General features: G+C 40.6%; 1 protein-coding gene across 2 annotated transcripts; it reads right to left on the reverse strand.

Annotated features, from left to right (window-relative positions):
* Nucleotides 1-1,518: 1,518 nt before the first annotated feature.
* Nucleotides 1,519-33,123, reverse strand: TNPO1 (transportin 1). Of its 2 annotated transcripts, XM_080973743.1 has the most exons (25): nt 32,732-33,118; nt 32,443-32,556; nt 28,695-28,770; nt 26,508-26,657; nt 23,969-24,075; nt 23,032-23,165; nt 22,044-22,125; nt 20,888-21,010; nt 18,793-18,911; nt 18,298-18,358; nt 17,606-17,774; nt 16,690-16,842; nt 16,102-16,327; nt 15,101-15,272; nt 14,259-14,345; nt 13,244-13,351; nt 12,892-13,050; nt 12,719-12,806; nt 12,081-12,179; nt 11,821-11,916; nt 9,090-9,165; nt 8,183-8,282; nt 6,082-6,156; nt 5,400-5,542; nt 1,519-3,084 (listed from the first exon to the last, which is right to left on the reverse strand). In XM_080973743.1, exons 2-24 carry the CDS (start codon nt 32,545-32,547, stop codon nt 5,435-5,437), a joined length of 2,673 nt encoding a protein of 890 aa, XP_080829869.1. In that variant the 5' UTR covers nt 32,548-32,556; nt 32,732-33,118; the 3' UTR covers nt 1,519-3,084; nt 5,400-5,434. The 2 variants fall into 2 exon arrangements, 1 of the variants encoding a protein (XP_080829869.1); XR_013977749.1 differs by lacking the exons at nt 1,519-3,084; nt 5,400-5,542; nt 9,090-9,165 and having other exon boundaries at nt 32,732-33,123.
* Nucleotides 33,124-63,914: the final 30,791 nt, after the last annotated feature.

Consider the following 63,914-nt stretch of genomic DNA (forward strand, 5'->3'; position numbering starts at 1 on the left):
CAACTTAGGTTGATCAGCAGCTTTATTCACTGTTAGAATCCTTCAAAGCAAGGGGGCCTTAGACATGAAAACAAAGGCATATATAAAAACAGTAAACACTGACCTCCTGAGGTTCCTACAACAAAAATATTCAAGTAGAAAATCTACATCACTTAGCAGCGGCTATTTCTGTAGTTTCGCACACTAAGCACTTTATTCACTGTGTAAGGAGCAGATTTAGTAAGCCGTGCTTGTAGCATGCCAAGAGGCAGAGAACACTGGAATGTAACAAAGACAAACTCACAAGTCTACCAGTATCAACATTCAGTCAACATTCAAATAACTGTCAAGACTACATGAAAAGATGCTTTATATATCCCATGATGCAATATAGTTGAATTACAATTGTTAGTGTTGTATCAGAGCTCTCCTCATCTCAAATTCTAACCCAAGTGGTTTCTGCAAATATGCTATACTTTACTCAGAATGAATATGTTTTGGTTTGCTATGAACTTAATAACAATAATTATCATTTTAACCACAATATTGCTTTCTTGTTTGTTACTTTTCTGCCTGATCAACTAAGTCACAGTAGAACAGTCACTTCCTTCTACATTAACCCATGTAATAAAATTATATATATATATATATGTATATATATTTATGTAAGTGGCTACTTAACAGTTCAACTTCACAAGGGTAAAACAAATAAGTTTGTTTTAGAGAATTCCATATAGAAATTTTGGGCTAATGCTCTGTCTTCAGAAAGATTAATGCAAACCCTTGTCTAAGGCAAGTTTCACCCTAAATAAATTTTCAGATTTCCTTTCTTCGGAATTGATGATTGGAAAAGCTACAACTACAGTTTTCAGCCAAAAGAAAAGTTGTAGCTACTGACACAGCAAGTTAATTTTAAAGTAGATCACCACATGCAGTTTTATTCCAGTAGATTTCAAGACCTAGTAGCATTAATTCCATTCTTCATAGGCTTTCCTATAGGACATGTATTAAAAAGGTCATTTTCAAGCACGTTTAATCCACTCAAATTTGTAAAGAAAAAAAAGAGGAATGTGTAAGATTTATGCATGCTACCGTGCATCAAACAAAAATTTGAAGCCAGATTTCTTTAATTCACTCACACAAGATTGAACGTCAGTGCAATGGCTAAATCATTCAACCACCTTTATAAGAACCAAATCATGCAAAGTCAGACCCTGCAAAAACAGTTTTCCAGTAGTTGTTTTTGCAATGCAAAGATGAGAAGCAAAAATGTAAGGCGGCTGTTATGGCTTTTTTTTCTTTTTCTTTTTTGCACAGATTAATTTTGCAGCACTTAAGGGAAAATGGAAACATGTGGCTTTTGCCTCTGACCAGCAGAGTTATTGTCTCTCCATTTTCCTTTATCATCATGGGATATTCGTTATGCAATCTAAATTAATCACAACTTCCATTTTTTTTTTTAATAGTAACACAAGATCAAGTGTACCAGTTAGGTTTTCACATTCACAGTACATAAGAAAATACACATGGAAAGAAAAGTAAAGGGTTAACTTAACAAGGATTTATTCACAGGAATACAAGTGAGTAGAGGGGGTGGGGAAACAGAAAAGCTAAAAACAAATGAAATGAAGAGGATCCAAACCAACTTTCACTCTGTAGCTTTTCACTTGCACCATTGTGTCCTCTCTAGGATACAAAGGGCCACCAACATGCGCCAATACAGTGTAGATACCCTGCTTTACATCCACCAAATTATGCATCTCTTAAGATCATACTTTGCGGAGGAGAAAATTATAGAAAGGTAATACGTTGGGTGGGAATAAACACTGAAATGTAGCAATCATGTTATCAGTTTTCTACCATTGTCTTTACGTGCCAACTAACATTTACGTAGCCTTTAAACAGGTCTTACCATGTTAAGTCATTTTTAGGTTTGATAAAAATCACTAGTATAACCATGCAGAAAGCACATCACACTGACAGCACAGAGGCAATACTTTGCACAGCTATATCAGCTTTCCACATTGTGCAGGTTACACAATACAATATCAATCTTAATCCTAACAGATCCTAAAAAGATATTTTGAGGCCTAATTGTCACTACAGTATTTTATACCTATATTCCTAAGAAAAAATAAAATCCACAGAATCATAAAGGAATTTTAAACGCAGGGCTATACTGAATTGGTAAACTGCAACACAAAACTGGCGCAACATAAATGTATACCACTCTCACCCTTTGATGCAAGCATGCTACTTTCCCACTAAAAATACGCTTGATCACTATGATCCAAAATGCATGCCTGAACCTTAAACGGCACATTAAGAATTATGCCTTACTCTAGAAATTAAATCTAATGAAGTACAACCATCAAATCATATCCACTACCTTTGAAGTTTCAATGTTTTTTAAAAAGGTTCACCTTTCTTCTCTAATGCCCCTCCCCCCACCCAAAAAAATGAAAAGGAGTGACTCATTTGGCATCTTGCAGGTTGCTTCATTTTGTTCAAGTTAACCTTTATTACTTTATTATGGGGTTATTTAAATTTGTACGTTGCAAGTGCCTGCTCCTAATACAGGCAGCAAGCTTTATTTTAACTGTACTAACTTCATTTGTTTAGTTCTTCATTAACATGCAACACCTAGGAATCCCATCAAGATGAAACAATGCAGAAACCCCTTATTACGACACACCTTTTGCTCTCTGCAGTCGCTACCCTTCGGTTTCCTTTATCGTGTCCACACAGTGTATTTCCTCTTTACATATCTCTATGGTTCAATTTTATAGTTTTCATTTTGGTACAGTTCCCCATAATATTGCAGAATGTGCTGTTGTAAATATATATTTATATATATATATTGAGCTTCTTCACATCCAGTGCAGAGTTGTAACAGGAGACAGACTTCCACCCACAAAAGCTCCAGATGTTAAAACATTTCCCAACATCGGCTTAATACAGTGACGGCAACACCTCCCTCCCGCCCCTCCCAGTAGGCTTGGGATTGTACTGTATTCCCTACTGGTTTACCCTTCCCCCCAGTAAAGGGTAACATTTTTTTCCCTGGGTGTCGAGGCTCCCTCCCAGTCTTCCAGACTGAAGGACCTGAAAGAAGCAAGCAAGTCACAGATTTAGTGTTCGGAAAGCAAGTGTTTTAAAATAATGTTATCACTAAATACACAACGATCGGAATACATAGTCAAAAATGCAAAGTGATTAAGTTAAAAACATAAGAAGCTGCCTTATGCACAGACAAACCTTCGGGGTCCATCCAACTCAGTACTGCCTACACCAACTGACAGCAATTCACAAGCTTTTCAGCCCAGGGCCATTCCCAAACATCTGGAGATGCCAAGGACTGAACTTGGGACCTTCTGCATACACTAAGCCAGGCTTCCTCAACCTCGGCCCTCCAGATGTTTTGAGACTACAATTCCCATCATCCCTGACCACTGGTCCTGCTAGCTAGGGATCATGGGAGTTGTAGGCCAAAAACATCTGGAGGGCCGAGGTTGAGGAAGCCTGCACTAAGCTATGGCCCTTCCCCAATGTGAACCTCCAAGAGAAAGTCACAACAGTACTAATATATTTAGAGGGATGTTCCATTTCCTTGCCTTCAACTTTCTTTTTATTAGCAAATGACAAGCAGTTTTCGCAGGTGGTACTCTCCTCTTTCTACTCCAAAGCCAGCTGAATTAACTTCCGAAGCGAAAGAAATCTCAGCAGAGAAACCATGCCGAGGCTGGGCGGCCGTCCACCATGGATGCTGTAGTGAGATTCCTGTATTGGAGGAGGACTAGATGACCCTCAGGGGGGTACCTTCCAACTCTATGGTTCTATGCTCCTGAAGTAGATTCTTCTACATACTTTAAATCATTCTGGGTTTAAAACATCACCTATGATGTTTTACTGAAAGCTCATACAATTGTGATATTTATCCCAGACAAGCAACTGACAAAACTTCTAGCAGGATAGTTATAAAGCTATATGCAGAACTACTAGAATTAAGGTATCAGATATATTTCCCTCTATTTCAGCCCCTGCCAACAGACAGGGGGCAAATTCCATGTGATATGGACAAACCGTCACCCTGCTGTCAATGATTGTATGTCAAGATGCCATAAATTTATTTCCTTGCTTGCGGCAAACAACCCTTCCTCACTTGGCAACAGTCCGTGTCTTTCCTGCAAAAGCCTTGATCTTCACCCCAAGTTCTCCAAGGAGTAAATGAGGGCTGTGGCTTCTCTTCCATGAGGTGGGATTTTGCAGGAAGAACCAGTAACCCTTCAGAAGAGACCACGGAAGAGGACAAGTAATGACCATTAATGGTCGGCAGTTTCACCTCTGCAACTCTTGCACTTTATATATGCAGGCTGCTTTGTACCCATGCAAGGGTATGGAAGGTTCCATAAGGTAATTTTAAAATATGTGAAGTCAACAAAAAAAGCTTGCAGAAGAGAAGCTAGCTATAGGCTTAGCTTAGCTGAATAAAGAGAATGCTACTGCAGCAGTTTATGGCCTTTGGCGTGTTTCCATGAGAAGGAATTAACCTGAGGAACCTCCAACCCACAGGCCAGATTTGGCCTATCAGTCTTCCCCATCTGACCCATGAGGCTATTTTGGTCAAGCCGTGCTCACCTACCCTGCACCTGACATCAATGTGGAGCAGGCAAGGGTGGGGGCTCAGCCAAAAGGGGCTTTGCAGACATGGTGATCTGCAGTGTCTGCAAATCCCCTTGCACACCTTCCAAAGTGCTCACCATCCGGCTGGTTCTTGGGAGCTTCTGAAACTTTGTATAAAAGAAGATTGTACACCTGTGCATCAGCTGATAAATTGGGGTGGCCAATCTTGTTTGCTATAGGTGCTGAAGGGACCTGCACCTGCTCCATTTGGCTGCACTTTGAAGTGCTGACTTTGGGACTTCAAAGCACCAAATCATTTGCAATGCTAGGTGATGGGTCCAATTTGGCCTGCAAGTAGTAGTGATTGGTGGGGCGGTACAGTGATGCTCACTTGCCTTCACCAGCCATCGCTGCCAATTATAGAGAGGGGCAAGGTGCAGGTGACTCATTGAGGCAGTAGGGTTGTCCGATTAGCTGCACTGTTGTGCCCACACTATGCTGAGCTCCCCACCTCTCCCTCTCAGAAACTGACAGCAACACTTGGGTGTTTGGAAGGCAGATGAGCAACGCCTTCCTGATCCTGATAAGTGGGGCCAAAAAGGTTCCCAGCCCTGGAATAAATGAGCAAACAAAATCTACTAAATGAGTCTCCTCCATTAGCTGTTGCTAAATAGGCGAAGAGACGTGGTTATATGAGGGAGGTTAAAACTTCAGCTTATCCACCAGTCAACATACACAATACAGAACAGTTCATGCACTGGAAAAAGGGAGGAGCTTTGAAAGTCAACCCAGCTTACCCCTCATTATGGTACTGCAGCTTGAATACTTTAGGTTAAACTCCATAGTAAGCTGCAAGGCGTTCTTTTAAGGGAACAGGAAACTGGTCAGAGAAACGCCTCCAATTTTCATCTCCAACTTGATTTTTAAATCCATGAAGGATCTAAAGGGGAGCAGAAAGTTAAATGTTTTCTTCAAAGAGCAACTGAATTAAAAGCCTTAGAAGAGTGACCATCTGACAACAGAAAAACTAGATGCACATTGATAATGGTTACAGTGTTTGCAAAAAGTCACATACTAGATCCAAAACTTGTTTTTTTAAAAATGAGTTCTATTTGTGCCACAAATTTATCTGATTTACTATCTTCCTTCCATCAAAAAGCCCTAGATTCTAGGCATATATTCATCTCTTCTTGCACACACATTCCATTCTCCAGCTGTTTTACTTAGAAAAGATGAAGGGGGGTAGTGATGGAACTGTGTGCATTAACAATTCTTAGTTTCTGGAAGGAGCTATCAGGCTGTTGGAAATCATAATGAATTCAACAGTAACTATGAATGCTCAGATAGAAATACTGTAGAGCAATTTTTCAGAACACCAGAATAAGCTACATTCATTTTGTGCCACTTTAAGTACACTCTAACTTCACATGTTCTAATAATACAGCCCCATGAAGCAAAAAATGTGAAATAACTCATTACCTTACAGAACATGTCTCGAAGATCATCTTTTGGGCTAATCCATGATGCAACAGCATCACAAAAAAATATAAAGTCCTGCAAATGTTTTCAAAATGTGCAAATTAGAGATGAGTACTTACAAATGGACAGATTCTGCACAGAAATATCAGTGTAATTAAATTCTAGGGACTTATCAGCACCATACATTTAAAGTGCTATTATACCATTTAAATCGCCATGGCTTCCCTCCCACAGAATACTGGGAACTGTGGTTTGTGAAGAGTGCTGAGAGCTACAATTCCCAGAGAACTTTAACTCTGTGAGGGGACGAGGAGCCTCCTTACAACTCTCAGCACCCATAACAAACTACAGTTCTGATGATTATTTGGGGGAAGTCATGACTTTAAAGTGGTATGATACTGCTTTAAAAGTATAGTGCAGATGAGGCCTAGATCTACATTTTATAGTTTCTCCATCAAACATTTTATTATATACAATAAAAATTCTGAAGCCTTTTGCACCTATGTCAAATTCCTTTTTCTGTATCCTTTTTATAGGGAACAGTAGCAATGATTTCAATAACAAATCTGTGATCTGTATAAGCATTCAAATGGGTGGCTGGGCTCCAGACAGTAACTGCAAGAACTTTGTGTAAATTGTGAAACACATGCAGGAGCTTGGGTCAGAGCGGAGTTAGTTAAGAAGGTTAAAATGATCAACTGTGAGAAATGTGCAGGGTTCCTCTTTGTGGCACTTGATCTGGAAGCAAGTCCCATTGATGGTAAAAGAATAGGTAAGCAATAAATGTTTTTAGAACTGAACTTAGCATCTAGTTTGACCCCACTGGAGGAGGAAGCAGGAGTTTCACAATTTGAACTTCCACTGTTTCCACCACTTCTTAAAAAGCAGCTGTCATGGGGGTGGGGGGATATTTTGACACCCCCCCTCAAAAGGTTTCCTCAAGTTCTACCTTCTGCATCAAATTTATTCCTATTAGAAGCTGGTCTGAAGAATGCAAAACATAAGATTTTAAATACTACAACCCCAGCTTTCTCATCATTCTAAAGAGAAAACAGCACATCATCATATCACTAAATCACATTAACATTTTCAAGTGTCCATTTTCAATTCTGGTATTTGAAATAGTATATACTCAGACCAAGCCATTAACAATCCACAGTGAAACAGACCAACACTTGATGTTATTTGAAGCCAACTGGGACAAACATGTATGTATGTCTATGGCAACAAAGTGACAGAAATAAAGGGGCTGACAGTCGCACTATCTAGTTCTTGCTTACAGGTATTCTAGTCTGGCAATAATCTAAGAACTGTTATTCAAAAAAGGGATTAGAATATATGTCGGCCAAACAATACCTCAATAAAATAAAGACAGAGCAGAATTCCAGCATTTAATTTTTACAAAACATTTATGCAGAGCCAAGAATAGAGTACCATTTTCCCCACAAGAAAACTATCTGCTTATCTAGGATATGACATAATCTTCAACTGAGTGGAGATCTTACTATGAATGTACTTTGGGCAGTTTCTTATTTTTCCAAAATAGAGCAATCTCAAAAGTGGCCCCCATGAGTAACAGAATTAAGAGGGGGTAGCTTCCTGAGGCATTTTGGAGACTCATTATTGGTTTGATCCAACACTGTATGAGTGCAGTTCTGCTCATGTGATAGGACCACCACTTTGCCTCCTTCAAAATTTGTTCTGGATAGTCTCTCAGTCCTTAGAACAGATTTTGGGTATGTGCAAGTTACTGCAGTGGGGAGGAAAGGAAGGTGAAGTCCCACTGCACAAGGTGAAGCCCCTTCAGCTTACATGTGAACACCATTGGTTTTATCCCATATGCACAGTTTAAATCTGGTATCTAAATAAGATGATGTAACATGGGACAGAAGATCAAATTTTAGACCACACATCTGGCTTAAAGGGTCCTATTAATCTCTGATCCTCACTTTTTAATGTCTCCCAGCATTGTTGCTATGGTACTTTGGGCAGTACGTGTCTTAATTTTTTCCTTAAAAAACACACCACCACCTCAATTCTTATCTGCAGCCAATGGGGCGATGTGTTCATCTAAGCCAATCAAGACCAACACAAGACTTACTTGGACTACTCCACTTGGATTGACAGTGATCATGGTACAAATTCCACGGAATGCTGAATCTTTTTCTTCATTATCCCTTATGTTTCTGAGAGAGGTGCACCTATTAAAACAAAGAACAAAGGGTTAGATTAATCTCTGTGTCCAACTTTAGCTGGTATTGTATTTGATGGAATAAGTGTCCCAATGAAGCTTAAGGACTATGCAGCACATGTTAGGTTTCTTACTTTGTACCCCTAACTTTGTACACTTTCAACCTGATTTGAAACCGTAGAATTTTATAGATGCCAGATCAGCCAATTTCAAATTCTTTCTTGTAGTGCACAAGTGACCTATATTCCATTAAATACCTCTATCTATTTTCTGCATTGTATCATTATTAGCTTTCATTGCTAAAAGCAGCATATACTGCTACAGTATGAAGTCTATCAAATACCAGGAACAGAACATCTCTCACTTGTTTACAGCAGCAAGCAATCTATTTTGGTACAAGTTTATAAACATATATTTCAGACAGCAAGTCAAATCGCAAATGAGTTTGAAGTAATGTAATGCGATGTTTTAACGTTTTATGCTATTTGCATGCACATAATCATACTGGTGGATTTTTAAAAATGCTTTTTAATAATCAAGCTTTAACACATCAAGCATGTGACAATCTTATCCCATGCATTAATTAGTTGTTAGCCACAACATGAAATATATACATGACGGTACTGCTAAAAAAACTCACAAACCTGATAGGACAAGATTAGTCACATGGTTGGCAATGATTAAGAATAGTGATTTTTGTAACCAACTGAAAAGTATATCTAGAAGTGAGATAGAGAGAGGAAAGAAAGAAAGGAAGAAAGAAAGAAAGAAGAAAGTGAAGAAAAAATGAATAAAAAAAAGATTGAATAATACACACCAGGGTCTTATAAACTGCTGTAGCATGGGGGCCACCTCTTGAGGACAAACGTAACCAAGACGACCAATTGTTATTGCTAAGGTAACGCAATCACGGTTATACACCACCAAACGCCAACCAAGACATGAGCAAATGAGGGGGGAAGGAGAAAAATAAAGAAAAAACAACAAATAACTCAGAAACAGAAACCAACAGAACCTGTGTATGATAATAACATAAGATTTCACCAGTGCTGTTCATTACCACCCCTAAAAATAAGGGGTAGCAAATGTGGCATACTATTTGGAGGAGGGGGAAAGGAATTAAGCGAATGAGAGGACACCAAAAGCACAAATTAAAATCCAAATGCTCAGTCTAAATAATACGGTTCAAACTGTGACAACGCTATTTAATCAAAAGGTATTTTGAGTCACCTTTAGTAACAAGTCACTGTTATTTATTACACTGAGTTGCTAGCCCATTTCTCAGGGTTAAACACCCACAGCTACTTGGCTTCCTTGAAAGAATACTATTTGTAATTAAATTTTAAACGGCAGATCTTAATTTTAAAATCAAAGTAACATAAACTTTTAAAATTTACGATTTTCCAGGGAAAAAATGGAATTCTATTCATAACGCTCAAAGAATTCTTTTAAAGATAAAAGCTAAATTCAGCAGGAATCAGGGGGTTGTATCAGCTTTTCATTACAAGATAAGGCAGCTTTTGATTTTATTATCTAACGATTCAACAATTGCCAGAATTAATCTCTGGAGTCAAAGATCCTGCATAAATATGAAGGGATCTGTTCAGTGTGAACTGATCTGTCAGGCACCTGGCCATTCATGTGAAGAGGCTGCTTGGACGCTGACCGCGTGTGGCTTTAATGGTGTTCTCTCAACTCGCAGAGTAATTCTTCAGAAAAGGGAGAGTGTGGGTATGTTTAAGGATTATTTGAAGCAAACTACATGAATACTAAAATCCAGCAGATTCATATGAAGCAGAGAAGCCTATGCTTAAAAGACATTGTGCAACACTCCAGAACAGGCATTTGTGAACAATCTCATGAACACATGCAATAAAGCAGATGATGCTCTTTTCACTATGAGATTTGGTGTAGGATATACCAACACTATAAAATGGAATTATAATTAATACGGCTAAAAGAAAATATTTGGCTTTGTTTTCCAATTATTTATTGTGCCATTCATGAATCAGCCTCTAATATTAACAATTCCTATCCTACCATTAACTAGGGATGTTATAGTAGTGGATTTCCTGTGTCAGCAAGGGACTGACCTACATGACCTTTGAGATCACTTCCAATGCTATGGGCTACAAGGTTTTCTGTATGATTTTGCCGCAACACTCATTCAATTCCCATTAGAATTATATTCCCATTATTTAGAGACTGATGGGAATGCTGCACTGGTTGAGAATACAGAGTGGAATTTAGACCACAAAGCCTATTATTTTTGGCAAGTACTCTTACAGAGTTCATTTCTTAAGCAGCCATTCAACATAAGATGTCAATTAGGAAAAGCACTATAATGTTAAAAGGTGCTAGTTTTGGTAGATCGATGGTAGATCTGCATTGAGATTTCAAGTATGACAACATCCTACAGTATAGACCAGAATATCCCACAACAAACCTAAAGTACAACACATTCAACATTTATCTGTAGTATCAGCCTTTTGGGTATTTACAACTAATATTTAGAAGTTATGGTGAGGGATCAAATGTCTCTTAACTTCTGCACTGTGTAAAAAGCAAGCACTACAGGTAATGTACCAATGACCGTAAAGAAAATGCATAGGTGTCACTCCCAGTTATTGCCAGGAGACTTCTTTGATCTAAAAGAGTTGTTCCACAACACACATCATGTGTTTGCAAACGTACTGTGAATAGTGCAATACATAATGTGCCAAATTACCATGTAGCTTATCTTCCAGGTTAACATAAAATATACAGTTACAGTCTTTGCACTCATTGCTAGATATTTAACAAACATGCACAGAATATAATCTGACTCCCACCCACAGCCGTGAAGGCAATGGCCAAGTTATCAATGTCTAGACTGAAATTCTGGTAACCATTCATTTTCACTTCAGTCTGTAACTATAAATCTGCATTTACAGGCTTAGTATCACTGGTATCAGATTACAGTGCAGACAGAGATAGTCAGAGATGACAATTAGCATTTTTCAGAAAATGAAAAGCTCTTTTAAAAAAGAAAAAAAGAAACACACACAGAACATGCTTTCTACTAGCACAGAACAAGCCTAAAACTCAATTTTAAAGGGTCTTTTAATCTTCAACCAATCTGCAATTTCTAAGGTCTCCATTTAAGAGCATGCTATATTTAATAAACTATGTAACAAGTTAGCAAGATATATATAATATATGATAGTCAGCTACTCTTTTTTTTAAATAGCAGTTTGCTTGCATCCTCTTGCCAGCTATAGTTAGAAGGCTTCTGTAAATTAGCTATGTGCACAGAACACACATACAATTTGTACAAAAAAGGATGTCAAATTCTATGCTACGTTTAAGTCCTTAATAGCATCTGCTAATTGAAAATTAAATCCGTTTAATTGCACTTAATTGCAAGGCTGAGGTTTGCAACACCATCCAAACTGAGTTGCTTTTGCTTTAAAACTGATGCAGTTTACCTACGACTCTCTGAATAGTCTGGTTTACAAACAGACATCTGCATAAGTTCATTCACTGCAAAGAGTTCAGTTGTAGGGTACCTGTGTTTTCTAACAAAGTCTTTGGTGTGTTGGGTCTGTTAATGATTTCTACAAGCTGGTGCAAGACCATAGGAATATAAGGCTGCATCTCTATACCTAGAAAGAAAGAAAAAACACATAAAACAGTTCATTAAAAACCTGAACGTATGCTTTCATAACAGGTACATAAGTGCAATTGAACACAAGAATTTACAACTGGTAAAAAATTTAATCTATACCATGCAAAATCCAAACTATAACTTTAAAGAAGCAAACCTTACCCATCTGAATAGAAATTTCTCCAATTGCCCACGTGGCATTGTTACAGACAGAAATGAACTCTGGGTTAAGGTTGGTTCCTAAAATTGGCATGAAGTCAGCTGAAAAGAACACAAGCCACACTGTTAAAACTCTCCCACAACTGGAACTTCACACAAATGTTCAGTTTCATGTAACTTCAGCAGAAAACCCATGTGAAGGACAATCACTTTTTCTTAGCCAGAAACTCTTCCTAGGCATAAGAAACTCCTGGTACAGCCCAATAAGGTTAAATTCAATTCCACTGCAAGCAAGGGACCTCAGCTACCAATTTGCGTGGGATGCAGATATAATCACAAGTGTTCAATGAAACAAAAAAAGCAGCTTTAGACATTCCCAACATTTTGAACAGGATCTCCTGCTATAAAGTAAGCATGTGTTTACTAAGCACTGCCTAGCCAGAAACAAGGTTCTGGAGGAAAAGTTCTACATCAAACTTAGATGGCAATAATATATTCTCTTTCGTACCATAAACCTGTTAGGAAAAAAACAAAACTTTCAAAATTTCCCTTTACACATAGAAGGAGCATTTCTAGTCACAATGATGCCATGCATGGACAAGACTCCAAATTTGAAAAATTTGCCTTGGTAAGTCACATACCAATGCATGGCTTCACATGTTGAAAACATGCCTTTGTCAGATCGCCCAGCAAGGCAAAAGAACTCTGTCGTACCTCGGGCATTTTATCCTAAAAGAGAGAAACAGAAGTAAGTTTGTGTTTTTAAGCATTCTATTTCAAAAGCGAGGCAGGAAAAGGGGATTATTTGCCTCACCTGCATGCACTGGTACATGAGTGTCAGGATATTGCTCCGAGCCACTAGCTGTTCAATGTTGCCACCGAGTCCTTCAGCTAAACCACTAAGTAAATCAAGAGCCACAATCATGAAGTCTTTATCTGGAGCTTCGTACTGGTCTGGCTGAGCATTGTGCAACTATAATAAAAACACACAGTTGGGCACTGCTTAAAAGGCTTAATTAAGCGACATACAATGAACCATTTTTGCTATTAACATTATTTTAAGTTGGTGAAATAATATTACAAATCTCTCCAGAAAACAAGCTTCACTTAAAAGGCAACTGAAGATAATTTCCCCCATCCTCTAAAGGCCAACAACAGAAAAGTACCATGGCTTGTGCAAGAGTCTTCTGTACCAGATTTACACAGCGCTGGTACACAGGTTCACAGTATGGAAGGAAGCCAGATTGCAAGGCAGTGGCAACCGAAGATAGGCACTGAAATACGGAAGAAAAAGTAGTGAGTATCAAGGATATTCAACTGATATGAGCTTTCAATTGCGGGCATGCATGTTTGCTACAAACAACTTCTTTTAGAAAGGTCAACTTTTTGAAGTACATGAACTGCAGAATTAAGGAACTTCATAACAGTGTGGCCAGAGTTCTAGCTTTGGCCATGCCAAGACCCATGCAATTACCAACATCATTAATTCCTACCGCTCAACCCTATGTGTCCTTCCCTCAAAATATATCCTAATGAGCTCAATGATACACATATAGTCAATAATCCCACCAAGTCGGAATGGGGTTTATTTCCTAAGTAAGGGGGTGTAGAATTGTAAATGGGCATAGAATTAATCTCCCAGGAGAAGCTTCTCTCGCGTGTGTATATCAAGGAAAACTGCAAAACTATTAGTGAGCAGCTGGAGGAGGAGAGAACAGAGGGTGAAGAAAGAGCTGTGAGTGGAGCGGGGCCCTTTCCTCCTCTTCTAGACTCCCTGCAAAACTCAACAAACCTACTTTATCTGGAACTGGGTGCGGAGAGTGCAGCTGAATAGAACACAGCTGTGGGGGAGCTTGAGGGAGTAGCACCCACCTTGGGCCTGCCCCTAAAAAACAAGTCTAGAGTGAGAGACTAGAGTGATGTCTGCTATTTCCAGGAACTCTTCCCATTGTGAGACTTTTGTGGGTGAGCTGAGAGTTTGCTTGGACCCTCGGCAGGAACCCAGAGGCTGAGCGCGTCAGAAGGAAAATGAGTGTGTGTGTGTGAAACATTTTTATATGTAACTGTGTATTTTTGTAATATTTCATTTAAGTTGTCTGTTGTTGCTTCTTTTTTTGTACGCTTCTTAGAGATATTTTTAATATATTAAGCATTAAAGAAATTAAATAATCAATCAATTACCTCTAATAGAGGGAAAAGATCTTTATCTTCATCCTTCAACATGTTCCATTTCTGGATTAATGGAGGCATAAGCATCTGAATATATTCCTAAAGACAATGAAATAAAATGACACATTTAAGTAAGCCATTGTAAATTCCATTAAATCCAACATTGTTTCCACTTCAAACATGTGACACCGTTTTTCAAACTCCCAAAAAGGAGTGTTATACTTGGTCTGGAGACTCCCAGATTCAAATCTCACGCCATAGGAAATATCACTGGGTAATCACTAGCTCTCAGTCTAACCTACATGACAGGAATGTTGAAATGAGAAAGTGCACAAGTTCCAGCTTGTCAATATCTTCCATAATTTGTTGTGCCCAGAACTGGACACAGTACTCCAGGTATCGTCTGGCAAGGCAAAATAGAATATTACTATTGCTTCCCATGTTCTGGACACTAAACTTGGTGCAGCCTATAATAGAATTTTCACCTGGCAATCCAGGTGTCCCCCATCTTATATTAGTGAAGCCGGTTCTTCCCACCAAAGTGTAGAACCTTACATTTGTTCCTACTGAAATTCATTTTGTTAGTTTTAGCACAGTTCTCCAATTTGATGAAGATAGCACCACAGATTTCATAACAAACAGAAAGGAAGCAATATTCAGGCCAGTGAAGGATATGTTGAAATTTTGTTAAAGGATGATGGGGCAAATTGCTTGGTACTTAAACAATGGTGTGTGTTGAAATATTCCCGCTTGCAACACACCAAAGTAAGGAAATAAGCCTCTAGAATGTAGGACTAATTAAGAGGTGAACAAAATTATCAGTTTAATCTGAATTAAAGGATAACAATACTTACTGGTTTGTTTAGATGATGGCCTACAGAATCTGCTAAAGTTCCTATGGCATCGTAAAGAATGAGCAGATTCTTATGCTGGTATTTACTAAATGCGAAGACCAGAGTATCAAGTATATAAGCGAGATAAGGAACAAGTTCTGTACAAGCCTCCTCTTCTAGAGTAGCAAAGGCACTAAGAAGCAAAACAAAAAATTAGTATGCAGAATTAGAGAATGCACTCCTCTCTTTGAGACAAACTTTCACTGCTTTTTTAAAAAGGTCACACGGGGGGGGGGGGAGAGAACCATTCTGGTAAGTTGCACTGGAAGTTGGCTTTGCATTTATTTTCACAGGTCATAACACCTCTGAAGATGGAGAAACCCTACTTTAAACTGAAGTAAAGATTTTGCTCTTCACTCAAGTATCTGATTAACGTACTTGGCAAAGGTAGTCATATTTTGTCTGGTTTCACATTAAATTGTATTTCAGTGAAATACTGTTCTACTGTATTTCAAAATTCTTTCTTGCTTTGGGATTGTGTGAACAATGAAGAGAGGGTAGTAAATTATTTTAATAAATAAAACAAAGCCATAAACCTGAAGGGTTTTCCAAAGTCCCCAAGTTTCCAAGTAAAAGCTAGGCTCCAAAGATACGGAAATCCAAAAGTGCTAGTGGGTGTGATGGGTTACTTGAATGTGCTTCTGGATTAAATTCTTAAAATAATACCTAGAACAGAACTTGCTGACTTGACAATACACAGCATTCATGTTCTGTGCAAAGTGAGAATCAGTGACAAATGTTATCATTCCCACAAAACAATAAAATAAAAGCAGCTACAATGAACAAGGGCATTTAGAACAGAAGAGAAACTCCTAAGACAACTTCAAAAATAAGATGTTTGTCTAGACTAATGAAAAGCTGTTCAAGATCAAACAGAATATTTCAACACAATGAAAAAGGGTTTCACATCTTCACCCTGTTCTTTGAGGACCACTGGCAATACTTTTATGACTCTGACCTACCTGCAGGCAGCTTCTTGTACTCTCTTGTTGCTATCCAGGATGCGCTTTAGCAACTCAGTCATTAATGGCTTCAAGTACGTGTCTGGGGGTTGACTGACTACCCAGTGTGCATAGCGGCTAAGAGTCCAGCAAGTAATGGAGCGCACAAGAGCCTTTTTATCAGAGAGGCACTGAATAAGGTGAGGGATTAGCTCGGGAAGATATGGAATCATACCCTGCATGCAACCTGTAAAAATAGGTTACAAATTAGATGTGCCTAGCAGAATCCGCCCTCCATACACACACAAAGGAGTGAAGCCAGCATGAAAAAACAATCCATAATATTAACAAACTTCCAGGAGGCAACGTATTTTAGCAAACACAAGTGGTGGCTGTTGCCCAATGGGGATGGTGGACAAAACAACAAGGAAAAAAAACAACAGGGCAGAGGCAACTAACAATAGGGGGCGTTTGGGGCAGGAAGAGACAGAGATCACAACAAGCAGACAGCCTGCTTGAGGGGGGAGAGGAGGAGGAAGAGAAAAAGCATAGCTAGGGGCTGGCATGGAATACAGGATGCTAAGCCTGTCCTTGAAAGTACTGACTAACCTTCAGCAATTGCTCCTAGTACTAGGATGCCTGATTCTTTCACAACCCACTCTGGATGAAAAAGCAGTTCTTTTAGAAGGGGCAAAATGTGTGGCAGCAATTCATCGCGGAATACATTGGCAAGGACATCAAGAGCAGCAGCTGAACACTTCCCTAAAACAGATACACAAACACACATTTAATACACCCGAGACACATTTTAGTCATAAAATTTCAACTCAATGCTACATTCGTATTAATTGTAGGCCGCGAAAGCTTTATAGAATAATCAAAACAAAATCATTCCATGCATATCATCAGAAGGCTTAACTGCTCAATTAGTTTTCATTACAGCATTCATGAAGGCAATTCACAAGATGTGCAACATGTTTTGAATGCTTTTATTGAATCACATCTGAGTAACACTCAAGACATGTATTAGGTAACAACTTTTTGAAAAGCTTGAAAAGTTTTATTTGCTCAACTGTGAGCATGATTTCCTAAAAAGGCCCTCAAACCCCCATTAATTTCAATAGGGTTTGTACTTCATAAATGTTTTTCACCCCTTTTATCAAAAAGCTGCAACAGTTGCAAAAACCCAGAAGAAATATTCTACTTGTGCTCAGTGACTGATAAATTGCAAGTACAGAACATAATCCAGAGGACTTTTAAAAAACCAAGTTAAGGGAATTTTTACAAAGTTGGCATTATAACTTCAGAACAATTGCTGAATAGGTGAACAATTGGTGAACAATAAAATAAGGACAGTTGGTAGACTCTTAATCACAGGGTTGTGGGTTTGAGTCTCACATTGAGCAAAAGACTCCTGCGCTGCAGGGAGTTGGACTCGATGACTCGCAGAGTCCATTTCGAATCTACAATTCTATGAATTCACCACATAAATATTTTGACTGCACAGTATTTTATATGGCCTTACTTAAATTCCAGTCAGAAATAGTATCATCATCATCCAGCTCATCCTCTTCCTCCTCCTCCTCTTCAATGCCATCTTCCTCATGCTGCTGTGCTACCGTCCTTGAACGGTGAAAGCGGGGCCTTATGTCTTGCTCACTATCTGGGATAGCTTCATCTTCTTCAACATCTCCCTGTAATCAGAAACCAAAATGGCAAAGAGCCTATCATGCTGGAGTAACGTCAGTGTATTTGTTTTTTTCAGTGCAGAGCTGAGACTTCAACATTATGTTACATGCCCTAAACCTCTGGGCACTGGGGTAGAGTAAAAGTGTGATTTAAATCTATTCGCAAGATGAAGGTGGACTTCTGAGTTTACAACATATAAGAGCAAAGTGGCATATTTCCAAAAACTGATCTTACTCTGGAAAATACAGCTTGCCTTATATTTTAGCTTCATAGCCACCCTGCACCCAATCCCATTGTTTAATTCGGTGCACTGAGTCTTCCCTTCATAGCCTGTGAACCAACAAGTGGGAAGGCTGCAAAAACCAGCAGTGTTGCAACAAAGCGGTCAGAGTCCACAAATGACAGAGTTATTAAATGTTGCGTATGTTGCTGCGTATATTGCACATGTTAAAGGCAAACATTGTAAGAGTATCTAATGTAAGGGACAGTGGCATATCTTCAACAAATGAGGGGGGAAACCATGCTTACCTTCAGGAGAATTATATCTATCTCTGAGTATTTCATGCCATTTACTAACACAGGTATCAACCTAAAGAGAAAGGACATTTCTTGAATATCAGCTGGTTTGCAGCTATACAATTTTCTTTGCCTCCAATAAAATATGGAGGTGTCCAGGAAGCATTCATTGAGGTATCTGTGGTTTCTGAGCCTCCAGCACTTGCAATTACAGGGACACCCCCCTTTAACCCCACTTGAAAGCATAAGATTTCAGCAGCCTTGCATACATCCCCAGTATTAAAAAGGTGTGCCAGTTATCTTCCTTGCACATACTGAAACAGCACCAAGGTATACCAATAATCACTCTCAACTATGCTACCATCAATGCAAAAGAATGTATACATTTTATACGTGGATTCTTGCCTCTGTTCCCAAAATCCATTTTTTAAAAAAGGTATCGAAAGCATGATGCAAATAAATTCTGAATCTATAAAATTATGGACGGTGGGCGTAGGATCAACTTACTTGGTAAGATGCCGACATAGAACATCTTTACAAATTGGCTGTTCAGCCAAAGTCAGCCAAAACTCACAAGCCTCCAAAGCCACATTTTCATCTTGGTCCTGAGTCCTTTGTAGCATATACTACACACAATGCCAAGGAAATAAAATGGCACAGGTGTCAGTTTCTTTGTAAATGTGATCTAATTAAGAAGAGTTTAACATAGCAATCCACAACAATGGGGTTGCTTACAAAAGTTTTTTTAAAAAACTGAAAGTACCAGCTAAGCATGAACATCGCAGTTAATTCATTTCTTTCCCATTGCACTGACTGGCCCTTTATGATAATATTTTTGTGCTCAAGCTCAGATTTCACAAACAGCTAACAGCATGTTGGTAGTGTGAGTGTGAGAATGACAGAGAGTGTGTTCCTAGATTATTCCACTTCTCCTAGATTTGCATGTTTCCTGCATTATCATTTAAACCAGTAAACACTGAAGATGTAGATTAGTGTTAATTTGAAAATATGTAGTACCACAGGATTGTTTTACAAACTGTTCTGCTTGGCAGCTACCTAGTACTGACATTTCCAAGTCTGAGAAAGTGCATTCTTTACTTGGGACTGGTCACATGTATGAGAAAGACATAAGGAAACCCTTAAGGGGAATTAAAATCTTATGAATAACTAAATAATTTTCTCCATGCCACTCCCAGTGTCCAAAAAAGGTATTCCCATGATTTTAGGAATGTTTGCTAATCACTGCAAACTGTATCAATATACAGAGCAGTTCATAATGAGATTTCTCCATGTGATCCTATACCATAGCTGTCAACTTTTCCCTTTTTTTAAGGGGAATTCCCTTATTCCGAATAGGATTCCTCGCAATAAAAGGGAAAGGTTTACAGCTATGTCCTATACACTGCAAAAATCACACTGAGAAAATATGCAGACATTTGCATGTGAGAACCAGCACTTGCTCTAATGCCCTGCTAAGGATATGGATGGAAGATTAAGGGTGGCTAACTCATGGCCCTCTAGATGTTGCTAGATTCCAGCTTTCATCAACTCCAGCTGATGTCCAATGTCCAACAGTCAGAGATGATGCTGGGGCAGGCAAAGGAGTTTTGTAAAACCTTGCAGATCACAATTGAGCCATTCTGAATCAGGAAATTCACAAAATGTGTTTAGGTATCCACACTTCACACAGAATTATGGCAAATGGTGAAACAGCTCACAAATATAAAACAGAACATTTAGAACAATCCTCAACAGTGTTTTTGATTTGCAATGGGCAGCCAATACATATTTAATCTAGTGCAAAACCCCTTAAGGCTAGATTACTGCAATGCACTATACAAAGGGCTGCCTCTGAAGACAGTTCAGAAATGTCCGCTAGTGCAGAATTCAGCGGCCACGTTGCTCACCAGAGCAAGACCGTTTGAGCATATTACACTGATCCTGGTCCGACTGCGCAGCTACCAATTAGTTTCCAGGCCCAATTCAAACTGCTGGCTTGACCTATAAAGCCTTAAATGGCTCAGTACTGCAATACATCAAGGACCGCCTCTTTCCATATGAACCTATCCTGACCCAGATATCATCTTCTGAGGCCCTCCTTCGTGTGCCTCCTCAAGAGCTCTGGAGGGTGGCAACATGAGAACGAGCCTTCTCTGCAGTGGCTCCCCATCTGTGGAATGCTCTCCCCAGGGATGTTTGCCTGGCGGTTTCATTATACACCTTTAGGCACCAGGCAAAAGCGTTCCTTTTTAACCAGGCCTTTGGTTGATTTGATTGACATCCTATGCCTTTTAAAATGTGGGGTTATTGGTTTGTTTTTATTTTATGTATTTTGTGGTTTTATATTTTGATTTTTTTCTGTGAACCGCCCTGATACTTCTGGGTGTAGGGTGGTATACAAATTAAATAAAAAAATAACCCCACATATGCAGAAAAATCACTCAGCAAATTTAAGTAGTATGGCTTTCCTTTTACATTTGACACACACATGTATGCCTGAACATATGAGAATCTTACCCATTTACTTCTCCCTCTCCTTCTACACACAAAAAAACTGCTATTGTGTATTCATTTGTGTTTAATCAAAATTCAAAAAAGTTACCTCAACAATACTAATCATGTGAGGAAGTAAGCGGTCCATTCGAACTTCCAGTAGCATCACTAGAGCCCGGCACACATTTTTACGTACTTCAGGCTCCTCATCGCCCGCCAACGCAAACAGATTCTGTTGAAGGGGGAAAGGTATTGTGAATAGGAGCAAACTAAATGGTTTACAGCACCTATGAGATTTAAAATATGTTGATTCATTTTTAGTAATCCCCTTATTTGGAAGGAAAGAAGTGGACCTAAATATTACTTTTTTAGAATTATTATTTTGCCTTCTATCAGATTTACTTCAGAGCTCCAGCAGTTTTTTTTTACTGTGTTATAAAGATAAAAAGATTAACTTCATTGGGAAAAAGCATCTGTCAACTGAAATAGACATATTGGGGACTGGGGGACTGTTGTGTTTTCTCAAGCCAAAAGCTATTAGGTGAAATCCAATGTTGCATGAACACACTTCTGCTTGCATAACACCTCCCATGCCTCCCTCAACCCTCCAGCACTGATTTAGGATTTAGGGGAGGGGGCAAGCAGGGAGAGGAGACAGAAGGAAAGTTCTGTTATGCACACAGAAGTCAATTCCACTTATGCACAGACACCAATGGATTGCATCCATTTTCTGCTTCTAAAAGTCTTTTGGCTGGGCGGGGGGAAAACACTTATGAAACAATTATTATAGTGGGAATTCTACCAGCTTTGATACCTGCAGGGACCATTTTTAAGTTTCCATTGAATTACTACTGTAGCTCTTCACAAGGAAGAATCTACAGTTTGTGGCTACCCGAAAATTGTAGCCATCAGCCCTCCTCCTCACCAGGTAAGCCCAACTGGCCTTTCCCAAGGGAAGGGAATGTGGGAAACATATCAGGTTGCACGCAGCTACCCGACAGTGTGGCCTGCCAGGCCAAAATGGTCCCCTACCCCTGCTGTATATATAATACAGAACTTGAAAGCAGCTATTGTTCAAAGTTCTAAGCCCTGCAATGGTTTCACACACTAATAAACTTTACGACTTCGCACATTTCATTCTTACCCTGCTTTCATGGTGCGGGAGACCTGCATGTTTGTGTTCAATTTCCATAGTTTAATTAAAATTTTATCAACAATTTTAAAGGATCAAACTCAGAAAAGATAAGAAACTTTGTGTCACCTACCTCAATAAATCCATCAATGTGCAACATAAGGGCCTGAGTCCTACTGATGATAAACTGATTGACACATGCAACTGCATGGGACCTACAAAATGTAATTTTTTTCTTTTAAAAATCAAATCAAAAAGTACATTCACCACTTCTAAGACTCAAAACAGATTTGAAACTGATGTGTGAAAGAAACAACCAGTTTTTTTAATAGTACAATGGCTATAGCATGTGTGTATAGCAGCTATTAGCAACCAGAAAAGACTCAGGAACAGTAAAAACATTCTACACCAGTTATAACCAAGTGTAATCTCCAAAACATGCCCAAATTTTAAGTGAGCCCAAGGATTTACAAGTTACAAAACATGAACACTGCAGCTGGGATCCAAAGAGGTCTGCATGCAAGTCAAGACATTTATTTTTGGACTGCCGCTCCAAAGTCAAGGCTCTTTCCAAATGCCATACACACATTAAGATTCAAGTGTGGTTAATTGAGTAGTTTGGGAACACTAAGATGTGGGGCGGGGGAGAGAAAGAGTTTACATCCAGGAGACAACTGGAAGTGTTTCTGTTAGTATTCAGTAAAAATACACCTACGCTGCCTTAATGACAAAAGTTTATTGACTGGCTTCCCACTTGTACTTGGTAATCACTTGCGTCACAGCAACTGCCTTGGGCAAAAAGAACTGACGCTTCTGGTTTACAATAGTTTCCCTTCCTAGAGGCCAGGTAAATAGCTGTTTACAATGGTGCTAAGCTCCAGTGAAGCTCATGCTTTCATGAAACTATGCTGAGGAACTTCAGCAAAGGCAAAGCATCTGTTCAAGGTCTCAGAAACTGGAAGAGTATCAGTCAGACTAGATAAACAATTTGTTTTTGGCCTGAAATGGCATTCAAGTTAGCCATGTTTAAAATACCTTCCCATAAAATCTTGCTAACTGAAGTATTTGAAAAATGTGTGTGTGTGTGTGTGTGTATACAAACATGCATGGTCATCTCTTACCTTATCTTTGGACTGCTATGTTTGAAGAACTGTAAAAACTTAGGGATCATGATATTGAGAGGGCGATCTAATGCATCGCTATCTAAGATTTCAGCAGAATCTTCACAAATCTTCTGAAGAGCTCCAAATGCACCCTGCCAAATAAACACACGTTTTGGTGATTGTTTGAAAATTCTATATGGACACCTTATTATTTTAGAAATCCTTACTCCCTTATCTCAGTACACTCCTATTTAAAAAATAACACCTGGTAGCAATTTCTAGATTAAAAATGCAAGCTGGAACCAATCAGTTACACCTGGCTGGGATCCTGTAACCATTTGCTGTGGAAGCAAAAGATAGATTGACTCCAGGGATGAAGTGGGAAGGTTTCCCCACGTTAGCCTCCGAAGTGGAAAGCACCCAGCATCTAGGCATCAAAAAGCAGAGGAAGTTTTGGCACCCAAGCATCCTGCCTAAAGTCTTCCCAGATCTCCTAGACCTAGAACAACATAGGTTAATAAGCAAGATTGAATAAATGCAAAAATCTGCATGAACAAGTCTTGCTTAGCATGTTCTCTCAGAAGTCTCCAATACTAAACAGGAATTCTTTTTTTGTAGGATTACATTGACATGCGAAAGAACATTTGCACACTTGAGTAGCAGGCAGCAAAAAAATTGGACCTTATTAAGTGTCTGTTATACAACAATTACCCCAATATTTCAATCAACTTTCACTGAGAATTATGCTATTTTCTTACGGGTAACAGATCAACACTAATGTGCTTGGGTGAGCAGGATCATTTAAATCGCTTTTTGGAAGATTAAAGGTAAAAATAGATTCCTACACTGTTCAGTAGTAATTATGGCTAGATTACAATGCAGTTTAAATGCAATTTTAAATTTGGTTATCTTCTACCAAATGCAAATGTAGTACTAGATGGAAAATAAGTCATACCTCACAGGTATTGTAGTCTTCAGAATCCAGTAGGCTACAAAGCTTTGGTAAGAGATCAGGCCAATTCTGCAATTCTCCTTTTGAGGCAATGGTTGTAATCAGGATACCTTGGATTTGTTGGAAAAAGAATAAAGTTAACCATTTAGTATTCTGATGTAAGCATACAAGTGTTAGCAAATAAATTATATCAGAAACAGGAGCAGCCTTCCTCTTTAGAATATTAAACAGAAAGATGGCTTGATATTTCGGTCTGTGAACAGAATTAATTTGATAAGTAAAGAAATTCCTCTGCTCTCAAATCCATCGTTTTTCTAAAGCTACAGAAATATTAAGTGATGAAATCAACATTCCAAGCAACACTGTTTAACACTAGGCAGATAGATGGCCACTGCTGGCCATTACTACAGGGGTTGAGGGAATCTAGAAAGGCAGTGGTATAGCTACATATGCAGCTTTTCAACTGAGTATTTACAGGGCAGTAAGGCTTCTACAACTCTAGCTGCAAGCAGCCATTTATGGCAGCATTGGGAACACCTGGGGACCACACTTGTTCACCTAAAGTAAACATGTGAGTACCAAGTTATACTAGTGTAGAAAGATCAATAATTTTGCTCTACAAAACTAACACCAATCTTAACACTGACCACACTCAAAATGATTGCTGGATTTGCCTTATAACAAACCATTTATTAGGTTCAGATTATGGAACTACTATCCCCCTTAGGCAGAGTTGCTAAGTCATTCCTCTTTGGAACAATTACCAGTCAGCTCTGAAAGATCTCCGAAATACCTTCAAAGCACAGAAACAAGGCAATCATTTCAGACTGAAGACATTTAGCTACACCATAAAGCTATAAAAATGTTCACATTCTAATGAGTGGCAGAGGGAAATAAGAGAACTATCAGTAAATAACCAGTACAAGCAAAACAGATTACACTAAACTTTTCTAGCGGTAAAGACTTTAAAACAACTTCCAATGTTGTGGCTCAAACCTAATGTTGAAACCCTGTGCACATTTATAAGGGAGCAGGGAACTTCTGATTAAAATCCTTGTGATCCAGCTCCAAGATATTCAATGTATTGAATGGCGACATCACAAGTAGTGGTCAAGAGGATAGACCTACTAATATAAATAGCTTCTCTTAAACCATTTGCGGAACACTGATTCATATAATCCTTCTTTAAATATTGTAGTTTTTAGAATCAGCTAAGAAAACCCTTCCACTTGCAAAATGTGGTTGTGCCAAAGGAAACGTGCTCCTCTCCTACTTCACAGAAGAAAATATGACCTGTATTTGCATTCTGTAAGTAAAAATCCCACCTTGATAATCATACTCTACACATTTTCCTTAAAATGTTACATTTCAAAAGCATGGAAATTGTTATTTATCAACATGGATTGGAGGTGTGGAGGAGACTGAACTGTGGAGAATTCAGCTGTGTCCAGCAAAAAGCCATTTAAACGTTTCAGAAGTTAGCCAACCATATATTCACAGAATGTAATCGATTTTAAAGTAATTGCTTCCTTGAAGTGCAAGGAGAAAGCTTTAATCCATCCTCCTTTCCACATGTCAAAACAATGTCACCATACTCCACACTCCAATGACTATCTTCTGGGTAGCAGGGAGTTTGTGTGTTTCCAGAAATGGGGAATCAGCCACTGTTTCTCCTCTTCCCAACAGGCCTTTGTGCCATCTGATAACTGCACAGCACCTAAGAGTTTCATTTGGATCTCTGCTACCTCCTCCCACATTCTGTCTGAAGAGTCTTACCAGATGTGGACCCCTTCCACCTGCTAATCTGATGAGGAGTTCTTCAGAAACTTGCCCACCATTTTGTGATTATTTTGGTTAGCCCAAGAGAAGGTATTCCCCTAATTTTTTTTTATGAGCCAACACAGCTACCTTTACTCTGTGTGTGACTTTTCATTGCAAATATTTGTAGACAGCAACTACTTTCTTCTACCCTGAACTAACATATAACACACTGCTGATTGTCACTACAACCAAAATGTATATATAGTAAAGTCTTATTTATTTAACTTGTATACTGCCCTTCATCCGAAGATCTCAGGGCAGTTCACAGTCAGCTGAAGTTTAAAACCCATTTCAATTTTAGTCACAAAGATGAAACATTACTTTAACACACAACTTGACCAGAAGCATAGTAAATGGTCAAAACAAAAACATCTAAAGAAAGAAAATGTTGTTTTCTGTGAAGATAAGAACAAAGGACTTGGAAACCAATGATATATTAAACGGATTTATGTCAAAATGTTTCACTATGGGTAATATAGACCACAATATTCCAATATTACCGTAATTAAAATATTGAAGTACAGTACACTATCCTATCCAATCAGATTGGATTGGTACACTAGCATATTTGGACCTCTCAATTATTAAACAAACAAACAAACACATTTTAAGAAACCCTCTAAAACAGCTCTCCCAGAAGCTTTCAAGTCATTTAGCATAGCATGCAAACAGTTGCCACCAAGAACTGGCCTACAAATACTTTTAAATACCTGCAACTCACCTACAGTGGCTCTGATTAACGGGGAGGAGTCTCCAATATTGTTTAAGCACTCGCTTTTAATGAAATCAGTTACTCCATTAGGAAAATTGTGAAAGTGAGCTTTCACATTATTCTTCAAGATGAGACCACTCAACGACCGTGTAGGTTCATCTAAAATGAAGAGTTTCAAAGTGGAATTTAAATATTTTAGTAAAATAATACATACTCTACAGAAGCTTTAAACACTGCTAATATGTCATATGGCAAAACTTTATCAGGGACACATTAAAATTAGCTGTTAAAAAAACCCAAGAACTTGATTGTACAGTATAAGTGAAGCACTCCTTTACCTAGAAACTGGACACACCAGCCATCTTGTAGCAGGGCTCACAATATCAAGTATAAAATTTAAATTGTTTTATACTTCATGGCTGTCACTAAGGAATAAGGCCTATGGTACTAGAGTAATATCTTGAGAACAACACCTCACTTTGTCCAGAGTTTATTTATCCTGTGCTTTGTAGTGGGAAGCCATCTGCCCAGAATACTGTACATGGGGACCTTCCCACGGCCTGCATCAAAATTTAAGGAAAAAGAAATCCTAAAAAGTCTTGTCATGTGAATAAGTCTCTTTCTTAGCTACTGTATGGCAATGCCATATTTTCACCTCCAATAAATAAAAAAAAGTACAAGGCAGATGAGGGTTTTTTATACACTAAAACCCATCTGAAAAGAAAAGAAAATATTTGCTCCCCCTAATGCCTCAACAAATGAAACGGATTTGTAAAAATGTTACATGAAAAAAAAAAAAACGAGGCACTACACTTCTGTAAAACAATAAAATCCTTAATAAAATATATTAAAAAAAAAAAGTTTCACATTAAGGTACAATCAAGGAATAGAAACTATAATACAGTTTAGACCCTATTAGTATATTTTTACTAAAAAGCTTTCATTTTTATCTTTTAGTCAAATGCTCAAACAAATGCCAAAGAAGAATCTGTATTAACCACATTTTGGAAAGTTTGGACACAGGATGTCTTAACTGCTTCTTTGTCCCCTCCTGGATGATTTGGTGAGCCAGGCTAGATACTGACATTCTAAGAATGAACCCTGTTGCTTATTTAGTTAAACAGAATTTCAAGTGCGTTAAAAATATAGACTTCTGTTGGAAAACATTCCATGATTTGAACACCCAGACTAAGGCTGCAGTCCTGCGTACACTTACCTGAGAATAAATTTAAGAGAACTTAACATGTCTTTAGTTCTAAGCAGGCCATGAATAGGATTCCACGGAAATAAAACAGCCAAGCACAAAACCCAAACTAGAGGTACACTTCCTGCATAAAGACCAAATCCTACCGTCACAAAAACCAGTGCTTTTTTTATTATCCAAATGCCACATTTAGTAAGAATCCGGAGCTTGAATAATTTAGCAGGAAATACATGGTTATGGATCCAAACACTGGCCTTTAGAAGGCTCTAACAGGGAGCCTTGCATCAAAAGCAGGATTAGAAAAGAATGTTTTATTTTTTAAAGATGGATGCATTGTTACAGAGCCAATGTTAATGTATAGGGAGCTAGATTACTAAAGGGGGCATAAAATATCTAAACAATTGGCAGAACTGACTTGCACACAGGAATAACAGTAGCTCAAAATAAATGAAGACTAGCAAAAGTGCATAATTTTGTGCACTCCCTTAAGCAAAGGTTCTCTGCTTCTCCCCTCCACAGTTAAAATATCTGTACTATTTAACATCACCATCATTTTATAAATGTTGGGGGGGACCCTTGCCCTTGAACAACTTTTGCTTTTCTGTAAGATATTGTAGCCATGTTAACACCATGACTAGTTTCATTGACATGAAAACATCTGGGTTTTTTTAGTAAGAATCTTGGAAAGCTCCACCAATACCTGTTACTCACAACCCTAACTTAAACAGATGTGCTTGAAAGCAAATTCCATTTATTTCAAAACAACTGATCTTGGGACCACAGCATAAGGAACATTTGATTATAATCAAGTCTACAGACTATATTTATGTATGCACTGAATTCCTACAGTGCCTTTCATCACACACAGCAAACACAGGATGATTGTAATCTACAAAATTGCAAGTAAAAAGCCCCCAAACATGAAAAGTGCCTGCGTATTTTTTCTAGTTTTGTGAGTGCTTATTAAAAATGGTATAGAGTTAGTGACTCACCTTCAGATTTTAGCTTCGTAAGAACAAATATCAGGTAGTTGTTGAAGTCTGGATACTGATTGAGCTGTTCCAGTTTCTACAGTAGAGCATTCTGTTAAAGACCATTTCTTGGGCGTTGTTTGCAAGTTCTCAATACATTTAAACATGCAGCTGAAACTGTTTTGGTTTTTTTGTTTGTTTTTTAAAAGATCAAAACTGGAAGTAAAAAGTTTCTAACTACTGACAAAGTGTAATCAGGACAGCAAACACAGCAAGGTATTTCAGTACAAATCTGGAGGTCTTGTTATTTGCCATTTAACTGGCTGTCAAAAACAAGGAACATTTGCCACCAACAACCACAATAGAAAAAACTGGAAATTTAACGCAGTACCATGTGGAAGCACGCATAGCTATGTCTCCCTTCTGCTGTTAAGAGATTCCCATACACAGTTTCCTAGCTCTCTGTTGGATGCAAATGCAATGCAGATCATTGCTCTTCCCTGCTTAGTAGGGGTTAGCATATACAGAAACCATTCCTCCCCATCACTTGCCTTAGGCCTTGTCAAATCCAAAGCAAATGGCAGCAAATTAGTGTCTCTGCTGGGCTCAACCCATGAGACTCAAGCAATGAAACACAACTGCCATCAGCCCCAAGCCACGGCAATGGTCAGGGGTGATGTGAATTATAGTCTGTAACATCTGGTGAGTACCACATTGGCAGAAACCCAGTGCTAACTTTTGCAACTCACCTAGATTTTTGCTGTCATTTAAAGTTAAGTTACTCGCAGACTGACTACTGCGAGAATCAACCGATGCATAGAGACTCATTTCAAGATTAAGTGAGCATACCTGTTTACACTATGCATGCTTATACATCCTATAGGTTAATCCCATGCACACCTATTCAAAAACAAGTCCCACTGGGTCCAATGGAACCTTCTTGAGAGTGATAGGATTGCAGCCTTAGGCTGCAATGAAAGCTACTCACACTCTCAGAGTCACGCCAGCTTTGAAAGTTTTGTACCCATGTCTAGGATTGCAATCTAAATCTGAAACCATGTGAAGAATTCAGACATTTTAGAAATAAATAAAACTTTGATAAAGTATTCTAGTAAAATGCTGTTGCAGACAGTAAAGATACAATCTTGTAAGCCCATCCATGGGAGCAGACCCCATTGAATTAAATTTAACTCCTTTGAAGGCATGTATACAATGGCATTGTAAGTATTTTAAATAAATATTCGTATGTAGACATATGGTTGTTATAGTTCATCTTACTAACAATGTCAGAAAGATGTGCAAGCCATAGAAAACAGTGTGGTGTCGCTACAGGAGTGTTTTCTGTTCTCTTCTATTGAGTTTGATTACTCCCAAGTTATTTTCCAGTGTTCTTGTCACTTTCAGAGATGTTGAAGAAAGCCAATGAATCTATTTTAGCAAAATTAGTCTGGCATTCTAGGCAATGCAATGTACCCAATTACTTTTCCCTATTACAAAACATCAACTGAGCATACTGCATGTTGATGTATCAAACTCAAGATGGTAGAAAGTGGTCAAACACATACCTATTTCAAGAATGTATGTTTTAAAAAGGTGCAGCTTCACCATCTATCAGCAGCTGTGATATCATACTTCTAACCAGAAACGAACCAACCCAGCAATCAGATTATCAGATTGGGCACAAAACAATAGGAGAAACTGTGAACTGCCCTGAGACCTGCGGGTATAGGGCAGTATGCAAATTTAATGAATAGTAATAAGAGTGTACATTACTTCTGAATATGGGCTGTTAGCTAAGCCCTTCCTACACCCACTTAACTATCAAAGAGGTAGGAGGGACATATCAAATATTCCAGCCATTGAGCAATATCTGCTTGTATCTTCCTACTATCTATATAAAAGCATATTATTTTTGTAATTTGTAATTAAGGTTCCTTACAAATAATGATTAAGGTGCTACAAGGACTCCAGTTAAGTAGAAAATTCCTTATGTTCCCACTGCTTTGTCAATGGTTCTCAAAGTGTAAGAACTTCAGCAGAGAAGCCTAGACAGTTGTCAAGTAAGGATCAAGTTTCTCACTGATCCTTTTGCAAGATGCAGGTCATGACATTCATGTCAGAAAAGTAGTAAGTTCGTCCCATTTGGTCAGCCAAAAAGCAGGCTAGTGGCACAATGGGTCAGTGCGTCTGGCAGTTAACCAGAAGGCTGGTGGTTTGAGCCCACCCAGGGATGGTCATGGGCAGGATTCCTGCATTGCAAGGGGTGGACTAGATGATCCTCAAGTCCCTTCCTACTCTAAAATTCTATGATTTTCTACTCATAGGGAAATCTACCACCTAAGCTGCGCCCATGGACTGTTGTGACACTTTTCTGCAGTTAGGTTCCAAAATAGTTCGTTATCCCTGACAATAGCCTACCCCGAGGGAGTGCAGATGGGAAAACGAAATAAGGCAATCTAGTGTGACCCAGCATAGGCTCATAAAATTGGAGAGTTGTGGGTGAAAGTCACCCATCAGGACCACTATTTGTAAAAAATGAGATTTTTTTTTTTACATTTCTCCCGTCCGTTTACTACACCATGCTCAGTGATATTTCATTGTAAAGTACTCTGGAAATCTGAATTTAGTGGGGATAAAACACACATTTGTAAACTGAAAATCTGAACAAACCATACCTATCAACCACCAGTTGTTCAGTCATTTCATTTTAGTAGCACTGTGCCTTGTCGTACATTTTATGTTTGATTAGCTGCATGCTTTTTACTTTGGTTCAGCCTTCTGAATCATACCCAGATCTCTAGTCCAAGGGAAAACAAACACTGTAACTTTGGACCCTAATGCTATAAACATACATCCGCAAGCTTTTTTCTTAACCATACCAATGCACATGTAAGAACTACATGCTTTAGGGAGGTTTCAACCGAGAAACCTTTGATTTCATCCAGCCTTTAGCAGAAGTATGAGTGTCTCCTATACACCGACATTCAACAAGCAAGCCCCTCCATCAGCTCTCTACCGAGTCCACAACAGACAATGGGTCTTCACAATGCAACAAAAGGAAACGGGGAACTAACGGTTTGCAGCCTATTTCCCCACTTCTGAAGGTGACCCTTACCCTCTTCGTCTGCAATAGCGACCTGCCGTCCTTTCTACCTGTTAAACGAAATGCCAACAAAGCCAGCTGCCTCGCCGGGCGCTATCAATCACACGTGCGCCGGGGTGGTCCGACACGACTCCGTGCCCCGGGGGTACAAAGGACCGCTTCCACACGTGTCTCGTCCAAAGCCAGCCAGGTTATCCAGAGGAACCACCGGCGGAGGGCTGAGCTGGGGGAAGAATTCATGGCCGAAAAGGTCCTCCTGCCCAGGCCCGGAGATGAGGGGAGGGGAGATCCCGACACCGGAGCTGCCAAGCCTTTAAAAAGCCAAACGGGGCTCGGCGCCAGGCTGGCAACAGGTGCGAGGCCGCGAAGCCTCGCGGGGCCAGAGCAGGGTCGCCGCCTCCGTTCCTGGCGGTTCAAAGCCCGCGCCACGGCCGGGCGGAGGCCGGGCCTACAACGCCCCCGGCCTCCGCCAGCCGGCGACCCCGAAGGGAAGCGGCCTCCTCCTCCTCCTCCGCCCGGCGGAATCTCTCCCTCCTGCGCGGCTCCTCTGCCCTTCCGGCGGCGGGGGGCCCAGGCGTTGGGCCCGGCCGGGCTCCCGCCGCTGGCGCCCGGCCTGGCGCTCCCTCCTTCCCTCCCGGCGCCGCCACCCCTTCGGGAGGAGGATACTTGTTGCACGGCTCTCTGCGTGGTGGTGTCCGGGGACTGCGACTCCTTGAGCAGCTGCAGGATCTGCTGGAGCCCCTGCTCGTCGGGTTTCCACTCGTACTCCATCTTGGCGCTCTGCAAAGACAACAGGCGGCGGCCGCCGTTAGCGGCGGCGGCGGAGGAGGAGGCGACGCTAGGCCCGAGCGGGGAGGGCAGCGCGGCGGAGGAAGCGGCGGCGCTCCGGGCGGGTGGGCCCGGCCTAGTTCCCTCCCCCTCCCCCCACGGCCGCCTCCCCCCGAGCCCCACGGACCTGCTGCTCGCTTGCGCTCAGCCCCGGCCGCCGCTGCCGCTGCCGCCGCCTACTGTGCGCTGCGCAGAGCCGACTGAGTCACGGAGGAGAATTGGCAATCTGGCTCGGAGAACCCGGCCGCGCCGCATCCCCCTGGGTCCTAGAGCCGCCGCTCCCGCGCCGGGCTGCTGGCTTCTCCCCCCCGCCCTCGCCGAGAGAGAGGAGAGCTTCCCCTCGGACCGCCCAGCCGAGCGCGGAGGGAGAGGAGAGGAGGCCGCGGGAGGCAGAAGAGGCCGCCCCTTCAACCCGCGCTTGTCGCTGGGAGGCTTGCTAATCTAGACTCACCCCCGCCGACCAGGCTCTAGGGGGCGGCAGGGAGCATTGGGGGGAGGGTCTCATGTTATCTATAGTTATCCGTATAGTTAAAGCTATGGTTTTCCCAGTAGTGATGTATGGAAGTGAGAGCTGAATCATAAAGAAGGCTGATCGCCGAAGAATTGATGCTTTTGAATTATGGTGCTGGAGGAGACTCTTGAGAGTCCCATGGACTGCAAGAAGATCAAACCTCTCCATTCTGAAGGAAATCAGCCCTGAGTGGTCACTGGAAGGACAGATTGTGAAGCTGAGGCTCCAATACTTTGGCCACCTCATAAGAAGAGAAGACTCCCTGGAAAAGACCCTGATGTTGGGAGAGATTGAGGGCACAAGGAGAAGGGGACGACAGAGGACGAGATGGTTGGACAGTGTTCTCCAAGCTACCGGCATGAGTTTGACCAAACTGCAGGAGGCAGTAGAAGACAGGAGTGCCTGGCGTGCTCTGGTCCATGGGGTCACGAAGAGTCAGACATGACTAAACGACTAAACAACAACAACATGTTATCTAAGCAGGCCGGGATGCAGGCGAAGTCCTCTCCTGCCCAAAGGAAGCAATGCCTGTTACCTACATTTGAGAAATTCCCTACCAATTTCCCTCCTTGAGTCTCCCCACAGGCCTTAAAAAAAAAACCCCAAAACGTCATTGCACCGTTTTCCTAACAGCAATTTTGGTGCACACTTAGAATCGTAGAGATGGAAGGGACCCCCAGAGTCATCTAGTCCAACCCCTTGCAATGCAGGAATCTCAGCTAAAGCATCTATGACAGATGGCCGACCAACCTCTGCTTAATAAACCTCCAAGGAAGGAGAGTCCACCAACTCAGTTCCACTGTCAAACTGTTTAGGCTTGCCATACTGGGAAAAAAAAGCTCAACAATTTAATCTGAATCTCCTTCCTTGAAGCCATTGGTTCATTTCCTACCCTCCAGAGCAAGAGAAAACAAGTTTGCTCCATCTTCCATGTGACAGCCCTTCAGATATTTGAAGATGGCTATCATAGCTCCTGTGAGTCTCCTCCAGGCTAAACATACTCAACTCCCTCAAACATTCCTCATAACGCTTGGTTTCAAGACCCTATCGATCTATGCATTTTATATACTCAGAATAAAGTCCAATTTAAGTCAGTGAAACTACTCCCTAGTAAAGGGTTAAAGGATTGAACCCTTAACCCGTGGGTAGGTAAACTAAGGCCCAGGGGCCAGATCCGGCCCAATCGCCTTCTAAATCCAGTCCCAGGCTATTTGAACAAGTTAAGGGGGAACGCAACCTGAACAGCTATGTACTTCACTGGGGCTTTCCTCCAAAAGGAAGTGCATTCCATGCTGACACTTTTATCGTTAACATTTTTTACTAGGGATGAAGCCCACTGAATGCAGTGGAATTTTCTTCACAGGAAACACACCCAGGATCAGGCTGTTACACTTTCACTGACATTATGGCCTAAACCTTATTTCCCTTGAACACAATTAAAACATCTACTGCTTAAAGCCAAATGAATCTATCTGTATACAGACATTAGTCTTGACCTTGAATAGCAGAAAATAAAGTTTTGGGGTGTTCTTATGATTTTTAAAATGTTTTTTGATTGGATATTTCATTACTGTTTTTTGTATAGTTTTAAAATATTTTCTTACATTACAAATACATATCCCGAGTCATATTCCAGTTATGTGGCAATTCCTGTTACCACATGCAGTCAGCAACCATTTTTTTAAATAATGTGGAGGTCATCTTTTACACTGTATATAATAAGAATATGCCAATCATCAGAATATGTGTCTTTTCATTTCATTCTGCTTGGTATTTTAAGTTTAGTAGCTATTTTTTCTATCAGCACTAGTTGCTGGACTTTTTGGTACTGTATGGTCAACACTGCACCCTCTAAAAATTTCCAATATGTATCTATTACCAGCTCAACTGCTAATAAAAGCTGGCTAATAAGGTGCTAAAAAGGCAGGTATGATAACCCAAAGTGTATGCTGATGGTAATGCACCAGCCCAGGAAGGTTCAGATTTGATTGCCCTATTAAAGTTTAGATGCTTCTAAAGCTTTTGACTATGTAGAGTTGCCATATTTGAACATCATCATCATTATTATTTAATTTTTCAAATAGATGCATATACATATACAATATATACATATAAATGTTCACATACAGATTGTTACAATAAAAACAATAGAGCACCAGCCCTTTCCTTAAAAGTAACTGGCCGTAATAAAGAAGTTCCAAAGGGCTGATTCACCCTATCTGTACCTATCTGGTTCACCCTAGCTGTACCTAAACAGATGAAAATACTGGCTGCAAATTAGAAACCCTCATGCTAAGGCCTCTAACTGCTTTAACACGGTAACTAAAAGCACTTTATAACATGGTTGTAAATATTTTCAAGGTTATAAGTCTTAACGTGTTGCCCTGTAGAAGTCACGCAGTATTTCTCACCTCTGCCAAATATCTCCCCCAAGAATCAAGCAATGCTTAAAAAGATTTTCTCTGAAGTACAACGAAGAGCTTTCTTCTCACCAGACTATCTCAATCGCCATCTTGAATGGAATACCGTATTTGAACATCAATGAAGAGGATGGAACAGGGGTAAATTCTTATGTGTAATATTGAGGAAACAGGCAGGGTTGCCTATTGCCTCAACTCTTCTTGTATGTTGTCACTGGAATCCTTAATATGCCCCATTAGATGGAATATGCAAATAAAAGGAATGGTTGTAAATATACCCACATAATATCAATATTTTGTTTCAACACAAGTGTTCTACCACCGAGCCACAGCCAAATAATCACAGGCAACTGGGCAGAGATAACAGCTCTTTACTGTTTGTGTGCATGCAGGCTGTGCATAGAGCAAAACGATGGAAGCAACCCAGGTCCAATAATTTCAGTGGGTCTGCTTTGACTATAACTTAGTTAGATACAACCCAAAGAGTGAAAAATATTAGATCTTTAATAAGATCAGTATTATGCTAAAGTAAATAAAGATAGCGATCAGTCAAAAGTATTTTTTTTCAGAAGCAATTTGTAGTACAGTTTAGGTTCTTGTGCCATATTATGAAAAAAGCCAATCCTAGACCGATTCACATGGCTGGTGATAAAGTACTGCCTATAGCCTCAGTGTGGAATGTGTTACTAGAGTTGTGAAATATTCTGCTGTGCTACTGATGTCTGTGGAAATGTAATTTAGAAGTTACAGAAGGAGTCCTAAAGAGCGTGCAGCAGGGCAACTTACCACACAATCCTAACAAGTTATTTACTAGTGATTTCCAATACTACGGTGCAACAAAGGACATTCCAAAAAAACCAAACTCAACAACTTTTGTGTCCGGATTTTCACTTTTTGAAATATGGCAACCCTATCCAAGACTAAGCTGTTATCTTTAATGAATGAATGACTTAACAACTAATGAGGAGATTCTGTACAAATGATTTCTGGTGATATATGCAAACTATGTACAGTGGTACCTCGGGTTAAGTACTTAATTCGTTCCAGAGCTCTGTACTTAACCTGAAACTGTTCTTAACCCGAAGCACCACTTTAGCTAATGGGGCCTCCTGCTGCTGCCGCGCCACCGGAGCACGATTTCTGTTCTCATCCTGAAGCAAAGTTCTTAACCTGAAGCACTATTTCTGGGTTAGCGGAGTTCGTAACCTGAAGCATATGTAACCTGAAGCGTATGTAACCCGAGGTACCACTGTACATGCATGCATGCATTTATTTATTCTTCCAACAGGCAACAGCCATTCCACTAGACTGCAGTAGAGGGAGAGATAGGAATCATGGCCACTTCATTGGGCCTGCTGAACGGCCCACTCCTTTTGCTTCCTCTTCTCCCTGAAGTATTTCCATCTCAGCTGTTTCTAAAAGAACTCTCTAATGTTAAGAACTGGTGTCTGGGTTTGTTCCCACCCCCCTGCCTTCCACTTTATGTCATGTCTTTTAGATTGCAAGCCTGCAAGCTGGCCTCCTGCTTTGTTTGTTTTTTAATTATCTTTAACTCCTCTGGAAGCCTTTTTTGGCTGAAATGCTTTAAATAAACATGCACATAAATCAATTCTCTAAAATTTCTATTCTACTTATTAGCCAAATACCCCCCCCAATCACGTACACTCTGCAAACACAGCAGCTCTTGTGAATAAAGCCTCCTGTTTGTCTGAATTGTTCAGTTACATATAAGACACAGTACCCCAACCACTTCACAGTACCCCAACCATTCCTAGTTTGTTTATCTTTCTAAATATAGTACAAATTAAGATACACATAATAAACTAATCTGGCCTGTTATTTTGTATATGGCATGATAAGAATAATAGAATTAGAAGGGGCCCTGAAAATTATCTCATCCATCTCCCTGCAGCTGTCCCTTGCAGGGATCGAACCTGCAACCGTGGTGCTATCAGCACCACGAAAGAATGATAAAGCGTGTTCTCATAAAAGAGAGAGCACGTGTTGCGGATGGGGCCAAACAAAACCCCCTGTTAGTGACCAGGCCATTGATGGCAATGGGCTGGGGCAGATTGGATGATGCTGTTACTGGGGTAAATTTGATGTTGCCAATTTAGGGGTGGGATTAATGGCTATATATAAGCAGGGTCCACAGCTTTCTCTTTCTCTTTCGCTGTGGACACCGGATCTCCCGCCCGCCCTCCCTTGATTGGGCTTGCGCTTTGACCTTGCTCTGCCTGTCATGGGGTCGTTCGCATTGGTGCGGGGGCCCAGTAGGAATTTGTCCAATTGGCTGATTAGTGCGTGCCTTTTGGGTTTTGCCTATTGCTTAGCAAATCGTCACAACTTGTAAGGTTGGCGGTTAGGCATTGGTTAAAATTGGTTGGTGGAGGGGTATGGATTGGCTGTGCCTGCCCCTCCAATGCTGCTGCTGACGGGTATTCCGTTAAAGGAATTCTGAAGCTTACCATCCCCTTCGTCCAAACCCTGACGGCAGGGTGCGGGCCGCGTAAGCTTCAAGGAACAAGCGCGGAGTAGATGAGGGCCTGTGACGCAGCTCCATCTGACTCTGACCTTGCTTCCTCCGGGACTGACTAGGGAGTCAGTGCTGTCCCCCAAGGCGGGGGGGGGGACAGGTAGTCATAACCAATGCCTAAGCAACCACTCTCAATTTGTATGAAAATAAAGTTGTGGCCAAAAAATTATGCCAAAAACCTTAAACAAAAATTACGTGTGATGTCTGAGTTATTGGGGTACGGGTTTTGGGGGACCTCAGCACGCAATACAACTTGTTTTTTAAAAGCTACAAGCAGTACTTGATAAACTGTTAACCTCTTCATCATGTCAGCCTATGCTGTCGTAACCTACGCAGGTTCCTCAGCTTACAAGGGAAATTATGTCGGTAAGTGAAGAGGTCGAGGGTGACAAAGTCCTCCTGTCAACAGAGAAACTGTGTACTTCATAAAATGCACTGAATATTGTCAACAATACGGGACTGTCAAATCTCACAATGACTAATACACTTTGAATCTTGTGCAGTATAACATGCCAATATTCGGAAGACAACTTCATGTTTTACTTATAAACACCCTTCACTTCCTAATTTATATTCTTTTCACATTGACCAGCCATTTTACTTTAATCAAATATTTGAATAACTTCATTTTAATCAACTAGATTTTTCTGCCGCAGCACTGATGTGACTAAAGTATAAATTAAAGAGTGGGTCCTCTGCAGTAGCACAGGCAAGTCAAGGCTCTTGTCTGGGAGTTTATAATCAACTTTTGACGAAGGAGTCCTGAAATCATAGAACTGTAGAGTTGGAAGGGACCACGAGGGTCATCTAGTCCAACTCTCTGCAACACAGGTATATTTTGCCCAATGTGGGGCTCAAACCCACAACCCTGAGATTAAGAGTCTCGTGCTCTACCGACTGAGCTACTCTCACTCCTGTCATTGGTGAGTGTCTCATCTGCCCAGGTGAGTGGATGCATTCTGTTATGGACAGGGTTGCATTCCCTCGGGTTGCATTTGGGGATGCTGCTTCGACCACCTCTGCCACTAGGAATGCAGGTTTATTCTGTGGCATGGAGCACCTTTTACTAGTTTAGGTTAGTTCTGAGAGCTGCATCTCTACCTGGTCAGAGATGGGCTGACTTCATGCTCTGCTGACCTCCAAGTAACACCACTGTAATTAACTGAAAATGTTAGAATCCATATTTTGTACAGACGCATTAAAAGCAAGAGACCCATTGCCATCAGAGATAATAATAAGCAACTTCTACGTAATCCTGTTAATAAGCATTTAGTCATAGCATTCTGTTAGCAGTAATCCTTTACAAAAGCAATTAAAATGTATCTAATAAGCCCACACACCAGTTAAGGCTGGGCCTACTGACAATGCTTGAGATGGGAATTGTTGTGGCTTAGAGCCAGGATCTTTATAGCTGTCACTCCTAAACGGTGAAACTTTCTGTCTGGATATGTTAGGTAATCTACACTTTACCTTGGAATTTCAGTAAGGCAATCCACCTTTGGTGGGACTCTCTAGGACAGGAAGATGAAGAAACCATAATCTGTTTTGGTCAGTTTGGATTAGTTTAGCTCATTATCAGGTGAAATATAAGAATACAGTGGTACCTCCATTTATGAACACTTCTGGTTATGCTCGCATTGGGTTATGAGCTCCGCTAACCCGGAAGCAGCTGCTCCTGGTTGCAACCTTTGCCCCAGGATGTGAGTAGAAATAGCATGCCAGAGGTGTGTGCGCAGCGGGACACCCCATTGTCAAAAGCGCGCCTCAGGTTAAGAACAGTTTCTGGTTACGAATGGACCTCCGGAACAGATTAAGTTCGTAACCGGAGGTACCACTGTAATGAAAACCAATTGTATTTTTGTATATGCTTGTTTATCAGTACAACAAAATGTTGGTATTTTGAGTCTCGTTAAGTTTTTGTTTTTAAAGTTTAGTTGTTGATTTTAAAAATTTACATTTACCTAAGTTTTAGTTTCTTTAGTTTGTTTGATGCCTATAAATAATGTTCTTTATGACTGTTTATGAGTATGTATCAATAAATGTTCGCCCTGAAAAAAACCCTCTGGATGCACACCATAATGAAATGTGCTGCACTCACCTATGCAGAGGAGTCTGAAGTACTGAGATTCATTTCAAGAGAGGCAGCTGCACTTTGATCGTTGTCCTGTCCTGTTACCAATTTCAAGTCAGTTTCACTTTAGACTTAGTATGCTGGGCAGTGAAGGTCTCAGAGTCGGGAATGCCCCTTGACGGAACATGTTTCGGCACAATCTCAGCATTACAATTTGGCACATATGATAAAGCTATCCTTGCGGAAAGGGATACCCACAATGCCTTCAAAGCAGTAGTAATTCAAGAAGAACAATGACAACAAGATTATTGGGGTAAAATGGCTGCTTGAACGAAGGATGAGTCACTGTGGTTTGTCATTTTATAAAAAAATGAATGAGTTCCCACCAGTTTGTTGCCTTGGCTCCAAGACGAAAGCAAAATGTTTCAACACTGCCTCACATTCTTTTATGTTGGCAAAGCATTCATTTTAAAACAGCCCATTTTAATCTTATTTGCAAGCTTATGGGATGAAAGAGGAATTTGGGGGAGCATATTAGGCACCACAAAACATGATCAAGAAATAAACTTATATTTTTTAGAAGTCCATTGTATCTAAGCAGCATATGACTGCATATGCTAGCTGTAGCTTTCAGCTGTTTATTCCTGTCAGTTCGAGCAGTTTATGGATAGGACATTATGAAAGAAATCAAATTTATTTAAGTGGGTGGTCTCTCTGCACAAATGTCATTTGAATTATTCAGTCTCATGCAGCATTTATCACTGTAAAGATGGCAGTGCTCATAACACAACACAGCTTTTGTCTATATCTGTATACAGTGGTGCCTCGCAAGACGAAATTAATCCGTTCCGCGAGTATCTTCGTCTAGCGGTTTTTTCGTCTAGCGGTTTTTTCGTCTTGTGAAGCAACCCTATTAGCGGCTTAGCGGATTAGCGCTATTAGCGGTTTAGCGGCTATTAAAGGCTTAGCGGCTTAGCGGCTTAGCTGCTAAAAGGCTATTAAAGGCTTAGCGGCTTAGAAAAAGGGGGGGAAAGCAAAAAAAAAATCTCAAGACTCGCAAGACATTTTCGTCTTGCAAAGCAAGCCCATAGGGAAATTCGTCCTGCGAAGCGCATTGAAAATGGAAAACCCTTTCGTCTAGCAGGTTTTCCGTCTTGCGAGGCATTCGTCTTGCGGGGCATCACTGTACGTACATGATATACATGGAGAAACTTCTGTTTAGGTTTTGCTCAAAATTTCTAAGGTTTGGCATCCAACATCTGTAAGTCTTAGTGATAAGTATTGGGATGTAAATAGATGCTAGAAAAGGATATATTTGTTAGATATTATCCTTCCATTCTTGAGTTTAGTAGAGTACCATCCTTTTGCAGCTTAGAAAGGAAGTTTAGATAGGCTAGTTTAGTTTAGTTAATCCAGGATGCTTTAAAGCAGACTGATTTTCCTGGTATTACCCCTTTCCTCCCCCTTAAAACAATAATAACACAAATAGTCTTGTGAATACGGTACTTCAGAATACTTGCTGAAGAGTACCAGATACACGACCTTTGTTCAGGCAGGCTTAAAATGGTAATTCAGTTACAAAGACAACCCTAAGTCTAGCTTATATTGGTGTCTGAGCACTGGAGGTCAGACTTAGCAGATGTTCTAACATTTCTCACTTGGTGATGAAGAGATGAGGAAGAGACAAAAAAGAAAGAGGATGTGCCAAAGCAGGTAAGAGAATATATATCTAGCTATGCCCTTCCCTTGTTAGGGCACAGTGGGAGTGTCTCTCACAGAGTTCTAGGAAACCTATGGGAGAATTCAGTGAGCTTCGGCTCCTATCATGTGCCTATCTAGCAAAACATGAATTGTTGGTTTGACTGCACTTTATCCCAGAATACGGCATCTGGATCTTCACCAGCTCTAATGATGAGACTCATAGCCCAAGTATAATGACTGGTGCACACATTTTTCATGCTATGGGGATGCTGCTGAAAATAGCATTCTTGTATCACATGATTTTCTTCCTGATCATTTTAGAACCACTTTTACATGGGTTGTTCCAGTCACCATTACTGAGGTTGCCTCCAGACTGTCAGTATCCTGCAGGAGGGATTCAAGTGTATACTGGAAATTTTGGTTTGTGCAATCAAAAGGGGATTAAAGCATTCTGTAACAAATTCACTTTTCATGAGAAGAGAAGTGAAATATACTCAGAGTCGAGAGTAGATATCATGCTCTTTATTCAGCTCATAGTGGTGAGGAGGAAAGGAAGTTCCCCCACAATATCTGCTTTATATACATTATTTACACAATGGGCTGCACGTGATTGGCTAATTCCGGGATTCTCCTGTAGGCCAATCAGGTTGTGGATTCACTTCCACCTGGAGCTGGATTGGGTGGCTCCTGCGGACCAATCATACTGCTGCATTGTTCTAGGACCAATCAGACTGCTTCATTTTGGATCCTATTGTTCTAGGACCAATCAGACTGCTGCATTCTGGATCCTATTCAACTCAGTACATAACAAGAAGACTCTCTGGAAAAAAAAAACTCTGGTGTTGGGTTAGATTGAGGGCACAAAGAGAAGGGGGCGACAGAGGACAAGATGGTTGGACAGTGTTATAGAAGTGACCAACATGAATTTGACGAAACTCCGGGAGGCAGTGCCTGGCGTGCTCTGGTCCATGGGGTCATGAAGAGTCGGACACGACTAAACAACAACCACCAAATTCACTATTTTTTAAAAAACGACTTTGTAGTTAGGAATGTGGCAGGGAAATGCAATGAGCAATGTGGCAGGAACATATGATTAATGGGAAGATTTATAGGCATGCAAATAACAACAAATGCTTATTGTCTTATAACATCCCTGAAAACAAATTTGAACAAATGCTGAATAAGGAGCAGACATGTAAACTCTGAATGGATGTCTGGAACACTCAGTGGTTCCTGTCAGGAGTGCAGAGACTCAACATGATGGTAGAAATCTGTAAATTAATTCAAACACCGTGAGTAAGACAGCTCTTATATATTTTTACGGCAGTATTATACCAGTGGGTATTAAACTCACTAAGAATCCCCATGGATATGGCTGGAACTGAAACGGAGGTGAGAGATGTCTGTGAATATAACTTTGAGAGTGATGGAAGTGATTCTGTTCTATGAGCATGTGCATATGATTTTGATTTGTGGAGCAGCAGCTTGAAATATTTCTGCAAAAAGCCAGAGCAGTATTTTTTTTAAAAAAGGTCACACAGATGAGGACCCAAGACCAGGAAAACCACTTGAGAACTAGAATCTACTGTCCAATCAGATTTATGATTTTTATAATAAAGCTAGCTCTAGCTTTGTGATCAATATAACTTTGGCAGAAGTCAAAACCCAACTTTACAGCAAAACCGTTTCTCAGGCAGTTCATATTAATGTACTTCCACTTTCAGGAGCAACTTAACCCTCTCCCTGCTTCCACCCTGCTATTATTCCCAATTTAGGTTGCAAACAGGATGAATTAAAAATTATTTTTAAAATCAGTTAATAATTGGATGTCATATAAGAGCTTTGCAGTACTCAAGAACGGTACATCAGGTTTCTAAAAATTAACCCCATTCACCATAATGTTGAGTCATGCCATGAAGTCAACTTAACCCATCAGCAGCAGTTGGTAGCATGCTATTTCCTACAGATATGTCTCCATCAGATTGGACAATGAAAACTTGTGTTGCATACCTGTTTTCAGTCTTCAAGGATATATTTAGGAGAATGAAATATCTAGTCAGACACAGCAATATCCAAGAATAATTAATAATTAGAATAATTCGAGTACCTGCACTTTATCAACCAAAATGCAGTATAATGATTAAATCCCTTCAATGAAGTTTTGTGCCCTCCAGACCGTTGAGTGCACTGGATTTGTCTATTTATTTATTTATTTATTTATTTTTATAAATATTAAAAGTTTCTTGTATAACATATAACAATGGCCAACACAATAATGATTTCAGTCTTTACACAAGAAAAATCAATTAATGTTTTGGTTCCTATAATCTCAAGGCGCAATGTGCAAATAAGGGTGTAAAAATGGACTAGGAACTCGTGTTGATTCGTATCTGATCGACTGGAAGAGCTAGTTCTTTCACAGCACATCTACCAGTAACAACTAGTATAGGCAATATAGGTTATGAAAACAACATAACCTGGGGGAATACCTTTGAAATAATTATTTTCAGTCAAAGCTCATATTTGATTTAGTGGAACCTAGAGATAGGCAACTGCAATAAGGGCTGGACTCATTAGGACTGTAATAATATTAGTGGTCACTCAGATCTGATAAGAAGGGAATTATGAAGGCTTGCTGTAGATCTCAATCCATGATAAAACCCCTTCTCTCGCACAAAATTTTTGGGAAGCTGAATCAACCCCTGTTTTCCCAAGGGAAATCAGCTCAAAGGATTATTTGGGGAGCAAAGGTAGCTGCCTCTCTACCACTGACAGAAATTATTGCATTAGGGGACCTGGGCTTGGAGTAAGCACAATTCCAAAAACAATTGCCCCCTCAGATTCTCATGCGTCCCCACTGTTCCTTAATACCCTCCTTTTGCACACATTTCACAATAATTTAAGTTTCTGCATATCTGATATAGAGCATATTAAAAACATTTCAGTATGCATATCATACTCAAAACAGCCCTTAATGAAATCAAAGGACCTTTACATTTCACTTCACCCTATGGCTGCCATCCAGCAAGGAAGCCAATGGGCTCAAATGCAAATAACTGTGTTCGATAGTGGCCTACGCAGTTTGCTCTTTGATCACTGCAACCTCTTTGGTGAGGCCCTTTTCTGCACAATTTGAACTGACAGTAGTTTAAAGCCTTTTTAGTTAAGCTAGGGCAAAGAAATAGGTAAGCAGCCTTTTTCAATTTATGTTAGGAAAAATAGTGCACTACAGTGGCATACAATTCTCCACACAAAAAAGAGAGTTTCTATTCAACAGATCTGCCTAAAACTGATTTTACTTTCTGTAAAATTACCTCAAGTTTTGCAGAAACAAGCAAGACTCTTCCCTTTCACCTGCTGTTCAGACAATTCTCACACAACTTTCACAACTAAATATCTGGATATCTTATCTGAATATCCCTTACCAGTTGCTATCTCAGCTCTTCTTAACCAATAACATATTCTCCCTTATTTCTTGATTTTAATTTTTTTTTCCATATCCAACCAACAACCTGATCCTAAGCAGGTTTCCTTTTAGCAGGCTACATACAGACATATCAAAGAAGTGATTCAGTTAAACGCGTTGTAAATGCATACGGGGAAATCCGGTAGGGAAGGACAGGACTCCATAGCATCATCTGGTGTCACAGTGTTATATCGCATATACAACGTATATAAAGCACTTTTTCTTTATCAATCTAGCTGAATCCCCAGGTAAATTATACTTATGTCCACTTTAATACTTAGGGCCACATTGATACAGTGCCATCACATGCATATTTATTCAGAAGTACATATTTATTCCATATTCTCTCCCGTATTTGCAATAAGAGTAGCATGTGTGTGGCCCAATATGACATAGGTGACTCTGTGCAATAAACTTCAGAAATTCCTGTTCTTAGGTTGCCATCTTATAAATACTTATTTACTTTTTATTTAATTCCAATTGTGAATTGCTTCACCAAAACCATTCAAAGTAATTTAACAATAAATACATATAAAACAGTTTCATATGTAACACAATTTCAAATTCAATACAGACTGGGATAACAGCCCTGCACTTAAAGGGGCCATACTGTTTGTGTCAAATTTGGATTTGTTAAAAACTCAAGAGTCAATATTGCCACATAATACTGAATATTAATGAAAGATACCAGCATCTGTGGTCAGTGCATAACCCTCCCCCATATTTCAGAAATATACAATGCATATTACATAAGATTTAAAAGAGCATATTTTAATAATATCTAGAGCTGTCACTCAATAATAATAATATATCATTTATATGCCGCCCATCTGACTGGGTTGCCCCAGCCATACCTGGTGGATCTAAAAAATAATAATAGTAAAAACACACCTTCTAAACCTTCATTGAAAGGAAGAAAAATAAGTATATTTCATTTTTAGAATCTTAGTGTAGTAAAGTTTGGAGAAACAGAAATAAACAGTAAATCATGACAATTTTCATGATTTTTTATGTTCCTCCAGCCCAAAGTATTGCATAATTTAATTTGAAAACCTTTAATACAACCATTGGATCCCTAGAACAGCAAATCACTATGCAGTTAAGAAACTGTTCTCAAACGGACAGGTAAGGCTCCCTGACCCGACAGCAGCATTTATTAACTTTCATCACCGTTGCCTCTCCATTAAGCTTTTTGGAAAGAGAGGTGAGAAGAGAGATGGTACTGTAACAGCCACTTCCATTAACACACTGTCTAAATCTTTCCAGATAAATGTCACTAAAGACAACTGCTCAGGCTAAGATATGCTTGTGTTTTTCCATCAGAGCAGTTGCATCATCAGATATGCAAGGCTAAATATTGATGGTGGCAGTTGCAACACTGCAGCGCCAACCACTGCATTTTTGCACTCGATACAGGAATCATATAGCCTACTTCGTAAAAAATATTGAATGACCTGTGTATGTCTTCAGCTGCCGCAGAGCATTTCTGAATACTCTTATTGATATAATATGCTCTCGCACGTATGCCAGTCTTCATCACATGGCAGGCGAGCAAGGAATGGCCACATTTTGGTGCACTGCTCTGTGGACAGTTCCATGGGAATTTGCTTTGGTAGAATCTGCCTGGGTGGGCTTTGGGAAGGAGGTGGGAGGGCTCCTGGACTCTGCCAGAGCATTGCGTCTCCCTCCCTCAGATGGGCAGAAGCTTCCTGGGCTTTGGGAAGAAGATGGGAGGCTCTGATTTGGGAAAAGAAAAAGGTCCCAGAACTGCATTCCGGAGCATTCTGCCAGAGAAAAGCACTGATGAAAGCAAATGTCCCTATGCTAGCTATCAAACCACTTAATCTAATCTTACCAGGATTACAACAGTTTATTACTTCTCTGGGATTTCAGATCATAAGCATTTGTATTACATATGCATGATTATTGTTCAAAGGATTATTGTATGGAACTAAGACACTTAAGTTTTTGTCTATCTCATGTTGTTGTTGTTGTTTAGTCGTTTAGTCGTGTCTGACTCTTCGTGACCCCATGGACCAGAGCACGCCAGGCACTCCTGTCTTCCACTGCCTCCCGCAGTTTGGTCAAACTCATGCTGGTAGCTTCGAGAACACTGTCCAACCATCTCGTCCTCTGTCGTCCCCTTCTCCTTGTGCCCTCCATCTTTCCCAACGTCAGGGTCTTTTCCAGTGAGTCTTCTCTTCTCATGAGGTGGCCAAAGTATTGGAGCCTCAGCTTCAGGATCTGTCCTTCCAGTGAGCACTCAGGGCTGATTTCCTTCAGAATGGATAGGTTTGATCTTCTTGCAGTCCATGGGACTCTCAAGAGTCTCCTCAGGCTCATTATACTATGTTATATATTAATGGATGTTTTCAAGGTTATAAGATGTCAGTTAGGGGTTTCCCCCCTCATTGAGGCAGTTAAAACCATGCTTAAGGCAGCTTCCAAAATATTAAAGAAACCACATAACTACAAACATAACAAAAGTAGTCATAAACAATAGGCAAAGCACCAAAAGTACGCAACCAAATAAACAACAGCCCAGCCCCAAATTCTGGTTGGTCTCACCTTGGTTAAGAGTTGGGGCTGAAATGTCGGGCCTAGACAGTCTCACAGCAAGGGTGTCTATGTGGACCCTTAATCTTCAATCCCTTTGCCGCCAGCCCTCTCATCTGCAGAACTTGTTTGCCATGTATGGGCCAACCTGAGTGATGCTAAGCAAGATATTGCAGGAACACAAAGTAACCCACAAAAAACAACGCTGCTCAGAAAGTAGTATTTAAGTCTCCCAGGATGTTATGATCCAACAACAACAAATGTTTCAAAGGGAAACTCCAAATTCACTTGGAGTCAAATCCACTGGCAACCTTGGCACTTTGGAATGTTGTCTCAATGTATCATCAAAATTCCTTGCTCACTATCAAAAAATAATTAGGTATCCCTTTTCATTAACTAGCAGGAGCTAGTTATACCCGTACTGACTGGATATTACTCATTTGACGGTTCTGGATTCATTTATGTTATGCAGAGCATTTCTGAGGTGTTTTCAATAACTTTTTTTTTCCAAGGTACAGAATATACATTTTGAGAAAAAAATAGTTGCAGCAGTAAACAACAAATAACTTGCTCTGATAAAATAACAGACTTTTGTCATGCTATATAATAAAGTTTCATTTGATTATGTACTCTAAAAGATCATGCCATATTTTCCGATGAGTGTTGGGTGGATTCCTGCCGTAGTATGAAAATATATGTATTCAATAAACATTTGCCATATGTTATAAAAGGAATAGGGATTATGTTTGCCCTCTGCTAATGCAGAGTATTTGTGACTCACCTACAGTCTCTTGCATTGCAGAGAAGCAATGGATTTGAAGTTCTTTGCTTGAAATACATTTTTACATCTTTCTAAATGGAGTTACTTCAGCAGAATGTGGGAGAACTGAAGAGAGGGTCTTAATAGCCCCCTTTGAAATTAAAATATTTGAAAAGCCCTCCACATATGTTGGAAAAGCTTATAAAGATTTATACTACCTATAGTCAGGCATGTGCTAGGTGGTATTTTATGAGAAGGAAATTATTTCAGTTATCCATTGCTGCACTTAATTTCAGGCAGTCAAGCTGTGCAGCTAAAAAAATTGGGGGGAATTGTTACTTTCCTATTTCATATTCATATTTGCAAATAGTTCCTAATACAGTGAGAAAGTGAGTCTTCATAGATTAGCTAGCCTTCATTACAGGACCACAGCTCCCTGCCTCTGGGGACGTGCCATGCATCTCCCCTTACAGATCAAAAGTCATTTTGTTACTTTAGGAACATTAATATGTATTGTGTACAACCTGTTTGCAACTTAATATTCGGTATATTAAAAAAATATAATTTATTTAGTCAATTTATAATTTATTTAGTCATTATTCAGTCAATTGATTTTGCTTTTTATTTTTTATTTTTTATTTTGATACAAACAAAGCTATAAGCTGCTGAACAGTAAGGAACCTAGCATCTCTTTCATTTTACCAGTTTATGAGGAGGCAAAAAACAACAAAAGTAGAAGTAACCATCAATATTATAGTAAAGAAACTTTAAATATTATGGGTTCTATTGAAGAATTCCTACTCAAAGTAGAGCCCTTGCAATTAATGACCGTAAGTTAGTTTTGTCTATTAACATCGGTAGGTCTACTCATAGTAGGACTAGCATTGAATACAACCCCATTTCCTTCAGTCTTCCACAGTGCCCAACAGATATAAAACACTCATTTTCAAAGAAAGAGCTGCAAAAAGGAGAAAAGCCAGACTGAATTAAGACTACATGGAATTTAATCAGTTTCATTTTTCAGAGCTACCACTATCCATTTCTGTTTCTTCTGCTTCTCCACATTGTCATTATATTTATTGTTGACTTCTAAAAATCAAAGGTTTGCTCAGATTGAAACGAGCATTTCTAGCGTTTCACTAGTCACTGTCCAATTTTCTATTGTTTGGGGGAGGGGAAAGGTTTCAACACTGAGGTTTCAATGAGGGGTGTTCTCCTCATTTCCTGCAGAAAAATCAAGATGGTGTCATGGGCAGTCCTAGGCCCAGTATACCTGAAGGAGCATCTCCACCCCCATCGTTCAGCCCAAACACTGAGGTCCAGCGCCGAGGACCTTCTGGTGGTTCCCTCACTGTGAGGAGCCAAGTTACAGGGAACCAGGCAGAGGGCCTGCTCGGTTGTGGCGCCCAGCCTGTGGAACGCCCTCCCATCAGATGTCAAGGAAATAAACAAATATCCGACTTTTAGAAGACATCTGAAGGCAGCCCTGTTTAGGGAAGTTTTTAAGGACTGATATTTCATTCTGTTTTTAATCTGTTGGGAGCTGCCCAGATTGTTTGGGGAAACCCAGCCAGATGGGCGGGATACAAATAAATAATAATAATTACTACTATTATTATTGCCACTGATGACAGAGAGATGCTGTTCTTGTTTGGTGATGTCTGCAGTCACTGCAAGCGGCCCATAAGAGAAGTGTTGCTGTACTGCTATGTTTCCCCCAGACTGCTGCAGAGCTAGGGGGCAAGCATTGCACGCTCCTTCCCTCCTAACAAAGGACATCATAATTAAATCCAAAAGTGGCATCTTTGGCTTAATAGAATATTTGGCAATGTTTCATCACTGTGTCTTTTGAAAATATTTGACAGGTCACTTTACCAGATACGAAAACTAGCTTTTCTCCAAGATAAATGTCCAATTAGCTCAAAAGATGAGATGGTACAGTGGTACCTCAGGTTAAGTACTTAATTTGTTCCGGAGGTCCGTACTTAACCTGAAACTGTTCTTAACCTGAAGCACCACTTTAGCTAATGGGGCCTCCCGCTGCTGCTGCGCCGCTGGAGCCCGATTTCTGTTCTCCTCCTGAAGCAAAGTTCTTAACCTGAAGCACTATTTCTGGGTTAGCGGAGTCTGTAACCTGAAGTGTATGTAACCTGAAGCGTATGTAACCCGAGGTACCACTGTACTGATTATCCATTTATATACACAAACATACCCTCATATTTCATACAGATCATAGAATTGTAGATTTGGAAGGGACCACAAGGGTCATCTAGTTTAACCCCAACATGAGGTCCAAACCCATGACCCTGAGATTAAAAGTCTCATGCTCTACCAACTGAGCTAGCCCAAAGTATGCATAGTTGTAAACATGAAGGCACAGGAGCTGAGGTCCCTTTGTCCCCCCAATAAAATATTTGAGGGAGCTGCACCCCATTTGATGGCCATTGCCATTCAGATGGTGCATGTGCACCGTGTCTTGTGATCGATTAGGTGGGGCGGGGGCTTACCTGCGCCCCGCCCAGTACTTTATTCAAGTTGGCACCCATGCATGAAGCACAGTCTTTTCAGAAACCCAAACATTTCAAAATGTTCCCCAAAAATATTTAGGAGAGAAAGAACCAAGTCTCGATTCTATATTTGCTTCTTTCCCCACATCATTTTTAAGAATGGAAAAGAGTAATCTTCTGAACGACTGGCTTTTGACAGCCACAGAAGGCTCTCATAATTGAGTGCCCCAGGGAACATTGGCAATATCACATTTCCAAACACTGCAGGAACTTTAAAGTGTGCGCCATGGAAAGTGTTTTGAGTCCCTGTGGGGCACTGGGAATGAAAGGGTTACCACCGAATCTGTCTATAAAAAATTCCGCACTAAATCAAACTATCCAGGAATGTAACAGTTGCTGCCTCGCTCGGTATCCGCGCTCTTTCCTAATGCAACTCACTGCCTCCGAACCACCACAAGGGAGACATTCCAAGAGTTCTGTGTTCAAGCGTTTTTTGGCCGGCATCCATAATTCAGCTGGCATGAGCTCAGTAATAAATTCCGTGAATATGTATGCTGGTGGTGCCATGAAATGATCTATCTTACGCTATCCACAACCACATTCAAAGCATGACAGAGGGAACACGCAACGTTGCAGGGCTCAGTTCTGAACCTTTATTTTAAACTCAATTTAAAAGGCAGTGAGATGTGTATTATGATCATGATAGTTGTGAAAATTCATTTTTTTAGACGTGTAGCTCAGGGTGTATATTTTATTGAGTCTTGCACAACACCACCTACACCGACGGTTCTGTCTCATTGATAACGTAGATTTTTTTCCTGCCTATTGTATTAAAGTAACTTATAAGCTGTTGATAGAATCTGGAGAGCTCCTAGCAGAGCCCTGAATGCTTTGAAAGCACAATATAACTAAATAGATTTAAAACAATATAAATAAAACAAAAATAACTTCCAGCACGTGCATCTTAGAAGTTGTCTTAGGGCAGAAACTAAGCACTGGTTGACTCAGCACAGAGATATAGGGTCAGACTTTGACGTTTTCTTCATATAATGGGCTAGGCTGTGGGATCCTAAAGTGCTACTTGCACTGGGTGAGGGATACTTCTCACCCTGACAAGGAAGTTGATAGTGCCACCTCTTCAAATGGCAGACAGGTGAGGGGATGGCTGAGGGCAAGCTGGGCTGGGCTCCTTCACTGGAAAGAAGAACTACAAAAAATAGACACACCAGTTTCCATGTTAAGTAATTATCCTGGCCATATCTGGTAAGTATCTGTTTCATTGTGCAAGCTAGAGCCATGAGTTGCCACAGATACCAGTTGGTAGTATTTATTAATGTTATGCCTTTCTTGGCCTACTAGCTGCTCTTTTGTTTTGTAATTAAATGTTTTTCTTTCTTTCTTTTTACTGTATACTGCCATGTGATTGCAAATGAAAGTATTCTAAATCAATGGAAGATCTTTCCAGAAAATAAGCAGAAGAGGGGATGTCTTCCCCTTCCTCTCCTGGCTGGGAGTGAGGGGCATGTCCACATCAGAGCATCATAGAAGCTGTTAATCCACTTTCCCCCATTTGAATGATACCAGAGTTGTCTACACCCATACGTGCTTGAATCTGTATATGAGGAGCAACTGCGGTCTTTACTGTTTATACCCTTTTGTGCTTGTCTCCATCTTCTGATCTGTTGATTCTATTGTGCTGATTAAGTACCAACAAGGTGTGGGGGATAGCTGTGCAATATCTGATGTATTTTTCTTTTGTTTTGATCCCTCAGTTTTGCACAAAACCAGAAAACTGTATAAGGAAGTCATGTTATAATTTCCCCTTAGTATGGTTTGCTTGTCCAGTTTTCTGGTTTTGTGCAAATCTGAGAAATAAAATGAAGGGAGGCACGCTCCTCTGTTCAGGAGCAATGGAAATAATGTAGACCACAGCTGTCAAAGAAATTAAGGCAGTTGTAAATCCTCAGTACATACTTTTCAGATTAAAATGCTGTGTAACTTCTCCTGTAGAATTACCATATTTTCCTGTGTATGACGCTCCCATGTATAAGATGACCCCAATTTTTTTAACACAAAATTGACAAATTAAGTTGTTTACCTTTTTGGGGGGTGAGGGAGGTCACTTCTGCCAATCGCTCACCTGCCTGCCCGCCACTCGTTTGCCACAGCCACAGCCAATCGCATACCTCGCTGCAGACGCCAATTGTCTGCCCGCTCGCCAGCAGCAACAGCCCACCTGCGCACTTGCCGCAGTCACCAATTGCCTGCCCAATTGCCACAGCCAATCACCAGCAGGCCTTGCCACAGCCACCAATCACCTGCCCAGTTGCTGCTGCCAAACTCCTACCTGCTGCTGCCATTAATTGCACGTCCCCCCTCTGCATTCACTATCCGTGTATAAGATGACACCCAATTTTTGCTTCATTTTCTTTAGCAAAAAGCATTGCCTCATACATGGAAAAATACGGTGTTTTTTTATGCAGTTTGCTTGTCCAGTGTTCTGGTTTATGCAAATCTGAGGGATTATTGGGAAAATCAAGAGTGTGCTAGAAATTGTTATGAGCATGGCTGGAAAAAAAATTTAAGCATGGAGAGAGTAGTAGGTATAGAAAGGGGAGCAAAAAGTGCAAGTTGAGCCATCTACTAAACAAATAATCTATAACACTGAGTTTGGAGCCCAATTGGATACCTCCCATGTCTAGTTTAGGATATTAGGCCCAAGCAGGAGGCAGGGCTAGAAGCACAATGAGAAATTAGCTAAAGGTGAGAAGACCTGGTGTACATACTTTTTTAATAAAACTATTTCTTATTCAACTTGTCTTACCTCACCACTAAACATTACTGCATTGGAATTTGTATAGAAAGGGACACAGAGTTGCTCTCTGAGAGAATCAGAAACTGTGACTCACTTAGAAATTTGATAGGAAACAGAATCTGTTGGAACTGTCCATCTCAAGCTCAGCCTGTGCATATGTGTAAATAAGGATTGTATCACAGATATAATTGCCGCCATTAGTCTTCAGTGACCTTCATTCCATGGTATGGGACCCTCAAAATCTCTCACCACTCAGAGACAGATGCATGCAACAATATTTTGCTAAACCCTGAAACCTGCTCTTGTCCAGAATAAATAAGTTTTTGTTATATTTAATTGGAAGCCACAGAAATGTCACTGATATAGTAACATAAATAGCATTGGCTGAATCTCTTTGAAATCCCTGAGTACAAAAATCACATATTTTTAGATAAAAGAACATCTGAGCATATCCTTGGTGAAGGTGCCCTTGAAAACCTTGTATTTGATATGCAAAATGTCTATGCAGTGAATTTTTCTTCTTCTCATAACAGCCCTTGATCATACCTATAGTTTCTAGAATGAATTTGCTTCTCCTGCTTTAAGTATCCACATATCATCCTCCGGGTAGGGTAATACATTTTATTCCTGTTGGCAGTAACATAAAGGATACAAACTACAAAGATAAACTGTCCGAGCCCAACAAATGAAGAAAACACACACATCACTTTTAATAGCGAAGTTGAGAGATGTAAAAATATAGCCAATTTCAAAAAACGAAACAGAAAGCCACACAATTTGTATTCCCAAGGACTGCACTTTTTTGAAAACCTATTTTGCTACACCTGGACTGGAGAGGCAGACAGTGTTTCAGGTATGAGGCCCTGAAAATTTTGCCCACAATTGCTGCCACCTTTGAGCTTAGGCTCGCTAGTTTTGTTATCCTTGAAGTATCACTTATGTCCATGCAAGAGATTGTCTGAATAACAGCCTTTTGAAAATTAGCTCCCATAATTATGGCTTGCCAGAATATTCACAGCAACTTTCAGAGATGTGGTGTAGCAATGTGACATTCATTTCAAGCAGAAGGAATTTCCCACTTGAAAGATGGTACAAGCAGATTCAGGCACGATGCCCGTGCATAGCAGTCATTTGTTGATACTGTGGATGTTAGATGAATCTGGCTCACCATCTAATTATCAGTTATAATTTCATGAGGGCTGTGCAAAATGAGGAGATCGTCATCCCTCTGTGCTTCTTTTGGTAGCTTGACAGCTTGCTTAATTTGCGCTAATGGGCAATTGATATTCTAAAGCCTGGCATGCAGGTCACATCTACCCGCGAGGTAGAGGAGACCAATGTTCTGCCTGTATGCTGCAGATGGCAGGACATTGATCAATTCAAGCATGGCCCCTGAAGGATAGTGTGTGTGTGTGTGTGTGTGCTGGTTTGAATGATATTGAGTTGGCTCAATTCTTGTCAATCTTATTGGCTTACAAGTGGTTTGTTGGTTTAGGGTAGACCATTCTAGCTAGATGGTCACATTCCCTTCTGGACAAGCTTCTGGAGGCCTCATGCTGATGGTGGTTGGGGCCACAAGCAAAAGGTGGGTGAGAAGGGAAGTGGCTTTTACCTTCTTAAAGTAAAGATAAAGGGGACCCCAGTCATGGCCGACTCTGGGGTTGCGGCACTCATCTCGCTTTACTGGCCGAGGGAGCCGGCGTACAGCTTCTGGGTCATGTGGCCAGCATGACTAAGCCGCTTCTGGCAAACCAGAGCAGCGCATGGAAACACTGTTTGCCTTCCCGCTGGAGCGGTTCCTATTTATCTACTTGCATTTTGACGTGCTTTTGGACTGCTAGGTTGGCAGGAGCAGGGACCGAACAACGGGAGCTCACCCCGTCACAGGGATTCGAACTGCCGACCTTCTGAACAGCAAGTCCTAGGCTCTGTGGTTTAACCCACAGCGCCACCCGCATCCCTTTTACCTTCTTAGAGCAGGTTATATTCCAGCTATGCAAAATAAGGGTTTTCTACACATACATACAGAGTCATCTCAATTCAAGCAAGCAAGAGACATTATCACATTTCAGGAACACAATCTACCCAGGCAAAAGCCCTTGAAGAGGGCATGGAGTGGGCTTGTGGGTGTGGCCTGCAAAGAGAGGGTGTGGCCTAGGGAAGAGGTGAGACCTGAAAAGAGTCTGAAAGTAACACGAGAGATGTGGAGAGTCACTTCTGAGCTTCCAGTCAGAAGTTCAATGCTTCTGATCTAAATGTATTATTCTTCCTTGGAGCCAGAGACACTCAAAAAGAGAGAGACAGTGTACAAGTGTTTATACGCTAATGCTAAAAGCCTCCAAGCTAAGAGAGGGCAAATGGAGTGCCCAGTCTTAGAGGATGGGACGGCCAGGAATTTCCCACTTAAAATATGGTACGAGAAGATTCCTATCCAGGAACAGCAATAGATGGCAAACGAGCCATGGTTGGGGCGGAAAGGAACCAATGAAATCACTTGCATTTCCAGCAACAAGGTGGAATCCAGAGTACGCAGTCTCAACCAAAACAAGCGGCTTACCAAATGCATGGTAACCACCAATTAAAAGGACCTCCATCTTTTGCGGATTCAGGTTCACTTCGTTGGCCCTTATCCAGATAGGACAGAAAGCCAAAATGGATGCAATGACAATTTCTTCAGAAATTTAAAAAGTTATCCATTGATTTTATTTCTTGAAAACCCCAGTTTAAGTTGTGTGTGTGTTTTTTAAGTTAGACTCTTGAAACTCTGCTCTGTTGTCTATTAATAATAGGCTGAGTGAGATGGTATAACGATTCTCCTCCTGACAAGTGTAGCTTCTTCCTGCTGCGTGGATCATGCAAATTAGAGTAATAATACCGTTGCAAGAGGAATTTCTGTGTAGGCAGGCAATGTCCTTCAAGAAGTATACTAGACAAACAAGTACACTTGGGAGAAACGGGGGATGGGAGGTGGGAAGAGAATCTCCCAAAATAGAACCTGCTATTTTGTTATTGTACTATAGTACTTTGCACTAAAACCCAGGGACAGAAAACTTTTCTCAGCCTCCAGTTTCCAGAAAACTTCCATGAGCTAATGAGTAGAACCAATGGCCAAGTGGGCAGAACAACCACCATAAATGTCACCTTCTCCCCCCACTTTCACACAAATCTCCCTCTGCCATGCAGGCAAACAGGAATCATTGTCAGAGTTCGAGGCCAGGCAAAATCTCTTAAGAAGGCTGAAAGCAGAGCTAGTGAGGGATGAGGCTGAGGAGGCGGGGGTATGACCGGGGAGAGCCCTGAAGGCCCAACAGAGAGTCATGAGGGGTCTAAGATTGCCCACCCCTGCAGAAATCCAAAACTCCATGGAGCTCTGTTGTGTATGGAGACACAGCTGCAGCTGCCCTATACGTTTCAGTGCTGGATAAAGCTCTCTGTCCAGTACACAGATAATGCAAGCAGCAAACTTCTCCCCATCTTCAAAGCTGAAGTAAAATCACTGCGCTGAACTCTGTGCCCTCTAGTCCTGTGTGCACCAGACCCACTGGGCAGGGGCTTTTATCCGGCCTGTGTGTACTTGCAACTGCATAAACCAGAACTTTGTACTCTCCCGGCAAACCATTTAAAAACAACAACCCAGTACAAGTTGAAGGGATGCATGGTAAGTAAAAGTATATCTCCTTGTTTATTTTTGCACAAATTATCCTGCTTCTGATCTGTCCTGGGAGAGAGGCCAGGTTACACACAGAAAGCACACTCCAATGGCGGATCTTGGGGTCTCAGATTTCAGAGGCGCCTTGTGTGATGCCAAACTTCAGCGCTCCTCAGACTCTCACACTCCAGTCTAAATCATGGTTGTGGCACCCCTGGTAGCACCCCTGAGGCTCCCCACCCAGGGCACCCAAACCAGCCGCACCCCCTTAAATCTGCCTCTGCACACTTCCGGCCACTGGAGCTTAAGACTACGTTTTAATTAGAAGAGCAATTAGTCTGCTTTTAACATCAAATTAAAATATCAAAGACTTGTGGGCCTCATTACTTGCATGGAGTTGCAGAACGGCTTGCCTTTGGTTGATCATATTTTCACCCCCAAGAGTGTCTTATTTCAGTTGTGACCTCTTATAAGGCAGTTAAAAATATGTATGACATGAATCTGGAGTAGCGCTTCACAGGCCTTCTCCTAAGCAGTTCAGGAACATAAAAAGCTGCCATATAGACTATTGACCATCCTGATCAGCTTTCCCCCAAGCTGGTGTCCTCCAGATGTTTTGGGCTACAACTCCCACCATCCCTGACCATTGGCTGTGCTGGTGGAGGCTGATGGGAGTCAGAATCCAAAACACCTTGAGGGCATTGACTTGGTGAAAGCTGATCTAGCCTAATATTGTCTACTACACCGACTGACAGCAACTGTCCAGCATCTCTGGCAGAGACAGAAGCTCACTCACCTGCTTGACGGAGGGAGGCTGCAGCAGCAGTGGGCTAGTGGGACTGATCTGCACCATATGCCACGAGGAGGGCAGGTTTTCTAATCCCCTTCCTGCAAGTGCATCTTCAGCTTCCTTGCTACTTAATCCTTTCAGCGGGAGATGCCAGGGGCTGCTGAACCTGGGTCCTTCTGCACGCAAGGTCATTGCTCCAGCACTGAGCTATCATCCCTCCCCAAAAGCATCCAGATATTGTTGTACTGGATTAGCATGCTGTTCAATTCAGGGAAGAGCAGTGATTTCATCTTGCAGATACAATGGGCCATACAGATACAATGGGGGCAGGGTCATGGCTCAGTGGTGGAGCATCTGCCTTCCTTGCATCCAGACGGACCCAGTTAAGTTCTCAGCATCTTCTGGAAAAAGTCTCCTCTCTGTAGCTCGGGAGAGAGCTACTGCTAATCATTATAGACAATACTAAGCTAATCTGACCACTAATCAGACTCAGTGTAAAGCAGATGTCTATATCCCAGTCTCCATTATGACAATTACTTTATGCAGCTGCAGCCTTTTATTTATTTCAATAATTTATACATGGTTTAATGGATATAATATCTAAGTGTTATGCTTGTTGAAAGTGACCTACAACATTATAGAGATTCCCCAGCAGAACATACGTAGTATCTTTGCACTACTTCTGTATCTCGTCTTAGTTCTGATGATAATCAGGAGAAACTACTGTTGTTTATTAAAAAACAATCAAATGCTGTTTATTAAAACACCTTGCAAAACATTACATACATAGATTTATATCTATTTTCGTAGGAGACTATTTCTACCAGAAGCCGAAGCCTTGCACTTTCAAAAGCTTTCGGCAGAATGCATTATACTAAACATAAGTGTTTTAGCTTTTAGACTTTTCAACACCCACACAGTAAAATTATCTAAAAAACAGGAAGAAAAAAAAATGCACACCAGTATCTTATCAAAGGCATATGTGGTGCTGAAACTAAATCATACAGCCTTAATTGAAGTCAGTATCTAGGGCAGACTGTTTTTCCTCCTATTAACAATAACATTAAATTACACCCTAAATAGCACAATAAGCTCTGGTGAATTGGTTTTGATTTACTAATCAGTAAATTAGTACCCCCCATATATATATATATATTAAAAAAGAGGAACATAGGAAGCCGTTGTGTATGAAGTCAGATTATTGGTTCATCTAGCTGAGTGTTGTCTACAATTACTGGTGTTGCCAGCTTGGTGCCCACACAGCCATCCCTGTAGGGTCTGTACAGACTGTAGGGTCCTCTCCCCCTCCCTGCCAAAATTAGGCTTGAAACGAGCATTCTACTGTAGATAATAGACTAGATTGCAGTGTGGTGCCCATGACAGTTTCTCTGGCTCACAAATACACCCACGGTCCCCTTAAGTTTGGAGACCGACGCCAAAAGTTATGGTGTTCATTACCACAAGATATGGTGGTGGCTTAGGCCAGCATCAGACAAGTATGTTTCAGTGAAAGCCCAGCCCCAGAACCCAACCTAAGCCTCAATGCCCTTACAAATTATAGGAAGATGAAGAGTTATGGATTCAAGGAAGGCCAGAATGAGAAAAGCAATGGCTTGCCTGGAACCCAACTATTTGTCCAACTACGGTATTTGTATACATTTTGACCATATATAAAGTCTGCCACAGAAACTTCTTCCCCTCATACCTTCTCTTTTCTTTCTCTCATGCCTTCTTGATTAGTAAAAATAAAGTATTACAGGCAGTGCTATTTTTCTAGAAAAAGAGGTGCCGGAACTCACCATGAACGCCTCCCTTGTTCTCTTATAATGGCAATGGCGCTCACCTGAGAGGCGCCGGAACTGCGTTCTGGTGAGTTCCTGCTGAGAAGAAGCCTTGATTATAGGACGAAGTGCTACAAAATGGCTGGCAACAGTTCTTCATAATGCTCCTCTTAATAAATTCTGCTACCCTAAGCTCCATAGTGACTGGTATGAAACCACCACTTGAAAGAGAATGTTTAGATTTTTAAATTAGTTGACCTTTTAAATCTTAAATTAGTTCACCTCCAGATTGCCATTATTTTGCAAGCACATTTTTAAAAAGCAGACTTGTATCCTGTGGCATGAGAAGGAGTGCACAATACTCTTCCCTACTTTATACTTGCTCAGTGAAAGTCCAGCCCCAGGACCCAACCTGAGCACTTACAGCCCCTTAACAGATTTTTGGCATTGGCCTCAATGACCCTACAAATTACAGGAAGATCAACTGGTAGGATTCCAGGCAGGCCGCTATGAGAAACAAAAAAATCACATCCAGACAAAGACAATTAAAGCATTTAGAAGCTCTCCCACTTATTGTGCCCTGTAAATTGCTTTTGTGTCTCTGAAAGCATTCTAAGCGCTAGAAGGTCTAAAGACTCTAAAGGAGCTAACAATGAATTATATTGCTAAGGAGAAAAATGAGTCACATATTCCTTTTGTGAAGCTTTACTATCCTGTGAAATAAGAAAGAGCTTGGAACAGAACAAGACTGAATGCATTTAGAATAACAAAAAGAGACAGAATTTCTTTAAACATTTATATGCTCTCCTTTTTCTTTTTTGGACAGAGTGTGGGGTGGGGGGAGGAATCCCCCAAAGCAGCTAACAATAATTAAGTGGTATAACAAAAGACTAATAAAATAAGCAAAACAACCTACATCAACTCCCTGAAGCAATTGCATGAAACATCAGAACCCTAATGTGCCATAAAACCTTGTATGAATGAGGCGGTGCGCATGTTCACCTCAAGTGCCAAAAGCCAGAGTGCAGTGGTTCATCTCCAGGATTTGCTGGAAACTGTGTAATGAAGGTGCCAGACACAACTCTGTGGGGAAGGAGTTCCACAACTTAGGGGCTGCTGCAAAAAATGCTGTCACCTGGGCCACCACTTCCTGGACTTCTGAACGATTGATCACCTTCCCCTTAACCTGAAATTCTCCGGTACTTGTCCCTCTTTACTTCTTGCGAACTGCTTTTGTTTGCTAAACTGAAGCACGTACATACTTTTCATCCAGATGGACCCCAAAGGACATTGCAACCGCAAATAATCTGTAAACAGGAAACACATGTCCTCTAATTCACATCCCTTTTACAGTTCAGACTTATTAACAACGGGTAAGTGCAAGAAAATAGTTTGACGTGATATATGCACATACTGTATATGTCTTTTAAGATCTAGTTTATTATTGACGTCACTATCTGTTTTTCTATTTGTTGGGGAAAGCTTTTCTGATTGATTGATTTAACAATATTTATATACCACTTGATTGTAAATACAACAACCCCCAATCCCCAATTGAGTTTACAACAAAAAAAATGAAATATTAATATTGTCAGTGAGAACAGTTAAAAGAGGTATTAAAATATTAAGAAGATGATCAAAATCAACACTAGATAAAAAGAAACAAAACACATGCTGCTGCTGCATGTCTGGATAGCCTTGCCCAAACAGAAATGTTTTAAGCAGGTGCTGAAAAGAGTTCAGTGAAATTGCCTGCCTGATATCAATAGGGAGTTCCAAAGTTTAGTGCTGCCATGCAAAAATATCAATTTCTTTTAAGTGTGGAATGAGTATTATGTGGCAACTATAGTAGTGCCAATTCCACAGATCAAAGCAGTTGAGTGGGTACATATGGGGTAAGAATTTAGATCCCAGCACATCTTGGCACATGGCAGCAGCTTTCTAACTGACCTTGCAGTCAGGCATACAAAAACTAGCAAGTAAAGCTTTACTTGGCATTGAGATATATAGCAACAAGGAAAACCTCACCCATTTAAAACAATGCATTTTAGGCAAGCAAGGGTTGAAGGCACAGGAAAGTCAATAAAAAAGTGGCAGCCCTAGCGAAGATGTAGCAACGGGATGTGAAATCTGTAGTCCTCCAGATGTCGTTGGACTCCAACTCCCATCACCCCTTGCGATTAGCCATGCTAGCTGGGGCTGATGCGAGTTGGAGTCCAAGAACATTTGGAGGGTTACAGCTTCCCTAATCATGTAGGAGGAGATGTATGGAATCTCGGGCAGCTAAAGTTTCCACACACTGTTCATACTGGAGAAGTTCCCAAAAGTGAACGGCATGCTGTTGGAACCTGTGCATTACCTGATTTATGACACAGCAGATAATCTGCTAGTTTCTCGACACAAGTGACTGCTGTTCCCTCCTCTTGCTAGGTGCTCTGGAGGTGTGCAAAGAGCTACTGCTTCTTCCTTCTGGTATCAGCGGGTCTGCTATGAGTTAAACTTAGTTCTATGAATTCAACTCCGTTCATTTCAATACGAAGACAACATAAGAATAAGAAAAAGGTAATCGGCTACACATTGCTTGTGGGCTGAAAACAACAGCAGTGGATACTGGCAGTTTTCATTAGATTGATTTCCATCCCAGACAGGGGATGAAAAAGCAAATGCCAGCAATTTCAGTTCCCATTTCTGTCAGGGTTCTCCAACATGCTTAGTGGAGAGGTGGACAGAGAGTGGCTTAGCTAAGGAAGATAGGAGATTTGAGCCAAGGCTATTGCCTGACTTGAAGCTGTCTTCCCTCCCTCACAATAGTAAAGTGCAGTTTCTCCCTTTTAGAATTATCTTCCCGGGAGTTGCCTTTCCAGCCGTACTTTATTTTAGTAGCTGCAGGTCAAGGTTGGTATTGGAAGGTCAGCAAAAGCGCTGGAAATTGAACAATGGGATCCAATGGAATCTGGCCTGGATTCAGTCCAACTGGGTCATATGAGAAGCAGTATATACGAGAATCCCACAGGGGTTGTATTTCACTGAGGAGGACTCAGTATTTGCTGATCTTGTAACCCTCTATCTGTTGTTGTCAGGTGTTGCATTGACACAGCAGCATTACGGCATTCCTTATTTCTCCTGGGTACAATTTCCCCACCATGCGCTTGCACAAGTATCATCTGTCCCTGTGACGGTATAAGATGTGCAATGTACGCAGGGCAAACTCAATCACTTTTGCACAACCTCGTGTAACCTTAAAAGCAACCAAGTTGGGGGGAAATAAAGGTTAAAACACGAATGCAAAATAACTAACACAATCAGCCTGGCATTTGAAACTCATTTTTCTGCCTGGTATTACCAAAGTGTAAAATCCACTAGAGTGGATTTTGACTACTTTTGACAGGTGCACCTATTCTGGATAGCATGTACACTGGACATGCTTCAGGCAGGAGCCAAAGCAGACATGCCCAAGGCTTTAATAACTGTTACAGCTCATTGAAATGAGATTCAGTAAGGAGCCAGGACATCCAATCTCAGTCCATGAAAGCTAAATGTAACTTTGAAACCTGATGCAGCTCCATTAGTATATAATTCCCAACATTGGAACCATTCCAGAGCACTACCCTGGCTAAGCTGCTGTAAGGGCCATTGATCACTGGAGCCAAAAGTGCAGAGAAGTGAAATTAAATTTTCATTTGTTTCCAGAAATACTATTCCAGAGTAATTTCAATGTTTTATTTCACATTTGAAGTCAAATCTACT

The sequence above is a fragment of the Podarcis pityusensis genome (genome assembly GCF_964106645.2).
Source record: "Podarcis pityusensis genome assembly, chromosome: 11".
Lineage (NCBI taxonomy): Eukaryota > Metazoa > Chordata > Lepidosauria > Squamata > Lacertidae > Podarcis > Podarcis pityusensis.

Bases quoted from the DNA above. Each gene is read 5' to 3' on its own strand.
- TNPO1 (XM_080973743.1), bottom strand. From the start codon at position 32,547: ATGGAGTACGAGTGGAAACCCGACGAGCAGGGGCTCCAGCAGATCCTG. The intron at 28,771-32,442 runs GTATCCTCCTCC...GCTCTACTGTAG, and splicing joins CGCAGAGAGCCGTGCAACAA to AAACTGGAACAGCTCAATCA. The intron at 17,775-18,297 runs GTAAGCATGGTT...TTCTGATTACAG, and splicing joins TAGATATAATTCTCCTGAAG to GGAGATGTTGAAGAAGATGA.